The sequence below is a fragment of the Vigna umbellata genome, chromosome 8 (genome assembly GCF_029865625.1).
Source record: "Vigna umbellata cultivar VRB3 chromosome 8, Vumbellata_1.0, whole genome shotgun sequence".
Lineage (NCBI taxonomy): Eukaryota > Viridiplantae > Streptophyta > Magnoliopsida > Fabales > Fabaceae > Vigna > Vigna umbellata.
This window is the reverse complement of record NC_142172.1, coordinates 46,439,330-46,511,418: the sequence shown is the minus strand read 5'-3', so window position 1 is coordinate 46,511,418 and position 72,089 is coordinate 46,439,330. Positions and strand designations below refer to the sequence as shown.

Below are 72,089 nucleotides of genomic sequence, written 5' to 3'. Positions count from 1 at the left end.
ATGAATTTTAAGTCTAGAGTTTTATGTAAAAATTGATGTTCGTCACTGAAGATCTTTGACCGTTGGGCTTTCCTGTGGACTCGGTTGGAACTGGATTCTTTCATTTGGAAAGAATTCCAGTTGAAGACCGAGCGTCTTCGTTCTGTAATATCTGTATATAAGCGTTCAACCAAGGATATTCGTTCCTTAGTGTTTGATGGTAAACTTAAGCATATTTATATGTATTTGTATATTTCGTTCGTTCGTGAACACTATTTAAATGGTATCTTATTATATTTATCAAGCCTTTCTTCTATAAGTTTAGTAGTGCTCGGTCTTACACCAAGCTCTCGTACTAAGTAGTGCTCGGTCTTACACCAGGTGCTCGTTCTCGTTTCCGTAATCTATCTTTATAATAAGAACGTTCGTCCAAACTCCATAGAGTTCGCTCTCTACCGTGCTCAGTCTTCAACTGACATTCAGTTAATAGAGTTTTTCAAAATATGAAGTATTATATCTAGATACATTTGTCTCAAAAGTCTCGAAATACACTTAATAAAGTTAATATTACTCGGTCTTGATGGTCCTAGTTCCAGAACTACAAGCATTTATAACTACGATTGCTCACCTAATTAATATGTATCGTGTGGAAAAAACCAGCACAACATACCAACAAAACAACAGGTAAATTAATGTATTTAAAAGAAAGGTAAAAAAAAAATAAATCATATTATAAAAGGTTCAAAAAAAATTTAAATGTCAAAAATGTAATAAAACAGTAATTTAACCCAATAATTTTCATATACTCATGTTAAGACAAAGAAATTTTTGTGCAATTAAATTTTGTATGCAACTAAATTTTTTACAATTAAAATGTAAACATTCAATTTTTTGTATCAAATTTATTTGTTACATAACTATATTGGCAAGCACCACCACACCATCTAGGCTTAACCTGTATATAGAGCTGTCAAAACGGGTAACCCGGCCCGACTCAACCCGACTCACCACGGGTTGGTCACTTAGTGAGCCAACCCAACCCGGCTCATTTATTAGCGCGCCAAAAAAATTCGAACCCGACCCGACCCACCACGGGTTGGTGGGTTAAACAGGTTGGCTCATTGGCTCACTTAATTAACTTCTTTTTCACTCTCTTCTTCCGAGATTCTTATAACATGTTACTTTGATTGATCAAATTGAAACAGTAATAATTGGATCAATTAATATAAAAGAAAATAAAACAAAAGAAATATATTGTTATATGTATTTTAAGCTATCAAGGATAAAATTTTGCCAATTTAGTTTAATAAAACATACGTAATTACATATAGTCTACCGTTAACAAAAATATATAGTACAAGATAAAACTGTCATGCTTGTAGATATGTCTAAAAACAAGATAAAACAAATGATATATTCCTGAATTAATTTAATTTGTGAAAAGACTATATATTACTAATTAAAAGTTATACATTTTGAATACTTAATTTAATTAATTTAATTTTAATAAAAAAATAGAATTTAAATAATTAATTTGATTTAATTAAAAAAAAATAGGTGGGTTGGTGAGCCAACCCGACCCACCACGGGTTCAACCCATGTGAGCCGGGTTCTTAGTGAGCCGGGTCAAAATTGGCTCGCATAAAAAATTTGACATTTTTTTCCAACCCAACCCGGCTCAAACTCGTGGTGAGCCGGGTTGGCTCACGGGTTTCAACCCATTTTGACGGCTCTATATATACTACAAAACCCTATTAGTGTGTAAATACATTTTAAATTTTGTACGGCATTTTTTTAATAAAATTTAATAGTAAATTATTTCAAATTATAGTTCGTTATAAAAATGATTATTAAAATTACCCCTATGATTTTTCATTAAAAATGTAGTATATTTGTTTCATTTATTTATAATTAAAAAGTAAGTTCATTTTTTAAATTAATCCATGTAATTTTTATTAAAAAAATTATATATCTGTTTCATTTATTTATAATTAAAATATAAGTTCATTTTTTAAATTAATCTAACATGAACCCGCAATCCAAATAACTCATATATAACTAATTTGATAAATTAAATTATCAAAGATTAAAATATTAATTAGGATTATATTAGATTTGACAGATTGAATTTGAACTTCAAAGGCTAATAATTCCTCATTAATTATTGAATTTTCATATTACATTCATAAACCACTAATATCAATAAATTATTTCGTCAAATAATCACATACCCAATAAATAATTTAAATGATACATGAAACATTTAAACTATTTTAATGTGGGTATGGATGTGTGGTTATTAAAATACACACTACATTTAAATAATTTTATTTTATAAAACAATAAAAAACAATATATTCACATCGAAAAGACATGGAATTTTTCTTACTTTGGTTCAAACCATTTGACTATTTATTAACATGCGCGAGAGGTCACATGCACAAGCAATAAAGTAAAATTATTATTCTCCTTTTTTTTTCTTGACCGGACATTGGTTTATATCAATATATTTTCTATTTAAAAATTATACTCTAATACACTAATATTATATATATTAGGATGATTATATATTTTTTTAATAAATTTTATGAATATATTTGTTAATAGTAACGAACCATTACAAAAGTACTTTGATCACTACTTAAAGAGGACATTAAGATAGGAGTTTGCATTGTTAGATTTGAGCTGAAATTTAAAAAATAATAAGATTTCATAAACAAAAAATAATAATATTTGTAATGAAGTTTGTTAATTCATAAAGAATTTGCAAAATATATTCGAACATGTTAATTAATTTATATAAAAATACCTTAATTTTAATATGGCCTCTACCGAACACAATAAAATATCATTCTAAATATTAAATTATCTCCTAAACATAATATTTGTTCCGTATAAACATAGACAGTTTGAGTATCCCGTGCTACAATATGAAATTGTCCCACACTAAAAACCATTGTTCAAACCTTAAATACGTATAAAAGTATAAGAAACACAACATTTAATGTAGAAGTTAAGTTTCAGGAATACATCCAAAGACATCAAGTTCTAATAATTTGAAGAGTCTTGTCCAAAATATTATGAAATGCGTCAGCATATATCATGTCTATTCTATGTGGATCCATGCGCATGACATTCAAATATACCTTAACATATCATTCTATTCATCATTATTTCTTCCTGATTTATGATCCTTAATGTTGTTCATAGTTGACACTCATACCTCATACTTTTTATAATATCAGTACTTAGTTTGAGAAAGAAGGTGAAGGGTATAAGAGTATTTTTCTTACGAAACTTGTACAATTCCTTTTCACTATTATTGGATGGATAAATTTTTAAAAACTTTAAGTTTTAAAAAAATGTAATTTATGATTCTTTTTTTTGAAAAATCAAAAGTTAAAATATACTTTTAAATTTAAATTAATGATATCAAATAAATATTATCTGAGAAATAATAAAATTTTATTTCTCATTGTTATTTATTGTTACTATCACTGTGGTTAATATTTATCTTTATCTTCAGTCATACCTTGTTTGAAAAACTATTATTATATATATAAACCTTATGTAAATTGTTCCATAAACTTATCTATCATCCATTTTAAAATATGCATAAAAGCATGTTTATGTTGTTTTGTAAATTTGTATATCATATAGAAATGTAATATATGTGCATTAAGGAGAAAGAAAGATAATTTAAGAATGAAAGTGGAGGGTGGAAAGGCACGCTTGGTGTCAGAAATTAGAAGGCCAAAGCATGCATGCTGCATAATCTAGTTATAGCAGTGAAGCACACGAGACCTTGAAAACTGAGAGTAGTGAAAACTAAAACCTGTTTGTGTTTATATATACACACACCAATACCACTGTTCTTGCCACCAATAAGAAGGTTAATGCAGAGCACAAGCCATGCCTCTGTGCCCTTGGCATAAGCGACCAAAGTGGACCATATCCCACAGTGTTCTTCAGAGTAGTTAGGGGCAGAACATCATGGCATAGCCTCTTTGTCTCTCGAGGGAGACCATGCATTCCACATTACTCAAAACATTAGTGTCTTCAATTACTTACTCTTATATTTTTGCTGTCTTATTTGTTCTTCTATTCAGCTACTTTTCATTCTCTTCTTCATATGTCATGCTCTTTTCTTGTAATATCATTATACTACTAACTAAAATATCAAAGTTTATCATCTAAAAATATGAATTTTTAAATCAGTTATAATAAATAAGTAAGTGTTAATTTGTATCTACACTATTCTGTATTATTATATAAAAATAACTCTTCATATTTGTTTTCTATTTTATTTTCTAATTAACTTTTTTAAAATCAATTTTATTTTTAAATAACTATTTTTTACATTTAATTGTTTTTATAATTTAATTTAATTATTATTTTAAATTAAAAAACTATATATAATAAAAAGATTATTTATAATAAAATTAAATTATATTTTATTATAGAAAAAAAAACACACACATGTTATGAAAATAAATGTTTTCTCATTAAATAACCTAGGGGACAATTGCACTGTAGAATTGCTATAAATTAAACATTTTTCAAAATTAAATTAGTGTGCACTTGCATACCTATCAAAATAAAAGGCACGTATACATCGGCATATTACTACTAATATTATTAACCTCAATAATAATCAAATGATTACATAATTGAAACTATGGTATCACTTATATTAATTATTGTTTTATCATTAAATTATCAAATCCATCATAAAACAATCTAACGTGATAGAACTAGTAATCAAGTGTATTAAAATGCAATAAAGGATAAAGGATAAAATGTACACAGAATAATTATTAATCTAAGTATTAATTATTGTTGAACTTATTTAATGGATAAACTTGTTTAATGTTTTTTTATTTGTTTAATTAGTTTATTTTTTCTAGACTCATCTAACTTTTGTTTTCTAGATGTATTATTGGACTTTAATTAATGTATATTTAAATATATTTCTATATTCAGCAATGACAATATAAAGATATTAGTAATATATATTAAAATAATGAGTTTGTTATTTTTTTTTATCTTATTGTATTGTAGGACTATCTCGTCAATGACTGATCGTTATGGAAATTAATCTGAACAATAATAATTATTAATGAGTAGTTAATGAAAATAATAGTCATTGATGAATGATAAATAATGTCATTTATTGGTAATAAATGGGTCAGACCTAATGATAAGTTCAATATAATATTTATAAATATATGTTTAAAAGGGGAGGTTAGGTAATTAACTCTCATTATTAATCTTTATTACAAGATTATTATGCAAAGTCAAAGTCATTGACTTGAACTACAGAGTGTCTTTGACAAATACTCTCCCACATGGCTTGGACACAAAAAAAGAGAGAAAGCGCATGATGTAACTTGATGATGGAGGACCACAACTTGGAGTGTTTTGAGTTACTGCTGTCAAAATGAGTTGTAACCCGTGAGCCAGTCTGGCCCACCACAAGTTTGAGTCGGGTTGGGTTTGAAAAAAAATGTAATTTTTTATGCGGGTTAGTTTTCAACCCGACTCACTTAGAACCTGGCTCACCCGGCTTAAACTCGTGGTGAGCCGGGTTGACTCACCAACCCACCTAATTTAATTTAATTATTTATTGTTTTTTTGCTTCAATATTATTAGTTAGCATTTTTTTATCATATTGTAGATGATGATAAAAAAATGCTTCAAGAAAGAAAAATATTATAGATTTATTTATTCAATATTCTAATATTATAAATGGACAAGTGATACAAAAATTATGAATATTAAAGACTTATTTGTTTGCCTTTTATGCTCGTTTTTAGATTATATTTGGAATGTATGATATATTTTTTTATTTATTTTGTATTGTCTTTGGAGTTTAACATAGTGAAATTTATTTAGTTTTGAATTAAAAGGAATTATATATTTTAAAAAAAACCTTATAATTAAGTGAGTCAATTCTTTTAACCTACCAACCCGTGGTGGGTCAGATCGAGTTCGAATTTTTTCAACTCGCTAATAAGTGAGTCGGGTTGAATTGAGTTGAATTACCCATTTTAACCCGTGATGGATCGGATCTAGTCATGTCGGTTTACCCGTTTTGACAACTCTACTTTAAGTAAAGGATCTCAATACTTACTCGAAACATTTACTAAAAGTCATACACTTTAAGTTGAAAATAAATAAATAAAAGTTAATCAAAGACTATTAAACAAAATGTATAATATTAAAACGAGTAATTTATAATTTTCTTAACAATATATAATTTAAACATATGAACTATTAAGTACAATTTTAATTTATTCTTTTACAAATATAGTAATTTAAAACCTTATACCAGTTTCTATATACACATGATTAATGCTAGTTTTTTTTATTAAATAATATCAATTTAATTTTTACATACTAAAAATATGAAAATATTTAACAATAAGAATATAGTTTAATATAAAAAATTAAATGTAATTTTTTGTTGATAATTTTTATAAGACAAAATTATTACAGGACAATTATGTATATGGTAGTGTAAACAATTATATTATCAATAAATATATATTATTTTTTAAATCTTATTATTTTAAGAAATAAAAATAAATATATTTTTCTAGATTTTATTTTATTAAATGACAAAGTAATTAAAAATTACAAAAAATAAAATAAAAAATAAAAAAAATAGTATAGAAAAAAGAACTAATACTTTAAATATAAATTATTTTTATATGATGTTCTCTGTTATTTTTATATAGTGTTTTTTGTTAGGCCCTTTTTAATCAATATACATTTAATATATATATATATATATATATATATATATATATATATATATATATATATTTCTAGACTTATTTAGTGACAATATAAATATATTAATAATATATTTGAAGACACGTAGTTGATTATTTTTGCATTTTGTTTCCTATTAAAGTTACAATAGATAATTTTTATTACATTACATTTTTTTAATAGGGAATGGAAATAATTTGTTTTATTAATAAACATGTCATTTTTTAAAATAATATTATTTTAAACCATAGAGTAAAATATATTTTTCTAAATTTAATTTTATTAAATGATCAAATAATTAAAAATCATTAAAAATCAAATTAAAAATAAGTACAAAATACTTTTTAATTGTTTATTTTAAAATCAAATTAAAATTAAATTTATTTTAAAATATAAATTTAATAAGATTTTTATTGGATGAAAGGAATCCTTTATGACTAAACTATATGATCAGTATTTTAAAAAATTCTTTAATTTATATGTATTTTGCTACCTATAGTCGTTCATAAATTTAATACAACCTTCCCTGTTTGAAAGGAGAACAAAAGGGATTAAGTAATTTTTTCACATAAAAGCGTCAGCAATTCCACTATGCCCCGCCCGAAATAATGTCACATTCTTGCAATTTAGGTGTAATGAATTATTTGACCGTTTACTAAAAGAAAATAGAATTTCATGTAACATTTACTTGAAGAAAGGAATCTTATAAAGGCTTATTTTATTTTCACACACTGTTAGGATGTTATGTTGTTGTCAATTGTTGTCAAATAATGGAATTATCTGGCGTTCATACCTATTAATTCAATCAATGTAATGTTATATTGTTTGAAAGCAAGTCACAAACTTGGGAAATCATAGAAATACAATCAAATAAAATAAAATTATAAAGTTAGGCATCTTTCCAAAAGTTCAAACTATACCATATTATTTCAAGAAAAGTATTTTAATGTGTTAGTTTTTCTTTAGATATATATACTACTACTTCATGTCTCTGTATTTAAAAAAAAACAATAATGATAGTTATATAATAAATAATAAATAACTTGTGATGTATCATTAAAAGATCGGACGAAAAATATAAATAAAATTATAAAAGAAAAATAACAATAATAGTTACAGGAAAAATAATATATATATATATATATATATATATATATATATGGGTTTGCTAACGCGTTCAGTTGGTACATTTTAGCAATATGTACCGGGTTTTAGTAGACAAAAATATCCTTATATACCATGGATTCTAAGTTTTAAGGTTAAGGGTATTTTAATAATTTTCATTCTCAAAACTAAAAAAAAAAAAGAAACTTCCCAAACCCTTACTCACTTCTCTCATTCCTCTCAATCCTTTCTCTTTCATTTTTCTCACTCCTATCTTTTCTCTGTCATACCTTCTCAATCCTTTCTCTTTCATCTTTCTCACTCCTATCTTTTCTCTGTCATCCCTGCTGTAGCTCCAATTGAAAAAATCAGAAACACTTGTCGTTAAACAATCTTACAAAAAAATGATTTTATAATGAGTTTTGATCTTATAATTTTTGTCTTATCTAATTTTATCCAATTTTCACAAGCATAAAGGAATTGGTAATTGACCTGGAAAAAAATCAGAAATACTTGTTGTTAAATAATTTCTTAAAAAAAATGATTTTATAATGAGTTTTTATTTTATCATTTTTGTCTTATCTAATTTTCACAAACATAATGACATCAAAGGAATTGGTAATTGGCCTAGAAAAAATCAGAAACGCTTGTTGTTAAACAATTTCTTACAAAAAATGACTTTATAATGAGTTTTCATTTTATAATTTTTGTCGTTTATAATTTTATCTAATTTTCACAAGCATAATGACATCCGAAAGAATTGGTAATTGGCCTGGAGGATTGAATATGATGAAATTAGAGAAATTAGTGAAGATGGTGAAATTGAAGAGATCTTGAATGAACCTTTGCCTGAAGGTGAATATATCAATGACTCAACTCTTTACAAAGACAAATTGTTTAAAGGCAAGTGTTTTTGATTTTTTCAATTGGTACTACAGTAGGAATGACAGAGAAAAGGTTGGAGTGAGAGAGATGAAAGAGAAAGGATTGAGAGGAATGAGAGAGGTGAGTAAGGGTTTGGGGTTTTTTTTTTTTTTTTTTTTTAAGTTTTGAGAATGAAAATTATTAAAATACCCTTAACCTTAAAACACATTGCTAAAATGTACCAACTGAAAAACAGGGGTACGCGCGTTACCAAACCCCATATATATATATATATATATATATATATATATATATATATATATATATATATATATATATATATATATATATATATATATATTTACTAACACAACTATTCTTTTAATTATATTTATTAATAATTAGTTTCTTTATTTATGCGACATCCAATACATTTATAATTTTTTAATTTTAGTGCTTTTTGGTCAATTAAAATATTTAATTAATATATATATTTCTATTCTGGTATAGAAATAAAATTTAATATGTTATATTGATAGGTATATATTTAACTATATTTTAAATATAATAATTAATTTTAATAATATTATTTGAAAATTATAAAAAGTGAAATAAAATTTAATTTATCATTATAAAATGATTTTTTTAGTAAGGATTATTTTTATTTATATATTATAATTTTATTTTATTTTAGTTAATGTGAGATTTTTAATACTTCTCATTTTACTATGAGTCATGTATATCTCGTATATGTCACTAGATATATGTGAATTGTTCAATAATAATTTGACAATAAATTACATAGTAACGTGTATATCTCTATATATTTGTAAAGGGTTAAATATGTTTTTAGTCCCTAAACTATTGGCCGTTTTTGGTTTTCGTCCCTCTTCCAAAGTAAGGTACAATTTGGTCCTCATTCTTTAGAAAAACGTTCGTTTTAGTCCTCAAAATTTGTTTTTAGTCCTCGTTTTAGTCCTTAAAACGTTCGTTTTTTTCGACTAAAACGTTAAACAAATTTTATTATAAAAAACTTTAATATCATATTAATATTCTTTATTTGCATTAAAACAAAAACAGAAGGTCAGAATTACTCCAGGCTAAGCACGCTTAACCATGGAGTTCTTATGAGTCAGGCTACCGAAAAATCAAATGCATTTGGTGATATGAGTAGTCAAATCAATCCCTTTAAGCTATCCTTCAACTGTATAGTCCCCTCTTATCAGTGCCCAGGTGTCACATGCCCACCAACTTCCGCTTGGTTCGTCTTCGAACCACACCGTACTGGGAGAGGCTAGGCTCTGATACCATCTGTAACGTCCCAGCAACTCACAGGGAATGTCGACTGCCCCCACAGATCACCACGCGCTTAACCATGGAGTTCTTATGAGTCAGGCTACCGAAAAAGCAAATGCATTTGGTGATATGAGTAGCCAAATCAATCCCTTTAAGCTATCCTTCAACTGTATAGTCCCATACCTATACAGTCTCTAGATCCCTCTCATTCCGGTGTATGTTCGATTCATCCATGTGCCCCTTCCACCGGAAGCCTTGCCAGGAGCCGCTCCTTGTCAGTGCCCCTTACACCATGCCTCTTGCACCGGCGTCACTCCCCGCCCTCTTATCAGTGCCCGGGTGTCACAGATTTAATAATAAATGATATGATATGTTTAATAAATATAAATAATTCAGTTATAATATTATAAAGTGATTTTAAATCTAAAATATTTTTAAAAAACCCGTCACTTAAATTAAAAAAATAACAAAATAATTATGAATATAAATTTTATGAGAATTATGTGGAAAAATTTTAATTTTTGATTATTTTTCAATAATCGTCTTACCGCGAGGTAAGTAGCTGAGTTAGAAATCTATTACAGGAAAAACAATGTCATAAAACTCAGCCTTTCATAAATTATATACATGGCCACCAAAAAATGTTCACGTTTTGCAGTCCTTTTTCTATCTCATATAACGCCCTTTTAAGTATCACTAATTTTAAAAAAAAAAAGTTGCGATTTTAATCTATATTTTTTAAGATTTTGGTGTTTCTATATCGGAAAGGCTGCAATTTTAATCCAATCATTGTTTTACACACTTTTAATTAAATATTTTTACATGGTATCTTAAAAGGAATGTATTGTGTTTAGATGTTAATTGGACTAAAATAAACAAAAGTTAGCGAATGAAAAATGGCACCAAAATTATGAATTTATTTGAAATTGAGAAAAATAAAATCAATGAAAAATAGGAAGGAACTAAAAGAACTTACAGAAATTAATTTAAAGTTTAGTGAATTAAAAATATTATATAATTAAAAGGGGTTGCATAAAATTTGAATCCTCTTTCCTTGCTGCGGAAGACAGTGTGGTTCACATTGAGGGTACGCGGGGTAACGTTGATACAGCTACACAGTATCTAAAATTAGAAGGCTATATGGTGGTATAGTCCCAAAATTTTGTAGTGTGCATTTTAATTTTTTTCATACGGTTTTTTATTAAGGAAAAAAATATCAAAATTATGATGGATCCTTTATATTGGTATTTTATTGACAGAAATTAAAAATAAGAAAAGGAAAAGACCTGGCAGTATTGTATAAATAAGAATAATAATTGTTTAACACATATATTTTTTATATTTATTTAATATTATCCTTTACTACTTATTTCTATAAATATAGAAGTTGTTTTTTTATTGTTATAATATATATAAAAATGACCGTACCATTAGTATTTAAATAAATAAGAGGTGCCACGTTTCTCCCTGCTCTCATTCTCCACAAATCTCTCATTTCATTCCACTTCACAAAAGAGTGAGAGCAGCAGGGAGAGAGAGAGAGAGAGAGAGAGAGAGAGAGAGAGGGGTTCCGCAAAAGGCCATTCAAAGCAAACGGTGTAATGCAAATGCAAGAATAAACACCTTCTCTTTGCCTTCCCGACAAAACTAGGATGAGTTGTAACAGTAATAGAAACAGCAGTAATAGTAGCATTAAGTGCGCAATTCAATTTCGCATTTCGCAATGCCATTTCTGAATATTCCACACCCACGCCCTTTCTGTTTCTTTCGCTTCCCTTATTTTTCCCTATTTTAATTAATATTTCAATATTTCACTTCATCTTCTTTCTCTTATGAGGCTTTCCATACTGCAACCTCAGCCGCAGCGCTGTCACCACCCGATAAAGCGGTGGCCTCGCATGGACGCTTCCTTCCACCGCCGCAAGGACAAGGTCGTTGTCATCATGGGCGCCACCGGCTCCGGCAAGTCCCGTCTCTCCATCGACCTCGCCACCCTCTTCCCCGTCTCCGAAATCATCAACTCCGACAAAATGCAAGTCTACCGCGGACTCGACATCACCACCAACAAGATCCCCCTCGCGCAGCGCCGCGGTGTCCCTCACCACCTTCTCGGCGACGTCGATCCCTCCCTACCGGAGTTCTCCCCCGCCGACTTCCGTCGCCGCGCTGGCCACATCGTCGACGACATCAGCAGCCGGGATTGCCTCCCCATCGTCGTCGGCGGCTCTAACTCCTTCGTCCACGCGCTTCTCGTGGAAGACTTCCAGCCTGACTCCAACGTCTTCCAACACGCCGAGCGGCTTATATCCTCCGAGTTGAGGTACAAGTGTTGCTTCCTCTGGGTCGACATAGCTTTCCCCGTGCTATCGCAATACTTGTGCCACCGAGTCGACGACATGCTCCAATCGGGGATGGTCCAGGAGTTGGCTCAGTTCTTCGACCCCGAGGCTTCCCGTCGAACCGGGTCCGGTCTCAGAAAAGCCATTGGGGTTCCCGAGTTCGACCGCTATTTTAATATGTACCCACCCTGGGCCGGCCCCGCGGGCCCGGGCGAGGATCCTCTGCGGAAGCGTGCGTACGAGGAAGCGGTGCGGGCGATCAAGGATAACACGTGCGAGTTGGCGGAGCGTCAGATGGAGAAGATCGAACGGTTGATGCGTGCCGGGTGGGACCTACGGAGGATCGACGCTACGGAAGCGTTTGGGGTGGTGCTGACGTCAGGGTCCAACAATGGGTCCGATGTATGGGAGAGACAGGTGTTGGAACCAAGCGTGAAGATTGTGAGACGCTTCTTGATGGAGTAGGTCTTCCAGCTAAATCCAGCTACTACTCCTACTCTCTCTTTTTTATTTTTTCATTTTTTTTTCTCTTTTTCTATCGGTTTATTTAACCCTAAAAAACGGAGGAGGAAAAATTGGGGGAACGGAAAATGTACAAAACAAAAATGGGAATGGAAGTTGCGAATTGTGCTGTCGGGGGGAATGATTACGAATGGGTGTTTTGGTTTCGGAGTTGCGGAGGATTGTTGGCTGTTAAGGTTTGGCACGTGCGATTCCACAATTTTTCTGGAGGCTGGTTTGGTTGTAAAAAAAAAAACAAAAAAATGGAAAGTAGCATAGCAGATGTTGAGAAAAATTTTGTTAGCAGTAGGGTTTTATTTTTTGTTTTTAGAATAATTATTATTGTTTATTGAAAAATTGGAAGCGGAATTGTGAATGGCGTTGATATATGTATGAATGAAGGGATGTGTCTGAGTGTGAAAATCACGTAAGAATTGAGAAAATCATGTTTTTATAGTTATAGAGATAAGAGATGAGAAGAATAAAAAGAGTGTGGAAAATGGAATGAGACCAAATTCTTTCCCTCTTGAATTAACTAAAAGACAACCATTCACTTTTTTTCTCCCCTTCTCTCTCCTCCTTTCCTTGTATTCTTTTCTGTGTAGTGTGTGTTTTTGGCTCTCAAGAGGAACCATATGAGCACTCCAGATTGTGAATTTGTCTTGGCTGCCTTCACAACACAACACAACACATTCCTTCTGCTTTCTGCTTTCTTCGCATCACCGTTTGTCATTTTGTTCAATCATCTTAATTCTATTCACTCTGTCTCCACTCAACGCATTTATGTCACCCACTCACCAAATCTATGCATCAAACGGAACACATTCTCAATTCTGTTTCCTTCCAGACACGCCTCCTCTTTCCCTCCTTAATTCATCTCAGTTTTAACTTCAACACAATTAATCTTTTTTTAATCATAAACACGACCACCTTGCCAATGCCATTCACTAATGTTATTCCACTTACTATCATCTAAATTTCATTACACTGTTTTTTTCTATAAATACTTTAATATTAATTTACATTTTTAATTGGTCGTATTTGTAAATTTTCAATATACGTAAAAGTTCCGTCCTAAACTCTTTGTTTTGACTTCCATACCTTTTTTTAATAGCGGAGGAATAATCCTACTTATTTTTTAGTTGCAAGCATTCAGAATCCTAATAAACTAATCCTATATACGCAACTCCCTTTTTAGTTTCAAGCATTCGGAATCCTAATAAACTAATCCTAAATACCCCCACTCTTGTATACTCAAGTGAACCAAAGATCTAGACCATTTCTCTAATATTTCTTCTTGACAACAAATCTAATATTTTCTAAATAAGACCAGTCAAGATTGTTTTAAAGTTCAGTCATTCGCCTAAAGTCTAATCAATATTAATTCGATTGTTTTAATAATGAAATAATATACAAAAAATGTAATGCCTTAATTTTATAATGCCAAAAATTAAAATCAAACTTAAATCTAATAGTTTTTAAATTTTTTAAAAATGTCATCGATTTTATAAGTAAACGTGATTTATTAGATACTTGTTAAATAGGTGTCTCAAGTCAATTATGAATATATAACCAAAATAATATGTTAAAATATTTTAGATACTCGTTTAAAGATCCAGATAATCATTTATTTTTCTTGGACTCTCTATCATTGAATTCATTCTTTTTCTACTGTCATTGTGCCCCACTCATTTCAACTTAATAAGGACACGATACACACAGCACATGTACATATGAATTTAATTAAACCCAACGTTTTATATAACAAAACATAAATTACATTGAAGATGTTCCGGTCATAGTTTATATTTTTCAACCATAAATTTAAGCAAAATTAAATACCTCTTGTTTTATACACAGAAGAAACATGGGGTGCGTTAGTAGTTGTTAATTTGGAGATCCCTCGAAAATTCCTTTTACTAAAAGTCGTGTAGTTCACTAGTTGCACCACAATGTTTATATCCGTTTTCTAAACACCAAAGACAACAATATTATCTAAAATCTCGAAACACTATCCTTTAAAACAAAACAAAATCATATTCTTTTGTATGAAAAATGTTTACTAGAAAGATAAAAATGAATTATTTTATACAATATTATATATTTAAAAATTAATTTTTTTTTTGTTTTTGAGTGCAATGATACAACACTCTTTGTTTCAACTTTTGTTCTCTTGAAAAATGTAAAAACCCATTTTAAAAATTGTGTAACGAAAATCCGAACGGACTCTTAATGATTAGAGTAAGTGTGAAAGAGAAGTATTTTATGAGAAGAAGAAGAAGAAATAGCAATGAATATTAGGTCATTTTACATTGGAGGGGAGGAGGAAAAGTGGAATGCGAATTACAGTTTGATGAAAGATAAAAGTGGAAGCATTAAATGCGGAATTGTAAGGAAATGCATTAATCTTATGTGATGTAGAAGAGCAGAAAGAAATTAATTTAAGTGCATTAATGAGTGTAAGGAGGGTAAAGTATGAGCATAAGTGAGTGAGTGATTACTTGATGTTCTACAATCCAAGTATGTGCTGACCTTCTCTTCACGTTGTCCTTTTTTGTGATATACTGTCCTTGAAATTGTTTTCCTTCACAGCTACTAAGAAACAGACTAGGCATAGGTAGTGTTATCAGAGCAATGGAGTTGTCAGATGGTTAATTTTAGGTGGTAAGGGCCAAATTCTTAGGCTCAGCAGTTCAGAATTTTCTGAAAACAGGTGTAGGGAATTAAATTCTGCATAATGTACAAGTCCAAGAATGAGACAATTTGTGCTATCATCTTCTCCTTGGCCACGTCCCTCCCCCGAGAACTCCGAACTTCATGTACTTTCCCACTGTGGGGGGGCCAACTTCTATACTCTTTCGGTCCTCCTCCTAAACCAATATCTGTCTCTCATTGTTCAAGGGGACCCCTGCATGTTAAGGAGAAAACGTTCCTTTCTCTTAGGTTTTCACTTCCATTTTTGAGGAATACTATACCAACATAGGATGGACCCCCCCGACCATTCTCTTCTTTTGCTCATCTATCTCTTTCTAATTTTACCCATCATAAATTTCTCTCACCAAACAGTCAAATGCATTTAAGGAAACCGTATTAACAATGTCTCATAATAACCCCAAAACAACGTAAATCATTTAACAAAATTATTCTAACACACTGTCACCAAATTCATATGCCATGTGAAAAACCATAACGATGCTCACTCCTCTCTAAGTACCATTGCTTAATTTTCTTGCATCATGATTCTCTTGTGCCAGTGAGACAACAACACTTTGGAATTCGCTAAAATTATGTTCAATGCTCATACGTTATTAAAATAATATAAAACCCCAAAGTTTCAAGTGCCAACTTAGAAACCGTGAATATTCATTTGGCAACTTGGAAACGATGAATTTTGAAGAGCAACCAAGCAAATTCATATTCCAGGCTTGTCACTAGTTGCTATTACTAAACACAAAGTTGCCTAGAGCATGCATGTTTCTCTTGTTCTTCGGTCCAACTAGCTAGTGTGGCTGTATTTCATGATTACATGTTCTTTAGTGTTAAGAATAGTTCCTAGGCCGCATAATTGTTTAACGCGTCTAGAAGAGCACAAATTGGCTGACATGGATCACAGGTGGAACCACATACATAAAGTAGCGTAGTTAGCTGTATAAGAGGGTATTATGTCAAGTCATTAGAATAATGTGATAGTTAACATAAGTGGGATGATGACAAAGCAGAAGCTTTTATGTGGTGCACTAAAATAGGTTTAATATATTGTTGCCAGATTAATGGTTTATCAGCTTATACTACAGCTTGTAATCTCAGATCGAACAAAATATATACAAATTTCCAAATTGATTGGTGCATGTGCAATGCGCACGAAGAACCATGGAAACACAAGACACTAGTTCCCTTCGGAACCAAGGTTAAGGAAAATAATGCCATATAGTTCACACTCTTAATCAATGCAACAAAAGGGACAGGTAAGGAAATTATAACATGTGCAAAAAAATTTCGCATTATACTCTAACCACATTTTCTTCCAGTGAAAACTGCCTAGATTACAAGTGTCTGTTTGTCCTTTTAATTTATTATTATTATTATTATTATTATTTTCGCCCAAAGGAATTGAGAATTTGATCTAGTTCCCTCCAAAATCTTAAATAAACATTTACATCTATAATTAAAATTGTTTTTGACGTCTTGGTGAATTTGAACTAACATTGGACCTTGGTTAATGGCATTTCAAGGAATTGAAGAATAAGTAAGTAGTTGTCACATTCTGTAAGCTATACTTTCTTCTAGATGTGACCAATAAAATACACACATATATACACTTTGGGTACTAAAAATGCTGCGGATCAGTACGAGTGGTTAAGATTTTGCACAGTGACATGTGAGAATGTTTTATAAATTTGAAAAATGATTAACGAGAGGCCACTACTTGGTCCAATAGATTATATTAAGGAGAAAAACTAATATTATTTTTGTTCCTATCTCCTGAAGTAAACGTGTTCAGAAGAAGCCTTTCCGTTATTCATGAGTTTAATTTTATTATGCAACTAATTATATATTAGTATTTGGTTGCAAATTGGTACAGGTCTGTCTACAAGGAATGCAGCGCAAGTTGAAGTATTTTACAGATCACTCAATTAAGGCAGGAAAGCAGACCATGCAGCAGGAATGTTGCAGTCTCTGAATGGCTGGCCACATATTGGGATGAGCTACCACTTAGCTGTTCTCTATGTTCAGCCATTTTAATTTTAGTGAACACTTTGCTGTAGAAGATAACACTTCCAAATTTATTTTTCAACCCTTGTGTAAATAACCAACCATAGGGATCATAATATATCTATCACACGTCCCACAAAATAAATCATTTAAGTATACTTAACACAGAACAAATAAAACCTTCCCCTCAAGTCAACAAGTTTAAAATAGATTAAAAACATTTATGTATATTATTAATGTAATTTATTTTTGTCAATCATTCAAAATAATTTTCTCGTATGCCATGTCACATTATCGAATACGATAATCTGTGCATAATCTAGTTAAGATTGACTCGCATTACTTACATATTGGACTTGATTCAAATACATATATTTCATGCAGTTTGAAATCAGAAATAGATTGACATAATCAACTTATAACTTTTGGGGTTAAACAACGGATTTTGGGTTTCTAAAGTCCTGAACTCACCAACTTGGTCTTGATCCATTAAGATGATGTTTTCTTTCAATATTATTTGGTTTCTTTAGATAATGTAAAAAATTCTGGTAGAAAAATACATAAAAAAGGTGATTATTTTAATTGAGTTGAGGGTACGAGAAAGGTAAAATGTTGTGATAGAAAGATTTACAGTGGGAAAGGAAATAAGTGAAAAGATTAAAAATTAGGTAATGGCATTTAAATTGAAGAGAGGGAGTTGGGTAAACTTGGAATGATTGATTAGAAGGAGAAAAGTGAAGTATTTGATGTGCAGTGGTCGTCCAAGTAGAAGAAATAATGTAGGTGTCAGTTATGGTTGGAAGTGAACATGCTGGTTTTAATGAAGCTGTCCTTCTAAGAATGTTAGTTCAAGAATTAAGTAAGGATAAAGAAACAATAAATCAGTGACAGAAAGGGGAATGATAAAAAGTGGGATGCGAGATCCAAGAGGAAGGTGAAGAAAGGGTGAAAAGAGAGAGAGAGAGAGTGGGTGGAAGCTGAGGTCTCTGGGGCATATGAAGAAACAAAATGTACCAAAGACGAATAAAATATGGATTGTGAGGGCATAATGGTGAGTGGGGGGAACACATGATGGCTCTGTAGCAGAGTCCAAAGCGAGGAGGAACCAACACAACACAACACAAACACCTTTGTGGTGGTGTGAGGACTCGAGAGACAGTGCGCATGCGGTTTTTTTTTGCGCATGATCCTATAACTCTGCCTAAGCCTACTATTATTTTATTACATAACTCATAGGGCATGGGTCTCCAGCATCAGTAATGTTCATCAAATGCCGTCTGTCACCCTTTTACTTCCCAATCACAATCACAGTCACAACCACAACCACAACCACAACCATCTTATGTGGCCTTTCTAATTTTCCATGCTCTCCCACCTTCACCTCTTCCATGTCAGTCACCCACTACAAATCACTAAATAAATAAATATCTCCTTCTTTTTATATCTTCTCTCGCCGTTAAAAAAAATTACCTATTTTACCATTTCAACTTTAACCTTTCGGGTTTAGTCGGGGTAGCTGGATTAGGTTTGCTTTCATTCCTAGATTCTTCATGCAACGCTACTACTTCTATAATTTATAACTATCTCATCTTATCCAGTACATTCATTCTCTCTGTGCAGGGAACAAACAATTGTGTAGAATCTTCTCTACCCTTCCCCATATCTACATTTCTTATCTCTTTTTTCTTTCATAATACTTTTTTTTTTCAAAAGTTTGATGGTGTATATATCGTTTTTGAGATATTTTTATAAAGGTTAACAGACTTATTTTATATATAAACTTAAATGAACAAGAAAAATGAAAACAAACACATCTCTTGATTAAAATTATTCGAGTTTTATTCCTAGTGCTCATAATACGGAAAACTCAAGTTGGGAAGAAATGTTCGCTTATTGTCTCAAACTCTCCATCAAGATTGTATAAGAGTTTATGGACTAATACTCATGTTAATGAAAAAAAAATATACTCGTTACATGGTTGTTTGTAGTCAAATCACAGTGTAAAATCATTTTCAATTTATAAGATCATATATAATGAATTGTTTATTAAAGTTGTTCAAAAAGTCAAGCTGTTTAATAAGATTTATCATGAGAGTATACATTGTGTTAACTGTTGCTTTAAAAAAAAATTCTGAATGTTCATTAGTTCATTAAGTATATTTTTTTTTTATAATTGTATGCCTGGTGGATTATGGTTTATATGAATTATTTATTAATAGTTAAGTATTTTGTGAAGTGTGATAAAAAGATATGATATAATGAGGTACCACTAACGATGTATAACAAGAGTGCTAGGTATAGAGATTTGATAAGATATTCAAATTCTTTTAATAACTCATGTCGTATAGATGAAGATATCATATTCATTGAGTTTGTGTTTTTTATGTTTATACAATAAATATATTGAGCAAAATTTATTTGCACAAAACTTAAATGCATTTCTTAACTACCAATAACTTCAAAATGTTGTGATTTATACCATTTGGAAGAGTAAAGACTTTCAATATAATTATTAGTTTGTCTAAGGAACTATAATCGTATTATTTTATCTTTATATATAAGTGCCATCAAAAATGGGTTAGAACCGATGAGTTTGGAGCAGGCTGAGTTTGAAAAAAACGAAATTTTTTATATGGACCAATTTTTAATCCAATTTACTTAGAATCCGGTTCACCTAGATTGAATCCGTTGAACCCGTGGTGAGTCAGGTTACCCACCTAGTTTAATTTAATTATTTATTATTTTGTGTTTCAATATTATTAGTTAACATTTTTTATTGTATTATAAATGGGAATAAAGAAAAAAATGTTTCAAGAGAGCAAAATATTATAAATATTAAGAAGTGGGACTTGCAAGAATAAATTTATCATTGTAATCTTATAAATAGATAATTGACACAAAAATTATTAACATTATAAACTTATTTATTCACTTTTGGGTTTGCTTTTGTATTATATTTGAGTTCTGTGTTAATTTTTTATTTTGAACTGACTTTGGAGTTAGGGTGAAATTATTTAAATTTGGATTACAAAAAAATTATTATTTTGTTTGGATTAAAAAAAACTTGTAATTAAGCGAGTCAGTGATTCAATTCATTTAACTCACTAACCTGTAATGAATCATACCAATTCAAATTTTTTCGACTCCCTAATAAATAAGCCAAGTTGACCCATTGAGTGACCAACATGTGGTGAGCCATACAGTATTGAACTCGGTGACCCGTTTTAATACTTATTCATACTCATGATATATATTTAATTAAATTTTATCCTTATATGCATTAACATTCTATAAATTTCAATTTTTACATAATGATCTTATTAGAATTTTTTTGTTAGATTCAACACACTGAGTGAATGTATGTCTTTCATGCTTATATAATATTCATATGAAAAATTATATGATGATGATCTAAATGAATTTCTTTCCTGGACACAAGTATAAAATATTGTGGTTGTCGTACAATTTGATAAAGTAAAGACTTTGTAAGGTAATTATCTAGGTAGGAAATTGGAATCTTGTTATGTTATTATCCATACTCATATATAATACAGATTAAATTTGAAATGTATATAATTAATTTCACACTAAATAAGTCAACTTCTTAAATGTTTCCAAGGTGAAATTTTCAACGTCACTTTCAAAAATATCATAATAGATTTAAAAAATTACATAGAAATATAATATATAATACTTAATATGCATATTTATATTTTGTTGGAAATTTAATACTATCATGATATAATACTTGCTTGTATAATAAAGTTATATATCAAAGTTAAAAAATGTAATTTTCTTTTCTTTTGAAAAATGTAAAGAGCATGTAATGATTTTGGCTTCTAAGTTTTACAATTACAACATAACACACTTATAACTAAATTTCCTTTAAAATGCATTTTTTGACACAAAACTAAAATTAGTTTCTATTCCAAATTTTAATATATTTTGATATTTTAATTAAATTAGATATATTTGTTTAACCTAACAACATTAATATTTTTTTAGACGTTATAATATATCAAACAATATAAATAATTCAAATGTTTAAAATGTGTTTAATATATAAAAAAATTTAACACAATCAAATTTAAAATATTATATTTATTTATTTTTAAAATTTGAGACTAAATGTTGAATTTCAATTTTATATTTAAGTTTAAAAGCTAACATATTTAATCATAATATTTGTTTAAGTAATGTCATATAAATGGTTTGTATTTAGAATTAGGTAAAAGTAACACAAAAGTCAATATACTATAAAAAAATCATGCACACAAATGTTTGAAATAGATAACAAAATTTACTAAGAATTTTTTTTATATGTTTAATGTTATATATATAATAATAATAATAATAATAATATCTTTATAATGCGATGTCTGTTATCTAAAACTTACACCGTTTATTTTATTTTTTGAAAAATTTTGCAGAGTCAATGGACATGACTTTTCATTTTAGAACTGAGCCTAAAAATAACCAAATTTTACATTTGAACAATTTTCAATTCTTTTAAGTGAAGCAAAATTTGAATATGAAGATAGCATTGTCTAAAATTTTATTGATGTATGATTTAAAGTCATTATTAGTAAGTAATGATTTCATAAGTTAGCTCGGGACATTCAAGTTTCATATTTATTACATGCATTAATTGTGTGGATCCTACAATGTTTTGTATATAATGTTCATGGTAAAAATGGTCAAATGAATGAATAATGTTTTCATGATTCCTACAATGTGGTTGCATAGGTATACAGTGTTTATGAAATATGGAATCTAAAATAAACATGAGATCAATGCATTCATCCATTATATTTAGGACAACATTTATTCACTAAATTCTCACATGATTGGAAAACTCTTAATAAACAATTGATTTGGATTTAAGTTGGAGCAAATAGAGATGAAATTACCTTTGAACATGTAAGAATTATATATCTAAGTGTTTCGTTTTTTTTATTTTGTTATAAAGATTGGAATACTATATTAACATTCTAACTTGTGATGTATTTTTCTATGCAATTATCATGGTAGTTGTATCTTTATTTTTAACGGGTCGTACAATGCACAGGTTTTGGGAGCACATAAAGTATTGAAATCAATATTTAAACTCTCCCTTGGTCCTCATTTTTGTATGAAAATCTCAGTTCGCTTCTCATTTTTTCATCTGTCTCAATTGGATCATATTTTTTGTAAAAATGAACACATTTTACCCTAACTGTTAACTGGTCTCAGACGGCGTTAAATTAAGGTCACGTGGTGTAGAAAGAATGTACTGATGTGTGTTCCTCGTTTACCTGGAGTGTTTTGATTAAAGGAAATGAAATCCCTAAAGTGAATATCCCTAAAGTCACATCACCATGTTTTCTCTTCAATTTTTTATATTAATTATATTTTTTTAATGAAATTCATACAAAAATAATATAGATAAATAATTAACTATTGTAAATCAATCGATTAAGCAAACTTTTTAAGTATATGTTTTCTTTTTAATTTTCTGAGCTTTTCCTTTAAAATAAATTTATATAAATAAAAAATATATAAAACACCGTAATTGACTATAATAATATTATTTTATCATAAGACAAAACATCACATCTTATATATTAAAGATTTATTTTAGTGTTTTTAATATAATATTGTTAAATTATTTCATTTTATAGAACTTAATCCTAAATCATACAGGGATAAAAACTTAATAGAAGTAAAATAATTTTATTAAAAATTTATATGATTAAATATTTATAAAGTCTTAAATCCTATCTATTACAGTTAATTTATAATTTTTTTATATGTTGATTATTTTATTTTAATAATATTAAAAAAATATTAAGATATATATTAATTTAATTAATAATCCAATTTCATCATATTCCCTTGTCATTATTTTGAACTAATTATTATAAATTTAGTTTTTTAATTTTAAATTTTTATAAAATATGTGTATTTTAATTGAATATTAATATACAAAATTGTTTATATTATATAAATTATTATATAAAAATAATAACTTATTTAATATTTTTTTAGATGACTATTTGAGAGAAAACATTTCTTTTTAAACTAAAATATGTTTATTATATTTTTTTTAAAATGATTTTATTTTTAAATTTAAATAAATTCAACATATATATTATATATTTAACTTTTCAAAGTAATAAAACTATATATCTAATGATTATAATCAAAAATTAATTTAAATAGTTTTTTATAAAAATTAATATTTATGTATTTATATTTAAAGAAAAAAGATAGTATTAAAATATTATGTAAAACTTTAAAATTAAAATATTAAATAAAAATTATCAAATAAATAAAATAAATAATTAAAAATGAACTAATTTAATTCTGAAAAATAATTCTTTTCTAACCCATCCTGTAGAGGGTGAAACTAAAAAAAAGTCTTCTATAAAGTAAATAAAATATAAATAAAACTTGATTTTAAAAATATTAAATAAAGAGAAGTAAATAATGTCACATCACGTAAACGAGGAACATACATATTTTTTGGTCTTAATTTAACACCGTCTGAGATTCGTTAACGATTAGTGTAAAATGTGTTCATTTTTATAAAAAATATAACCCAATTAAGACAAATAAAAAAATGAAGACCAAACTGAGATTTACATACAAAAATAAGAACCAATGAAGGGTTTAAACCAAATCATTATCAACATAAGATACGAACATAAGATACGAGTCAATTACTCTAGGCCACCTAATTCTTTTGTTTTTATTTCCAGTATTGCGGTATTATATATAATTATTATGTTAATCTGCTTATTTTCTTATTTTATGTTTTAAATGCATGGTATTTATTATTTCCTTATTACTTATTTTTTTTGGTAGTCTCATATTTTCGTTTTTTTTAATATTTAATATTCCAATATCAAATTTTAAATATTTAACATTTATGCTTTTTAGCACTATTACTTTGTAATTATTTCATAAATATATTAATAACATGTAATTTTAAAAGCAATATCATATTATACAGGTACCCTTCTAGAGGCCAATTTGATTCAGTTTATTTTCTTTCAATTTTATATTCGTGATCAACTTGTAACTTTGAAAAGACTAATTAGGACTAAGACATCCAGTTAGATTAATTTATTCTAACTACTTATTATTAGTATTTGTTTCCATATTATTTATTATTTATATCTATATTATTAGTCCAATGTCGTATATCGCAGGTCGAAATACAAGTGTATTTTTTTCACTCCGTTATATTCATTGAAGGACGAAAGTATAATAATCAAAAGGACCCTTTAAATAATATTAGTTTAACTATTTCTTTTACATTATAACTTAACTGTATAAGTATTATAGTACCTATATATTAGTACTAAATTGAACTATATGGTAAGGGAAGTTTTTAATATATATATATTTTTTTCACCTACATTCATATATACTTACGTATTTTAAAGAAATATATACATCAAGGAAGATAAATTGATCATTTTTTTTAAAGTAAGGTGCTTAAGATATTCATTTTTAATGCCTACAAGATTAAGAAGATATTCTATTTAAACAACTATATGTGAATTGCAAATATTTAAAGTACTTAACTACTTTACACTCTCGCATACATATTTTTCTTTTCTCTTCTTTAAATTGCATTGTACTCGGGGAAAAAATGTTGTCTCATAAGTCTCAGTTAGAGGCACACCACATAGTATAAATAAATATGATTAGCCAAAAACTGAAATCGCATTACGAATAATTAATCAATCGGGTTTGATCCAATTAATGTTCTATAATTGGCAAATAGTTTTAGTTTTCGTCCTCATATTGTCAACCACATTGCCAAATATCTAACGATTTTTAAATTTTTATCTAATTATTGGTCTTTTGAAAAGCCAAAACATTTAACAATGGCATCCCTATTTAAATACTACATGGATTTAGTTTCAAGAAACAAAAGAAATATAGTTTAACCACTTTAATTTTTTATTTAGTATCAAATTATACTTTCGTTAATTAATTGAACTCGTAAAGTGTACAACGAAAAGACAATAAAAAGTCTGTTTGCACAAAATGTTGAATCTTCGAGGAATTAGAACGTAATTTACAAGTGCAAACAAAATTCAGCTTAGGTTGTGTAAAATGTAACAGTTGTGCACATTTTAAGGTTTAAATTTCATTCTATAATAAAACAGTAAAGAGTTTTACAATCAATATACATTTAAAATAAAATGTTACAATTTTTTTGTGTGTCTAAAGTTGCCATATTCTATTTAGGAAGTGACTACTTATTAAATTAAATAAAATAAGATTTTAACTCCCTTTCGTTCTTATGACACTGAAAGACAAATCAAGATAAAGTAAAATTTGTTTACTATAAAAATGAAGAAAAAAAAGGAACTTATCCCTACTTTTATTGGATTAAAGTTAATCCCTCGTGAAACTTATACCTTAAAAATTTAAGTTATGATAACTAAAAACAATTGTTATTTTAAAAATATAAATAGGATTTGATATTTGTTATTTTAATTGAAATTTACTTAACAAAGGACTTTTTCTTACACACATTCTTCAGAAAAAAAAAAGTTATGGCGAGTCAGCCCAAAGAATTTCAGACATGGGTTACAGGATTTCTTCCTGCACCCCCTTTTTTTTCCTGGACTCCATAAAGTATAATATCCCTAAATAAAATATATTAAAAACTCTAAACTTTCTTCCTCCTCTACTGCTGCATCTGGCTCTTGGCCTTCTTTCTCCCTACTTTCTAACGACTTTACCACTTTCACTCACTGGTCACTCACCTTTTTCTCTGCAACCTTCGACTAAACAATCCGATATTTTTAAATTTCGAAATTTATCTTGAAACACTCGGTCCTATCAAATTAGTTTTCAAATTTAATCCTCTGGAATATATATTCAAATCTTAAAAAAAATTATAATATTTAATTTGAAAATTATTTTTATATTATAGATTGAATATTTCAAAATATATTTTTGAATTTAGAAATATTTCCGAATATAAAATGCATTTTGAATTGAGTGTTTTAAAAATATTTTTTAATTCTGAAAAATATCTTTCAAAACATCTAATTTGGAAAATATTAAAGAAAAGGAAATACATATATTTTATTATGATTTAACTTATAAGTATTTTCAATATTAATACGTTTGTCGTCATCCGTAATCATATGATGTCATTGTATAATTGTGTAGCCTCTTAAAAGGTTCCAATCTATTGGCAACTATTATGTCATTATGCACAAAATTATATGATAATGTCAGTACTGATTCAAAAAAGTTATAATTAAAATGCATTTGTCAATTGATCGTGTTTTATTGCATTTTCAAGATAACAAGAAAACTTACAATCTTTATTCTATAAATATCTGACATATGTTTACGAGATTGATTTTGTATTAATTACAAAGAATTTAACTTCAATTTAATAAATTATGAACTTATCTTTTAATTTACTACTTGCAAATTTTATATTGATTGTGTGAAACAATTATAGTATTCCATGCAACAATTTTATTTTAGAGAAAAGAAAATCTGATAGTATCCAATTTAAATTTTAAAAGACTGAAAAGTAATCCTCTAATATTCAAAATCGTAGAAAATTCAATACATTTCACATAACATTTCTACTTTCATTTATGCTTTTGTTAATCAACAGTAACAACAGTGTAACTTCCTTTTTCTAAATTCAAACTTTCTTTTTTTATAAAGTAATTGCACTGCAAGAAAAGTCCGTTTTATCAAGCGATAACATTTGTCATTAAGTACAAAAATTTCTTATCAACAATAAAAATAATCATTGATAAAATATTTATCAACAAATCATATAAATGAATTAGAAAATTTGTTTGTAATTATTCACAACAAAAAATTTTGTTAGTAATTATCTATTGATAATTATGAATAATTTAAATTTATCAATAATTATTCATTGATAGATGTTTATTAATAAATAATTTTAAATTTATTTCATCAATAAATATTATATTTTTGTCTTTTTCTTTTCTATTTTTTCTTCTTCTTTTATATTTCATTTTTCTCCCTCCTTTTATATTTCATTTTTCTCTCTCCTTTTATATTTTATTTTTCTCGTAATTTCTCTCTTTTGTTATGGTTAATAGTGTCATGGTTTCCTTCTTCTCTCCTTACTCCATCTCTTTTTTCTCCTCCTTTTTATTATCTTCTTCGTATGCTTTTTTCCCTCTTTTCTTTTAATTTATAACACATTCTTTATTAGTTTGACTAAACTTTAACGTCAACTTTGCAGACAAATTTACCAAAAAAATCTTACAAATTTTCAAAAAATTCAATTATTTACAAATTTATCATGAATTTTTTATCGGCAGTAAAATCAGTTCATATATATTATACATCGATAGAATTTTTTTTTTCTCAGTAAAATGAATCCATATTATGAAATTTTCTTCAATAGTGTTATTTTTAGTATCACTTTGAGTTGTTATCTTGTGTAATAAATTTCATCTTTACTTTTATATTTTGTGTGATTGCTTAGTGATAACACAACTTTCTTTTTATTTAGCTTTCACATGTTATTTCTTTGACTTCTGATAATTGTTGTACTTAGTCTAAATTTACATCACTATTTATTACTATTGACATACCCAAAATTAGTGCTGTAAAAATGGACCACCTGATCCAACCCAGTTCGATGTATCATGGGTTGATTACTTAATGAGTCAACCCAACCTGACTCATTTATTAGCAAGCAAGAAAAATCCGAACCCAACTCGACCCACCACGAATGGTGGGTTAAACAGGTTGACTTACTGGTTTATTTAATTACAATTTTTTTTTAAATAAAAAAAATTAAAATTACAACCATTTTGTAATTCAAATCTAAATAAATTTTATTCCCAAAATGATCATAAACTCAATACATGAGAGTATTTTTTATGGTTTCATAAAATAATAAATTAGTAAAATAAAATTAGGTGGATTTGTGAGCTAACCCAACTCACCACGAATTGAACTCGGATGAGCCGAGTTTAAATGAACCGGATTGAAAATTGACCTGCATAAAAAAATACATTTTTTTCAAACTCAACCCAACTCAAACTCGTGGTGGACTGGGTTAACCTACGAGTTATAACCCATTTTGGCAGCTCTACCCAAAATGATCTGATAAGCTTGAGATTCAAATATCACATTTGTATGAAATATTAATGTCCCTCAAATTAGAGAAAAATGATTTTAATGATAATATAAATAGGATTTAGATTATGGTAAATTGAATTTAATTATTATATTTGTTAATGTATTATTATGTATTGAATTAATTTTATTTGTCATTATACAAACAAAATTATACAATACAGATCAATCATTCAACACAAGTTCAAAGCGGACGGATGGTTGATCAATCCTCCAAAACTTTCGAAATAACGTATACCGATCGGTCACCAAACATGTTAATAACCGTTTGTCTTTTATATTAAAAACTGTGATTAATTAGATAAAATATGCTTACGATATATTTGATCAATCAATAACCAAAAGTTTATTTCAAAACTTATAAATACAAAAATAAAATAAAAAAATGGGTGGATTGTAATTATTAGACATTTAAAACTTAATTATAATAATCAATTGATAGTTGAATACTGACATTAACGTCAAAGTGCGTTCAATATCACCGCTCGTACTTGAACTATACGAGTATATTCTATAACACATTAGAGAAAGTAAAGTGAAACTAAGAAAAGTGTTTCTTTAAATAGTGAAAGTGTAATTATCGACTATACGTACTGAAACAAAAATATTTTTTATTCTTCCTTTACTCTTATACTAAAAAAAATATTTTTAAATATCGTAATTATTTAAATGGACTTCTTTTATGTGACAGATCGAAGCTCGAACTTCTAAAAAATTCTTATTAGTTACTTGAAAATTATTTACATTAATAACATATAAATAATATTTTTATAAATTATAGGTAAGACTTGTGTATTTAGTATTATAATATGGATAATATTATATATATATATATATATATATATATATATATATATAATATAATATGATATAAATTAATTTAATGATTGATACTTTAGCAATATTTTTCATTTTAACATGTTCTATATGTTTTAAATATAAATACAAATAAACATTTACTAACAAAAAGATGTGAGATTTTGATAACTTCTATTACATAAAATTTTTGACGTATAAAAGTAACGTGTAAATTAATATTATATATTAAAAGAATCATTTATTATTCTGATATATGATATGGCATTGTTAGTGTATATTTAAAATTTTATATTAATTATTTTATGTTGATAAATTATGTGTGTACCAATGGAAACAGTTAATACAGGGTCAAACTATTCGTGTGGCATTTGTATAACGTGTATAATACAAGTGTATTTTTTTTGTTTTTAACAAATGATATATATGATTTTCGAGATTATGTAATGCATGATTCAATTGTTAATTTTCTCTCATTCATAGTTTTTGAAATTTATGAAATAAAATAAGTTTTTCAGACTATTTCTTTAAGAAAAAAACAAACCTTGAGCATGCGTTGTTGAATACGGCGGAATTGATTTTCAATTGAAAGAAGACAACGAAAATATCTATTTGACATTATATTAGCGTCAACTAATATATGGAACAGTACACAGATTTAGAGACAAAACAATTGTCAACAAGAATTAAATATATATATATATATATATATATATATATATATATAATATATAATTTATATTTAATTTTAATGGACAATTATATAACATAAATATGTTTATCTCTAAATTTGTATTAAAATTAAACTTAATTGTTTTAAACAAATTCCAAATTTAAGTATTCATATGAAAAGAGATTTTTTATCAAAAAAATTGAAATAAGCAACTTGAAATTGAGAAAAAAAAATTGGTAAAAGAAGTATTATCAAACATATGATTATGAATAGTGGTATAATATTTGCATGTGTAACTAGGGACACAATGGATCGAAATGGAAGTGATGATGTATATCCGTTACTTCTTCTATCTAAGAAGATTCTTAAATTTTTTAATGCTCTCAAATATTAAAACCTATAAATATTTTTGTTTTATTTTATTTTAATTTTAAATAAATTTATTTAAAAAAATCTTTAAAATATAAATTTGGATAATAAAATTATTATCAAAGTACAATTTAAATAAAACTGTATCCTATAATATTAAAGCAAATTGATTTGTTCTTTCTGAGATATAAATTTAAACGAGTCGAAACAAATATGAATTGAAAAAATAATCTTTTTAAAAGTAATATTAATTTTATATGTTTAAATAAAAAATAAAAATATATGAAATTAATTCTAAACAATTTATTACTTATTAATATTCATTATGATAATTTAATTAAAATGTATCAAATAAATTTTATTAAAAATTATTAGGAATGACAGATATTTATGGATTGAAATTAAGCTTAGGTTTTTAAACAAAATTCCAAATTTGAGTATTCATATGAAAAAAAGGGCTATAAAAAACTTGAATACGAATAACCAATTAGAATTTTCAATAAAAAATAATCGTGAACAAAAATTAGTAAATAATTTGCATCAATATTTGTTTTTATCGATACAAATATATATATATATATATATATATATATATATATATATATATTATTTTTTTTTTTTGTAATAGAGTCCTTGATATTCTAGCCCATTTACATTATGTACATAATAGACCTTCGTAGCATTAGTTCGAGTCAGATTTGATGAAATAAAAGGCGTATTTGTTGAGAAAAGTAAAACATGTTTTCTTATTGATTTTTAAATACTAAAAGAATGATTAATTCTTAATTTTATTTTAAATATGAATTTAATTTTTAATAACATTTTGTTTGAATCTTTAGAAATACGTCCAGATACACAAGTTTCAAAAGAACCAATACGGTAACTATAAAATACTATTCCACCAATGGTATGAACAAATTACTTATTAACGGTGGAATAGCAAGTTGCAACAAAAATAACACTATTTGAAGCCCAGAGTCAATGCTACCAAGTTCTTTTATATATCACCCTCAATTTCGATCCACCTTCTTCCAATACTGCCATCCATTTCATCCTTTTCTTCTTCCAAGATTAATTACATCAATTTTCTAAAAAACAAAAGGTACTCTCAATTAAACTATATATATATATAATTAAAAACTTTGAATGATTATTTTTTAAAATGAAAAAAACATTTCACCTGAACAGAAATTTATAAATTATACCATAGTATTTATTTTTTCTTTTTGCAAAACTTATAGAAAGGAAGCTTTAGTTAAAAATATTATGACTACAAACAAAGAGCGGTTTTTGTCATTTATTGACGCTGACAATACTTTTGGTTAGTGTTTATAATAATGTACAAATGGAGGAAATATTATAACAACAGAAAGTCAATTTGTTTGACTTTGATGATACTGAGCACAATACATCTCATAATGAAATCTTGGTAATTCCGTTCTCGTTTATAAAAGGAATACATTAATTTTTTAAATATCAGTAATTTTTAATTTATTTTATTTTATTTAAAATAATATTTTAAAAATACACTAAATTTAATTAATTTCATTTATTCGAACATCTCAAAACTTCGAGGGTATCGTTAAGCTATTAGGGACGAAAATTGCTGCAGAGTTTGTTTGTGTGATCCAGTAAGCATAAACTTTCTGAACTCTTTATTGATTATTATTAGGGAAGCTAAGGTTCTAATCTATCTCAAAGTTAGGTATGTTTGAAATTTCTATTATAAAGGAAAAATAGAATGAGGACAAAATTTTCCTTTTTAAACAAGAGAATTATATCCCAATTATAAAATATCTTGTATTGATTAGTTTATTAATTTTTATAATAATTATTATAAAAATAAACTAAACAAGTAAATTAAGCAATATTCATTGTCATTTCCGTGTTCCTTCCAAACCTCAAGCCGAAAACATACGCTGTCCATTGTCAACAAAGAACACAGACACAAACCTCGGCTGCCAAGCTATTCTGCATCATTCAAACCTTATTTTAATGTTTTTCAAAACGGGATAGTTTGATTTTGTAAAATTCAAACTGAAGTTAGAGTATATCCATAGCCAGAGGAATGGAAAAGTAACAGAGATCTCAGAGTAAAATAATATACAAGGGAAAACCAAATAAATTTGAAGACTCAATCCGTGTTCGATGTAATTTTAGTGGCAGAAGAAAAATGAGATTGAGTTGAAGAAGGTGAAAAGTTGTGCTTCTGCGTCATCTGCCTGCGGGCGACTATGGAGGTACCAAGCGTGGAAGCGAAACGTATTACAGTATACAAACAAAATCAACAACCAACCCACCAGAATAGTAATACAATACTCCTCTTCCAACATTATTTTATTTTGGTTCAAATCAACAACTTTCTTGCTTTATACACGCCTCCTTGGTCAGTTTAATTTTTTTTAATCATGCTACTAGTCATATTATTAATCAGGTAAAACAATCTTTTAGCTACTAAATAATTACGATTCAAGCACACCAGCAGTCAAATCAAAAAACACAACTCATTATCTATTGGATAAAACATTATCTATATTTCCTATTGACAAATATGAACTGTGGCTTTATAAAGTGTCAACGGTCGTAGTTGTAGGCTATTAAGATTTCTCCTTCCCAATCTCATTCTCTGTATATATATATAAACCCACCTTTCTATTCTTTCCCAATAAACCAGTTTCGTGCTTTTCCATTTTTCATCAAACATTTTGACACACATTTTTCGCATTGGTTTATTGAGTTGAAGTTTAAGATGAGGCCTGGTGCGGAGTTGTATTTCTTTCAAGAACAGCCAAAGAAGGTGATCAATGGTCCTCGTCCTTCTCCTTTGATGATCAACAAAGATTCCCACATGATACGAAAGTCTTCAAGGTGTGTCGATGCACAAATCAATCTCCAGAGGCCACAGAGGATTAAACCCATCATCATTTACACTCAATCACCCAAGGTTATCCATACCAAGGCTAAAGATTTCATGGCTCTTGTTCAGAGACTCACTGGTAGGTCAAGCACCAGTCACAACGTGTCCACTGCTTCACTGCCTCAAGACACCTCTGAGAATCTTGGATCATATTTGTCTGATGGTTCCAACAACAACAGTAATGAAACAAGTTCAGCGAGGGGTGGTGAGAATTTGATAGAGAATGGTGCAATCGTTCCATGTAGTCCTTCTCACCTGGATTTTGCTGATATGCCACTTTTCACTCCAAATCCATCGGATCTCTTTTCCTCATCTCGGTCATCGGTGTTTAAATATTCTGATTCCCCATATGGGGTTTTGGGAAGTTTGATATCCCCTTCGGCTTTGGAATTCATGAAAGAACTGTCTGAATATTGATACCAACTCATTTGGGTGTTCATATTTGCTGGAGGGTTCAACTTGGTCTCGTTAAGTAATAGTTCAGTTTCTATGCTGAAATAGGTTGGTCTCTTTAGCCTTATTTCTTTCTTCTGTAAATTTTGTTGTATTAGTGTGACGGAGCCGAACAACTGCGACACTGGCTACCATCAAATTAGTGTGATCTATAGGCAGATTTAATTCAATTCATTCTTTCTGAACATGAGAAGAATATGTTCATCAGTTTCATTTGTTAGTGTAATTTCATCTCCCTTTCGTGTTCTGCTTTCATGTTCCTCTTTCGCTGCATAAAAACTGCTGATCGATCTGTAATCTTGTTTCTTCATATGCAAGCGTTTATAATATACCTCACTTCCTAATTCCCATTTCATCAGTTGTCTATAATTATTGGATCTGTTTCATACAAACATTTGGTCAGTCAACGCCGAGACAATTGTACAAGGTTCTCGGATCACTGTCTGGTTTGGCATTTTTGTCAACATATTACTTGAGTTATCTTGTTTCAAGTTTGGAAGATTTGTATCTTCAAAAGAAAAGTCAACTCCTTCGTTATTATCATATCATTTTCTTCGCTACGACTTGATTTATTTTAATGATGTGTTACTAATATTTAACATTTGCATACAGTTGTAGCTGATCATAGCTCCACCCACCTCCATATATATATATATATATTCTCGTTCGTTTCCTTACAGATCAGTTAATTAATAACAAAAGTTGTGGTTCGAAAACATGGTAATAATATATAAATGATAATATAGCGAGACAGATACGTGTCACTTAGGGTTTATTATGATAGCTAACAATGACTGGGCTTGGAAATTAACACATTTAAGAAAATTTTATTGGATGTTTTGGGGCTTATCTTTAATTGTTGAAGGAGACAAAAGATAATATTGATATAGACATTTGATGCTAAATCTTAGAGGGTGGTCTAGATTGAACTTTTTAGTTGAAAAAAGTTTGCAGTGCTGAAGTCTACGCTTGACTAGAAGCATTGCTAGTGTGAGAAAACCTTAATTGGTCTTGGAATGAATGGTAGAATTTCAAGCAGAAATATTTGACTCTGGCAGTACATGCACACACAGGGACATTTTCTTTAAGGAGAGGGCATTGCCTTTAACACCAACAGATTAATACAAAAAATTCTATCACCAAATAAAATTAGCCACGGACAAAAAAACTGATATGCTTCAGTAGTTTAAACGACTTATTTCCCTGTGAACAGAATATCAGATATTGCATGTGTTTTTGTCAAATATCTAATTTTGTTATATACTTTATATTTTTTTTTACTTTTTGAAAAGTGTTTATGGATGTATGTAAATACTCGTATATAGATTCTGAAAGAGTTCATGAGTCAGTAACAAAACGAGTTTCAACCGAATAAGACAAATAATTGATAGCTATTAACCATTCTCATCTCACCATCATTACTTATTTTACCTAATTTGTTTTAACTGTATAGGTGAATACGTATACATTTTTTTTCCATGAGATTATCCTTTAAATACTATAGACTTAATGAGACGGATGATCGATGTTTCGGAGAATCGAGAGTTATTTCTTAACAACTTTATATTGTTATTTTCTTCTATTTGAGAGACTGAGTATATGTTAGAAGCACTTCGACAGGTAATTATATTTATCAATTATTATAATTAAGTCTTAATGATTTAATAAATACAATCACTTTTTTTTTAATTTTTTTATATTTTATAAATTTTGAAATCGATTTTTCCATGAATCTTGCCTCTAAAATCTTAAAAGACATTTTGTCGAAGGTTGACCAACCATATGTAATGAGCGCATTGACCAAACAATTTATACGATACAATGTGATTTTTGTTTGTGTGAGAAATTGTTCTTTATAATTTATGAGAAATAGTTGAATGATTTCTTCTTATCATCATAAATTTGATTGAACTGGAAAAGGGACAACTAAGAAAAAACAAGCGATATGAGGAGGGAAACAGTGAATTGAGTATATTATATCGTATGTATAACTTAATTTTGACATTTCAGAAGCAACATTTGAAGGGATACGTTGTGCTATTTTGATATCAGAAAAAAAGATACTACGAGGAAAGGACTGCTTGAGTTCCAGGGTCGCCTTCAATGACTAACGAAACAAAGATCACTTCTTTGTAGTTTCTTGATTGAAAAACTTAAAGTCAATATATAGATTCTATTTTAGAGACATATTAACTCTTTTATTAAAAAGTATTATTATACACATAGTCAATTTCTGAGAGATGAAATTTATTTGAGATTGTGGTGTTAAGTCTAATGATATTTGGATTCGGATTTGAAATAAGGTCTTTTAGCTTTATGCTCTTAATACGTTAAGGTTAAGGGAATTGTATGGTATTAGACTTAATGATGATTGAAACAATAAATCTAAACACTGATTGAGACTCCAGGTTTAATGTCGATTAAGGTAATGATTTAATAGGAATGAAGTTACTAATGTTTGAAAGCAGCAGAAAAGTCATATAATGAAGGAAAAATATTTAAGGTTTTGGCTATAACATTAATAGATGGCTATAACATTTATCTCTTCCAACTTAATAAAAAATCATCCATCTTTTGTTTTAAAATAAATATATATTTTTTCCATATTTTGAATGAAACGATATTCACACTCTTTAATTTTTAAATACACATTAACTTTCTTTGTATTGAAAATAAATAAATATTCATTGTAACTTAGTACAATTTTAAATAAAACACTTTTATAATAAGATGCTATTACAAATTATTATTATTATTATTAGTAATAGTATTATATAAAATAAACAATACAAATTATGTTTAATTATATAATATTGTATATATTTTTTTAAAATATGTCAAACGTGGAAAAAAATATTTGTCATAATTTCTTGCGTCAACTATTAAGATATAATTTCTAAAAATGTAATTCATATTCGAATATTTAAGATATTTCAAGAAAATATAATTTTAAAAAATGTACTTCTTATTTTAATTTATCATGATTTCTTGTGTCAAATCCTATACTAAAATCAAATCTTATACTAATTCTCACAAACTTTAGTTCCAAATACAGTCTCACTTACCTTCAAATCCACTCAAATAAACAACAAAAAATTTATCTTTAAATCCTCTCAAATCCATTCAATCACTCTCCCCAAATTCATTCAAGTGAACAAAACCTTAGATTTTTGGAATCTTAAAAACAAACAATACCAATGCTTAATGTATGGTTTAAATTTTCTTATGTTTTTTTTTTATGAAAAATCATGCTCATAAATTAATTAATTTGAATTTTATTCATAAAAAATTTAATGTTTTATTCTTTTTTTTATTATAGATATAATTAGTTTATTTTCAATAAGCGTGATTTTTATCATGAGTTTAAAGTCGTTTGTTCTTTATATTTATTTATTTTAATAAATTTACAAATGATTCATGTAAAACATCCTAAATTAACAAATTAAAACCGTTAATTTAGATTATTATATAAATAATAAATATCAGTATAAAATAGTAAATTTATATATATTATGTATTGACATTTCTGAAAAATTTGTAGATATTTTTTTTAAATTAAAAAAAAAAAGACATTTCATATTGATGAGAAATAATTGATGAATAGCGTAGTATAAAGATGTACACCTATGTCTTCCTATTAGCAAATTTTCACATTGTGCTAGATAAAAATCATAACCACAAAATTAGTAAGCATAAGCTAGTGAATATTGCCCATAATTCTAATAATAAAAGATTCAATAATTCCAATCAATATCTAATATATTATACCATCTTCATAGCATACACAATCAATTAAACAATTAATTTTACTTCACACATAATATTCATCTTTCACTCTTAGATTAAGAATTCAATAACAATCATCAAATATTTATGTAATACAATTATCATGTCTTAATACTCATAATTCATTCATAACATAAACATATGAATTTTTCTTTTGGAAGGTCAATGTGATGAGTGATTGAGAGATTATGCACTTATCATGTTTCTCTCCAACCTTTCAAAAACTACTATGGGTTTGAGAATTAGAACTTGCAATCACAATCAAACCATGACAGGGTAAATTTCTATATTCGTGATATAAAAACCTTCACTGGCTCTCACCACTAAAAATTATACTCTACATGTGTATGATACTAGCCGAACCAGTATAGCTCCCACACAAAATCTCATCTCCATACACTACCTATCATTATTTCACATCAAAATATTTCATTCTATAAGTTACAATAATTCACAATAACATATAAAAATTCACATAGTTTACTCTACCATAATATCTTCAACCAAAGACCTCTAATTGACAATCACAATGGTTAAAGTAAAGAACTATGTTACAAAATTATGTATAAAAATTTTAGCCAAATTCAACCGTTAACAAATTAGAAAAAGGATTTTTACCGTAACAATACAAAACATCAAAAACAAAGTGACATTCATATTTCTCTAAAAAATGAGAAAATCATTTCTCTAACTACAGATATCTAATTATTGATCATGATGATCAAAATGCAAAATTAGATTTCATGGAATATCTTTCAAATTTTTAACCTGATATAATGGTTAAATAATTGGAAATATAGATTTTACAAAAATAACTCTCAAAAAACAGGATATGATGTTCAACTCCCTAAAATTGTGAAACTGACTTCAATAAACACAAATCTCTAATAAAAGATTTCAACGTCAAGGTTGAAGAAATATATGTTACAAAAACCGTGTATAAAAGATTCAAGTCAATCCAACAATTAGAAAAGTATAAATGAGGGTTTTATTGAAACAATTCCAAATAAAGAAAAACAAAGTGACCTTTAGATTTCTCTCAAAATTGCAAAAGTTATTTCTTTGATCATAGACTTCTAATTATCAATCATAGCAGTTAGATTGAAAAAATATATGTTATGAATTATGTGTAAATTTTTTTGTTCCATTTAATAGTTAAAATTAAAAAAAAAAGGTTTTAATGAGATTACACACATTTCAATATTTTAAATCTCATTCCATTAATTCATTAGGATTACTCCAAATAAGCTTTACTCAGTGATTTTATCAAGATAACTCATAACTTTATATAATTAAAATATTATACACTAGAAATAAATAAAACCAAATAATATATAACAAGAATCAATTTACACTACAATAATTCATGGAAAGCATACAAATATAAAACATATCATAACATTCCAAATAAACCTAAACTCATATTACACAATACTCTTAGCTTCTCTTACTTCAACACAATCTCAAAAATCTATATATTTTAGTATCCAAATCAGTAACCTCTAACTAAAAACTATAAAACCAAACTCTAATCAGTGAAGAATGATTATGTGTAATTATTATTATATTGTTTTTTTATTCAAGTTTTGAAATTTTTGACATAGACAAATGGGACAAAGGTAGGTCATGGATTATAACTTTACAAAGTGGAATGATCATAAGACTATGACATATGTATATAAAATATAAAAATAAGTAAGTGTGGTTCATGGTGTTGCAATCGATAAAGTTTGAAATTCAATATAACAAGTACTTATGACATTATTTGAAAAAGAATAGTATTTCAAATTTATTTGATTATATAATGAAATATTATTATTTAATAATAATACATTTATACGTGTTTATAATGTAATAATTATTTAAAAATTATATGAACAATAGTTTATATTTAGTTAAATGCATAAAACAGTTTTATATATTTACTTTAAACTTTTTTAACTTATTCTTTTCGTATAATATTTGATAGCATTTGTTGATACATCCAACACTTTTACGCGAACCCATTAAGAATGGCCTGATAGTAAAAAGTTAGGAAATTTATGCAAAATCTTATAGAAATAAATTTTATTGCCATTACTCTTGTACATGAGGGAAAATGCCGTACAAATAAATAATTTATAATATTTAAATTTTTATAATGAATGAATTTGGCCATCACAGATCCAGTGTGAATCCCTTACCTTTTCCAACGGCGACTTCGCTTTTCTGATGTCACCAACCGTCATCCCGTAACCGCCGTTATCTCTGACGAAAACCTTGTGTATTTCGCACGATTCAACTCCAACGGCCTTTCCAAGGCTCGGACCCCACTCCGCCATCACCGCCGGTATCCGTCGTCGGAGCCGCGCGTCCCAAACCCTCATCGCTAAATTACCCGCCGCATTTTCTCCGGCTGAAACCAACACCGCCTGATTAGGGCAGAGTCCATGTTCTCCACGGTAAACGGACACCACATTTTCATTGGAGGAAGAACATGAACGGTCAAACCCTAGCCCAAGCCCTATAGAGTCCCATAACTTTACGACGCTTTTCGTGTTGGCGATTTCCGAAAGCGACAAGAAATCACCAAAGCTAGGACGTCGTAGGAACTGAGGATCGTCGTTTGTAGAACCTCCCATTCTGAAACACTCGTTCGTTCTTTCTTCTTGTTTTTCTTCTTCTTGGTCGTCTTCGAGCTCCGATGTTGAAGATGCCGCGTCATCGTGGTCGTCATCTTCGGTATCAGAGTAATCATAATCGGCGGTGATGAGAGGGATGGAAGTGGTGGTCTGGCGGAAGCGGAGAATGAGAAGGGTGGCGAGAAGCGTGAGAATGAGAGGACCCCATTTGCAGAAGGTGTAAGCTAAGGAAGGAGATTGAAGGTGAGAGAAGAAATTTAGATTTTGGTGGTACAGAGAGAGAGAGTGTGTAAACATTGTTTGGGTTTTGTTGTGGAAAGAATAACTGGGAAAGGAGAAGTGTGTAGATAAGTATATAAATATGTATGTTGTAAGATAAGGAGAAGGAGGAGGGATAAGAGTTTGTAGGTGGGATGACGGTGGATATGTTCTAAGTTTGGAACAATCCTTGTGTTTGTTTATACAATGTAAGAGTAGTTTATGTTTCCTTTTGGAACATTTCAATTCCACCTTAGTTTTTGTTTCTCTATCCACATTTATCTCGTGCATTATAAATGCTTTCAACTGCATATTCTAAGAAGACAGAAAAACGGTAAAACCAAAGCACAAGTTGTGTATTACGTGCACAAGTCTGTTGCATGGAATTCATTCTCTCCCAACTACTCCAATTTTGTCTTCTGCGATTGGAGTATATCAATGTCCATACATACCACTATTCTACAATGTTCCAAATATATTATTATTTTTTTAAAATTATATATAATGATTTAATTTACTATTTTATTATTGAAAATTAGTTGTTTAAAAGTTAATTGGGTTTCAAAATACCATTTTATTTTAACATTCGCTTTGTCACACTAATATTATATCATTTCAATGTTATTAGTATATACCTGTTATTTTATATTATTAATTCATATTATTATATAATTATTAATTTATGTTTCTCAACATTTGATTTTTTTTTTGGTATATGATTAAAAACACATTAATTAATTAATAAATGTAAACTGCAATATTTATTAATATCAATTTCAATTGATTTAGTATTTTATTAATATGTATAAATTAGTAATACCTATGTACGTACGCAAATAAAAGTATAAATATTTCATCTGTTACATTTATTTACTTCTGATTATAAGAAGTATTATTTATATTTTATAATTGTACTTCTACTTAGTAATAACAAATATGTAAGTTATTTGTAATATATATTCTTTACTTAATAAGATTGCCTGTTGTTGTGTTTGGATAAGATAATTAGTACGATTGTTTAATGTTATGTTTGTTAGCGTGCGTTAATTTAGAAAGGTTATATTTAGAAGGGTTTGGATGCGTTTAGGTTTAGGGTTTGAATGCATTATATTTGAATAAAATAATTAAAAATGAATTGAAATTTAAGAAATTTTGAAATGTATTTTTAAATGAGTAAAATAGAATTTTTTTAAATATTTTACCAAGTATAAGAAACTTGAAGTTTCACTTTTTTTTTTCATTTTTCTTATTTATTTTATTCACTAAGGTTAAGTTGAGTTGACATGAGTTTTAGGATGAGTTGAGTCAAAGTTTAAGATAAATTGGTCGGACCGAAAGTCGAATCAGGTTTATTAGGGTTGAAGAGATTGTTAGATTGCCCAAGAGTGTAAATCTTATCGAATCGACCATGCCAAAAATCAAGATGAGTCGGTCCATAATAATTAAGGTGAGTCAATCCAAGTTGAAAGTATAAATGATTCAGTTTGGGTCAAAGGTCATGTTCATTTGGCTAAGATAGAAGTTCGAGCCGATTTGAATCTAACCAAATGTCGATATGTGTTAATAGGCATAAGGATATGATTAGTTTGTCAGGGTTGTGACAAGTTGGCCTAAGAAGGTCCTAATAGGTCATTCTAAACCAAAGATTAAGACAAGTCAGCTCAGGTTGTAAGATGTGACTACTAGATTTGGATCGAAGATCGAGATAAGTCAACCTAAATTAAAAATTAAGTCGAGTCATTTTAATGTAAAGATTGAGAACTGAAAATCAAAATAAATTGACTTGAGATGAAAGATATGATTGAATATCAAAATATTTAAAAAATTAAATTACTTTATGAAAACAAGAAATAAAAAATCCAAGATATTTCCATCACTCCATACTATCAAACTATTTAACAATTTATTCAATTATTATGTATTTATTTTTTTAATGATTACATTTCTTTATCCTAACACAACATAATAGTTTTATTAAGGAAAATGATACTTGAACAACCATTTTTGACAACATTTAGACACGCGCACACATGTCAAAATCTGAGTGGTCCATTTTCATTTAATTTTTCCAACTGGACCACTCAGATTTTGACACGTGTGCGCGTGTCTAAATGTTGTCAAAAATGGTTGTTCAAGTGTCATTTTCCGTTTTATTAATGTTAGATAGGGTATAGTTAAAGTCCACTCTCCCTACTTTTAATTTGATATATTGTTATTTATTATGTTAATTATTTTTAATTTAATTACATAAAAAATAAAAATTAATTCTGAAAATATTAAAAATATAAGAATAATAATATTTATTATCTTTACAAAATTAAAAATAAACAATAATAGATAAAAATAAATTAACAATAATAATAAAATACATATTAAAAATATAATAAATAAAAAAATTAAATAAACTAAGTTAAAAATCAAATAAATTAGCTTGTTAAATATAAGTTAAAATTTATTTAAATTAGCTATTTTATTAAATATTTTTATCTTAGTTAAATTAGCTTGTAGGCTAAGAACAAACTTACTGTGTTATCAAAAACGTTCTTAATTAAAACATGTTTTTTTTTTTTCAATTCATTTATTTTTTATTAATTTCTTTTCTGACTTTTAGAACGTTCAACTTTTCATAAGTATATTAATTAATAATTAATTTTATACTGAACATAAATACAGAAAATTTAAAAGATAACGTTTTATTAATAGGCAAATAAAAAGTGAAAAGATGTCCATAGCAATAAAAACTTTTTACAGGTGTGAGACTCTAGTTCTAAAATATAACCATTACATTTGGATAATCGAATAAGGTCAATATGTTACAAGATCATAAATGCAATAATTACAAAATTAATCGGTTTGATTACATTGCGAATCTCATATATATTCATTAATTCCAAATTAACATTTCTGAGATTATTTCTATATTCTTAAGGTCATTTTGGTCACTAGGCAATTTTGTGAATAATAAAGAATTATGTAAAAGAAACTATAGAAGTTATATATGTTTTAGACTTATTCGTGTGCAAAATAAAATTGCAAAAACTTATTTTGTTATTTTAGTATTGAGAAAACCGTGATTTTAATCCGAGTTAAACCGATGAATAAAATATGTGCCTTTCTTTTCATTTGATTTGAACCGTAAAGCACACTCCAAGTTGACGTAACGCAAACAATGTGCACTCTATTCACACAATTCGAACTGAAAATGAAGAAATCAGGTCTCTCCCACGCACTTATAAATAAGTGTAGAGGTGGTTCAGGAATTGCATAGTTCTGTGAAGGAGGAAGATGATGTGCTACAAAATCCAGTTATTGGTCACACTTTCATTTATTCTTTTGCTTCCAAACACCAAAGGATGGGGAGAAGATGGCCACGCCATAGTTTGTAGGATTGCTCAGGTCACCAATCACTTTATTTCTTCTGTTGCTTTCATTCATTCTCCCTATGAGTGCTGCTGTGTGTTTAAATATATGCATCATCACTTAATTTCCTCTTTCTATGAACAGTCTCGCCTCAGCGATTCAGCAGCAGATGCTGTGAAAAATCTGCTGCCAAAATATGCACAAAACGACTTGGCGAGCGTGTGTTCATGGGCTGATCGTGTCAGGTTTTATTTGCACTGGTCTTCTGCATTGCACTTTGCTGATACGCCAGACAAGCTTTGCAATTTTCAGTATGACAGTAAGTTCATTTCTCATGTTCTGCTCCTAATTTTTTATCCATGTTTGTCCCGCTTAGGATTTTGGTATTTATTTTCTGTGTCTGTGTTAAATAATCTAACACTATTATAGGATACATTATTTGTACAGTTCTGCAAAATTATCAATTTCTGAGTGCAGAATCTCAAAAATCAGATTCGCTTTTGGGATTCTGAAATTTATAGATTAGAAATCCGGTGAAGGGGGTGATGTGGGATAGTTTTGATCAGTTGTCTGAAAATTCAGGGGATTGCAAGGATCAGGATGGTGAGAAGGGAAGATGTGTTGTGGGAGCGATTAAGAATTACACAGACCAGCTCCTGGACTATGGCAAAGACTCTCAATGTAAACCATTGCTTGAGCTTACAACCTCTATTTGTTTCCCTATTGTTTTGTTTATATCTTATTCTCTCACTGACCAAATTCTTATTGAATTGGTGAAATCATAATATCAGATAACCTCACACAAGCTCTTCTTTTCCTCTCTCATTTTATGGGAGATGTACATCAGGTGAGCATGATAAAGCACCAAAAGCACCATATACTAAGCTAGCATCTGACTTTGCAATTTAGTTATTGTAATGGCTCTTTTGCATGGTTAATCTGCAGCCTCTACATGTGGGATTTACCTCTGACAAAGGAGGCAATTTAATTAACATTCACTGGTACAGAAGGAAGCAAAATCTTCACCATGTAAATCTAATTCTCAGGTTCATTCACTACTACTGTATGATCTATTTCACCATCTACTCTACTCACCAATTTTTTGCTACACAGGTTTGGGACGTCAACATAATTGAAACCGCCGAAGAAAGATTCTATGACTCAGACATAAATAGCTTCACCAAAGCCATTCAAGAGAATATAACGGTATTTTATCCCAATGGATGATACTTCTTATCAAAGTTTGATGCTTACTCCAAATTCTCTGAAACAGAAAACATGGTCTGATCAAGTACGCGGATGGGAAACCTGCAATTCTAAGGAAACTACTTGCCCAGATATGTATGCCTTTTGATCTATCCCAAAGCTAATTTCTTCATCACCAGTATCCGTTCAAAAAATTATAATTTATTATTTTTGCATTACAAGAAAAATATTGTACCCAACTCCTATAGTTGGTCTACATATGTTATTGAAATATATCTGTTTGATAAACTTTAGTGGGTTTTTTTCAGATATGCTTCTGAAGGCATTCAAGCTGCCTGCAAATGGGCATATAAAGATGCTCCTGAAGGTTCAGTGCTAGAAGGTAAGATAGTAAGTATGTGAAGTGTAGGTTTGATTGACTTTTACAGTTTATCTCACAATATCTGAAATAATGCTCTGCAGACGATTACTTTCTATCACGTTTGCCAGAGGTCAGTTTGCGATTAGCTCAAGGAGGAGTTCGATTGGCTGCAACTCTCAATCGTATTTTTGGCTGATGTAACATGTTATGGAATGTGTCTTTAGCAAAATGTATATTCATTGGAAGAGAATAAAGTTTGCAGCAATAATTGTACTCTATGCATCGAAAAGTTTTCCTAATTTGATTCTTTATGCACTTGGCTCTTAACTTAACCAAAAGGATTAGTTCATCGTACAATTAAGTTATGACTCTTATTCTGTCTCTTAGGTTCTTGTCCGTTTTATTCTGTACAGATACTTTTTGGATTTTAACATTTATATGAAAATATATTTTCTTTCTTATCCTTATTCAATCAATTCAAATTTAATTTAATTCAATTAAAAAATGTAACAGTTTATTTCATATATCTTAAAAAACCTCCAGTGTATATTTTTTAATTGAATTATGTTAAATTACATTTAAGTTAATAAGATTAGAAGAAGGAAAATCAAAACTGTGTAGAATCATGGAAAGTTTCATTGCACATGAAAAATATCTAAATTCAAATAATATGATTATGACAACAAAATAAGAGGAAGATTAATCCAATAAAACCAATGTCACATATAGCTTGTCAAAAAACAATAAGTTTATTTAGTTTTCTTAATTTCTTAAATTAACGAGTGACTTTTTTAGTCATAGAAACGTGACATTATTAATATTTGTATTTTTTAAATATACAATTTAAAAAATTTCATGAAAAAAATATAAGTAATTTAATGTTTTATTTTCTTATATTTAATTATTTATTTCATAATAAGAATAATTTGTTATGGATTTGATATATTCTTTATGTATCTTTGAAAAACCAGATATTTTAGGTTATGAGAATGAGATAAACAAAACCATATCAGACAAATAAAACAGTCATTCCCCCAAAAAAGAGTTAACAGAATAATGGTGCTCACGAGAACTGAATATATCTTGAATTGGAAAAACATAAATGAAGAAAATAAAGCACAAACCGATGTAATAAGGTATCAAAATCAACAGATTTTCTTCATTTTTCCGCATTCTAAGACTATATGGTGTAAAACATTCGAAGGTATGGCTCCCAATTTAATGTACAATTCATCAGGAAATCTTTCATAAAAAGAAAGGCACCCGCAGACACCTCCAAGTCAAGCACATTTGGAACTCCTGACACAAAATGAATTTGAATATTTTCACATGGTCAAAAGTAATTGTCCCAGTTCAGGACAACCTTTGCTTAGCCTCGTCAATGTGGAACATAATCTGCAAATATGCAGGCAGAAGATAATTAAGGAAAATTGGAAAGGAGTAGAAGAAAAGTTTCAAAGGATTGAATACATAAAAATAAATGCTGAACATCTCAAACCTTTGTTCCAACGTAAAATGTCACAAGCATGCCACCAAGGACGGGCAAACCTGTGCCATGGAATTTCCAAATGAATTTTTTACTCTACTTGATTGCAATTAAGTTAAAAGGCTAAGGATAGTTGGCATACCTTCCTTGTGAAGGAAAGAAGAAAGCAGCCAGTTAATGCCTCCCGGTCCAACCACAAACCCAACAAGATTAGCCACCTGTCAAGAAATGTCACGGTATTTAAATTATATATGGACTATATTTTTGTTTTATAAACAAAATACAACCATTTCTACAGAACAGATATAATAAACAGTCAGCAGAGAAAAAAAGCATTAATAAGTCATTTTTCATCAACCATCCAAATGGAAAATACTGTCTTGATATGGTTCAGTGTACAGTGCAAGAAGCAGGACCTGGGACATAAATTTTAGCATGACTCTCTCTCTCTATATATATATACACACACACACACACAAATGTAGAAGTAGTGATCCATAAATAAACTTGACTCAGGTTCAATTTATATTGTGCGGGAATTTGAACGTCAAATTTGTTGTATAAAAGGCCTTGCACTGGATCATATGGTTCAATCAGATTACTTGTTGCATCATTAACTTGGCTCCTTTAAAAATCCTTCTTATACTTTCTCAGGTAGCCACCAGAGGCCACAAAATTGACGACGATGTTAAATTAAAATATAATAAATAAAGATTACGATATTCATAAATCTCTTAGGCTAGTCAGGGACAAACCATGAGGCACGTAATTGTGACTGCCCCAGCAACAGCACTGAGTTCACGAAATATGCATAGTCCAAAAGAACTTTGAGCCTGATAATCAAATTTACCTCCATGTTAGACAGCAAATCACAACTACAGATCAACGAAAATTTTAATAGCAGAAGAAAATTGTGCATATGAATACCTGAAAGGTTTTTCCTGCTGATTTAAAAACCAACTCAGGGATGAAGAATAAACAGGTCAACCATGCCCATGAAAGAAGCTTCCTAAGGTATATAAGAATAATCAAGCATAAAATATCTGATAAAAAACTGTGCAACTTTTATAGGTAGAAATGTTGAACTTCAACAATAAAGGGAACTTACCACTCTAAATCATGCCAGATTGCAACAAATGTGAATATAACCCACACATTTAGTAGCTTTTTCTTAGATCCACCAAGAGGAATGTAAATATACCTGAATTTCTTGCCAATCAAAATTTAAGTTATCTGGGAAAACAAAAAGGGAAAAATCCAGGAAAAATAATTGATTGCACCTCACAAGCCACTTGTTGAAGGAAGCATGCCAATTTTTCCAGAAGCCTTCCAAGTTGTGGCAGTTATTAATGCATTTTGGCATGTTTTCCGGAGCCTCAATTCCATTTATCTACAATTAATAACTCAAAATGACTTTCTTCAAATATGTATTTGGACATTTATGTGAAATTCTTATCGAGCAATTAACATACCAGTGACCAAAATCGGAAAAAGCGCCAGATCAATAAGAATTTTAGCCACATGAAGTTTAATACCTGGAACAAATAAATAGAAAAGATTGAGAAGGCAACATGCTGAACTAATTTAATTGTTATGATACAATAATAGCCCTTAAGCCTTATCCCACTAAATGAGGTTGGCTGTGTGATTTGGAGACGTGATTAGGCTTGTTAAACCACTTAATTGAGGAATGTATATTCTCTTACACCATATCCAATGATGAACACGTCCATAGGCGATAAGTGCTTCCATAAATCACTAGTTAATTAAGAAATCATTTCAGCAACCAAACAATGAAATTGGATTAAAAATTAAATATAACCCGAGGTCCTTTCCTGAATACTGAAGTTCTCACCTCTTAGCAAAGGCGTTATAGTAGCATAGATGAGTCATTAATTCCATGAGGATAATACTCAACATCCAGCGGAAACCATAAAGTATCACATTTCTAACCGAAATAGCGTTTTGAGGAACATCTAACTGCCAAAAAATAGAATAATATCATCAGCAAAACAGAAACTCAAGCAACTATTCAAAAGCACTCGACAGCAGTCAGTGACACGAGAATCAGTCAGAAATTGTTAAAGAGATAAAATGGGGCATTATGGACTGTGTAGGTCTCAATTAAACAACAGATAATATTATATGTACTGAGTCATAAAGACAAGGATTTACAGTTACCATGCTTGAATAATTATGTTTTAAGATACAACACTAAATCAACCCATAATCACCTTATTTACATTAGTCACCCTTTAGAGAATATAAATAATATGCATAAGCTTGTTACATATATAACTAATTCAAGGAAATGACTAGTGGAGACAGTTGCCAGTTGATCATTTAAATTGACAAAGCAATACCTCTTCGCCTTAAAGCTCATTTGTTTCCTTTTGCTTTTGTACAACTTAGAGAATTGGTACAATTACTTTTTACCAAGTTTACACTAGCACGACACCTTCTGAGGTGGCTTATGGCAGGAAATTACCAACAACCATACAATGTATTCAAGGTAAAACAGAAGTGAAACAAGCTGCCTATGAGTTGATTGAGAGCAGAAGTTTTTACACGGCATAAGACTTAAGGAAGATTGTTGATTTTCACTGACAATCAGAAAAGTTTCACATCAAGGGTTGCATCTATATCAAGTATATACCTCACAGGCAAGCATTGATCAAATCCTAAACTTGCTGCAAGGAACTTTGGTCCTTTTCAACTCTTCTCTAAACAAGGTGCTTTAGCTTCTAAACTGAAAAGAGCCCAGGACTCCACAATGTCTACCCCACTTTTCATAGTAGTATGGTGTTAGAAGACATCTTTTCATACACAAGCAGCGGCTTTTACTACAAGATTCTTCCATAATGGACCTCTAGCGAAACAGTGGTTAGTGGTACAATGGAAAACCCACTCTATCAATTGTCATAGGAGAGGAAGGTTTACACAAGTCCCAAAGCTAGAGATATAAGTTCCGGAGTCATGCTACATAGAAAGATCGATATGTTGGCAAGGTACTCTATCAATTCAGAGTTGGTTATGTATGCGGGTGGGAGAGATGGAGCATGAGGGGGAATTGTTAGATATATATCACGGGTATCTTGAGGAGAGGATCATTCTGAAAGCATCGGTTGCAGCATTTGTTGAATGAAAGCTAATCTTTGTAATGGTTATTGCTTCTAGAAACATATAATCAAAGATTGCTATTTCCTACAACTTGAATTGAAATCAGCAATCAGATCCCACTTCTCTGTGAATGTTTGTTGATTATGATTTTCTCTCCCTATCAGTCCCCCCTCAGTCTCTACGGACAGGGATGCTCTCCAACTGATTAACTCTTCTCATCATGTGTTCAACACTTGTGCTCAACACGTGCCCAAATCACCTTAAGTGAAAACTAATATTATTTTATATTGTTGGAAATCTTATATTGACTAAAGATATGATCAATAATGTAAGGACTAGAGATGTGACTAAATTATAGTATATAAATAGTTGTAAACCTTATCTTGCAAATCAATTTTTTAAAATTGAGTTAGACTTAAAGTCTACTTTCTAAGATCTATAATAAGAGCTACCCATATTTTCTCTAATGCATTTTTTTTTATCATAGTCCTATTTGAATAAGCTTCTCCGTAAGTAATTATAGCAGTTATAACCAGATTTGAACATATACATGGGCTAATTTTAGCTTATAGGATAAACTTGTCTCTTTTTTTTGTTTTATTCTCCATAAGGTTATGAAGAAACTTATTCAAAAAAGCACTTATACATAAGTTGTCTAGTATGTTTAATCTTAACTGTGTTGACTTTATTCCATTGCCGGCTTTTAACCATCCAATACTCCATTCCATGTAACATAGTAGGTATTAGATGTATGGTAAAAGTTTTCCTAAAATTTGAGTGCCTTTCGCTACAAATAATACATGAGGAACTTCTGCCCTACTCGAATCCTTTTGGTTATACCATCAAATTTCTAAACAATGACTATAAATGTGGTTTGTTTTCCAATTCAAAAAAATTACCTCTTGCATGTACATCTCCTTTTGAAAATAATACCATGATGGTTCATTTCCTCAATAGAGGTTTTAATAAGATCAAAACTATACACAATGTAATGGAAGTCAATAATGAAGCTTAAACCACCAAAATAACTTGCAGTCACAAACCTGTGAGGCAAAAGCATTGAAACTCAGTATTGGACCAGCGATATAAAGTGGTGCATATACCAAATAAGAAAGGTATGTGATATATCCAAACCTGTCATTGGGCAGACTTCTCTCCTGATAATGTTATTAAAATTAGAATTGGAAAACACGAGTTTAAAGGGTCAATAGAAATTATAGCTACATAAAAACATAAGAAAAGTAAAAAACATAACCAAGCAACTACAATAACTTTCACCTTGAGCTTGATTTTAACTAGCAGCTATCCTAACCTGTAAAACTTGATAGCATGATTTTCCGGATTTACAAATATGACAACGTTGATAATGCTTCTGCAAATATCAAAGAATTAGACAGTGGAAAATATATTTATTAATCATATTGATAACCAAAATCATAAAGCTACATAATTAATTAACAATGTACACTAGACATAAGTATTGCAAGCTGGGATGTTTCAAGTAATGGTCCAGAAAATGTCAAAAACGACCAATCAAGAAACATGAAGATGGCAACATAATAGGTTTTACCTAAAGGATATTAACTGACCAAGGCTGTTCCCAGTCCATATTCTAATCTGTAGAAAAATACAAAAACTACAACCTAAGAAAAGTAGTCTGCCCTTATGCACTAGTGGAGTGAAGCATTCAAGAAAAAAAAATTGAATAATAATCATGTACATTTATGTCTTTGAAGTAACATCAAGAATAACTCTTTATTAATAAAATTTCATAATAATTTGTCCCCAGCAATTATAATATATTGTCATTCTGAAAATATATTAGGTTACGAGTGAGGCTGCCCAACAGAATTTTATATTCAAAACAAACAAGCGCTATTTTCAGAAAGAAAGAAATACCTCCTGATCAAAATGAGAATCTCGATTAGTCCAGTGATAATCAAACCCGAAGCTTATCATGCGCAAAACAACTGCCACAAACATCTAAGCTTAAATATAAAGAAACATATATTAAGTTACCGATATTGTTACATTACATAATGGTATGAGAAATGAGAACAGAAAGATGTGTATAATTCATAAAAAGCAAAACAAAAAATAGAATTTAGATCACCAAATTTTAATATTCTTATCCATTAGTGTTCTAAATAACAAATCTGAGTAACATGACAACATTCAAAAGGTGAGGAGTGATTGAATTGGCATGATTTTATATGAATGCAGTGATGGGTGAGGAACAGTCCAACATGCGTGAATCATGGGACCAGTAATTGTAAGAATCACATATAAATGGATTATTTTGACTTTCTTGGATACCATAGGAACTCAATTAAATAATGAAAAAAAAAATACCAAAATTGAAGCATATATGCCACCTAAAGCTGCCTCGGTAATTTTCCAAAAATGCCCATTGTTGCCTGCAACGTAAATACATAATCTTAAGTCGAAATGGAATTACTCCTACAGATCAACGTATCAATGCAACGAATATTATGCTTGTTACCCAAATATAGAGAATGAATATCCTTCATAAATCCGATTACAGAGAAGAAACAATATGTTGTAACTCCAAACTATAAGTGGAAAGTACTCCTTCTGTGCAAATATCTGCTCAAACAGAAATAGTCTTACATGACAACTATGGAAAAGTTATAAATATGGTATTAAGTGCAACAACACAATGATTGACCAAAACATTATCTATTCAGGAACAAACGGTTTATGTTATGGTTACTTAAACATCAACGAAAATATGGTTAAAGCATCAAAAGTTGTTAGGTTCAGTTAATACTATTATACTGTCAATAAATATCCAGGACCAGAGTTGTGAGCCCAAGCTGATTTTTTATATTGTGATCTGTCATTACAGTTTTATGGATGCAAGGAAATATTTTCCCAGCCATAAAACAATTGTTTGGCCTCCAAACTCCAATATTTTTCCTTTTGGATGTACTTGTTCTTAAAATAAATTTATTGGAGCTTCAAGGTCAAACGGACCTGCCCTTCTACAATACCCAACCCCCCTCTGCCAAAAACATCTCCATATTCTCCATTGGAAAGACATTTCTCCCACATGAATCACAAGTCTCTCACTATACAGAACTTAGGAGACTGCACTCTTTAGAGCTGTCCTTCTTTAGAAGGTTGTCGACAATGCTTGCTGCAGGCTTCTGATGTAATAATTTTTACTATACTATTATTGTTTGGTAGAAGGTATTGATTTAAATAATCCATCATCCAATGGCACACCATTCTCACTAAAGTGTACTAAGTTTCAGAAATTCTAGAGTCCCAGCATTAGAAATCCAAACAGTTAGCAAGAAATAAATAAACAAAACAAAATCTTACATTTTGAGGAGGAGTATCATTCCTATGAGCAATACAAGAAATCAAATATAGATGTCTTTTTTATTACATTTTGTATATATATGACATGCAAATTAAAATAAAGCAGCCTGAGGGAAACTAATTTTAATGAAAAATAAATAAAAAACAGAACTGTTATGACATGTTGATAACTTTAAGTAGGCGATTAAAAATTTAAAATCAACAATGTTACAGGTTCCCAACTAGATATATTACAACTAATACGTATTCACTGTCCATTACACGCACCTTTACAAGAATAAAATTACCAGTAGCTATTGATAGGATAAAAACAATGCTGCAAATGAAACAAATTCAAGAGTCAGACTGAAGAAGGTAAAGAATAACAACAATGGAAGAAAAAACAACATCAAATTAAATTGTGTACCCTACCATGCTCCATGAAGATATGACAAGTAGGCCAAAGAAAATAAAAGCCACACAATGGACATTCCTCTAACTCTTAAATCAAAGAAAGCTTTCATCAAGTAGGCAAGAAGAGTGAAAATTCCAAAGACAAGAGTAAGAACGGGTATATTCCCTCTAAAATTCCTCCACTGAGCATCTGAAACATCCTTTACACAAAACAGAACAGCATGTGTGTTTGATCAGCAAGCAACATCACCATCTACTGAAATACTTACAACAGACAAAATATCATAATGACCAAAAAGAGCAGGATCATACATTGAGGTGATTAGCTAAAAGCCAACCCGGGCGTAAACCTGACAGCTGTTTGTAATAATCTACGAAAAACAAAACCCAAAGCACTCAATGCGCAGCAACTAAGCAAGTAGTACGAGTAAACACAAATACTGAAACAATATTATAAAGTAGAAAAGGAATAAAATATATACCGCGAGAGAGTTGAAGTGAACGGTTGATGATAATAACATAGAAAACGATTGCATAAATCACAAGAAACCACAATTCTTTTCGCTTCCAGTTCCCACTCTTACTGGAATTAGCAGATATAGCCATTTGCAAATTGACCTCTACCAATTTTTCGTTTCCCTGTTTTGGCAACAAGACAATTTTGCAAATTACTTCCACTTTTCATGCAAAATCAAATTAAAATTAACTTTGCGATGAAAACAAGCTTCAATAATTTATATACATTTAAGAAATTGGACGTGAAAATTGAAGTGGGAAGTCTTCAACTAATCGACGGAGAACAGAAAAGAGGTTCAGGGTTGGATGAAAAGTGAAAAGTGCGGTTCATGCTTTGGAGAAGACAAGATCTCTTACCATCACTCCTCTTTTTTTTATTATTTTTTTCCACCACCAGACCACAAAACGTGATGATTCCTCTCTGGCATAATGTTAAGAAAACACACAAAAAGGCCGGAATAGCGTCTTTTGTCAAAAACGGCCCAAACACATTAACAAATTTTTGAATGTCAAATTCACAATTTTTTTCTGCTTACACCTCTGCAATTTATTTATTTATTTATTGTAAATTTTTCTATAAAAAAAATTCTTCTTGTGTGCATTAAATCATAATGACATACAACCTAGCGCGTTGATAAAATTATAAAAAGAGTATTTCAATCTAACATCTTAAGTTTGAATTTTCAATATATCTAAAGTAATAAAAGAAAAAAAAGTTTTGTCACACATGCTAAGTCCACACATCACCTATATCCCAATCCCTATGCACTATTACGTTCATGGCTATGTGTGATTATCTCCACCTATGAAATATTCGTGATATCTACTAAATAACGTTAATTTAAGTTTAGATATAATAATTTTTTTATGAAACTTAAGTAGAATACTTTTAAGTATTTTTAGAATTACCTCTTCCCTTCTTATAAGAATTGATTGTTTTAATAAGAACAATCTAAAATAACCCAATGAGTTAACGATAAATAAATCTAGACATTTTATTTTAATATAAACATCGAATATTCATAGTTACTTCGTATGAATGGAACTATTAAAATAGCAGTGGTCTTCTGAAATAAAACGAAAATTTTAAATAAAGAAATACAAATATAGATTTTAATATAATATTTATATTTTTTTTCAAAAATATTAAAAGAAACAAAAATTATGTATACATGTGAATGTTTGAAAATGTGCAATGATTCTTATCGTGTAATAAGCTTATATATTTTCTGTATTTAAAAATAAGATAAAATCATATAAGGTCGGACTTGGACCACAATTATTAATCCATGACAACTAATTTTTTTAAAAAAAAAAAAAATCATCCTCCAATTTGATAAAAAGAATTAACAAAGGTTTTAAATGTTTAAGATTTGTGCAGTTGAAAATGCAACTGCAGAATGTCTCAATCCTATAATTAGGTATTGTATAGAGATTAGAAAAGAAGGTAGGAATAGAAAAAAAAAATCTGAAAAAGAGAGAGAAACCCCTTCTTAGGGTACGTGGCAACTTATTTAATGAAGCTTAATTACAGGGATGTACCCTATTCTTAAGTCATAGATATGTGCCCACCACGCATGCTTTCCCTGTAACCTAATAACGATATTTTTGTACTTGGATATTCTGATAAAAATAATTATGTTTATCTTTCAAGTAAATTAAATTAATATAAGAGGAAATTGTGTTTATAAAATAATTAATGAGAAATAAAAATTTGTTAATGTGTTTAATCCATCACGTGTGACATTAATTATGCATCGATCTAGTAGGATTTTAGAATGAAAAAGGAAAGCGATAAAAAGCATCTATCTAATCTATAATCTAATCTATGCTATCTCTTCCTCCACCTTCACACTACTTTGAAACCTTTATGGCATCTCCTCCATTCTTTATGTGAAGTGACATTTTCATGTCCACTTCATATCACCTCTCCTTCAATCATTGACTGTTCATATTATTACTCTCACTTTTCATTATATCATCTCAAACAAACCACCAAAATTTATGCTATCTTCCATATATGTCCACTCTAATCATACAGCCTTTGGAAACTTTAAACTTTTAAAATACATTTCACTCTTATTTTTTATATTATAAAATTCAATTTTTATTTTTAATTTAATTCTTTACATAACTTAATATAGGTTTGAATTTCTCATCCATAAAATCAATTTACAAATATTATAATAAATTGATTTTATGAAATGTAGTTAAATTTAAAATTCATTTTTAATAAAATATTAAAATTTATTTTAGTTAAATTTATTGTTTGTTTAAATTATTTTATTTGCTATCCAAATTATTTATTAATTTAATTTTCCATTCAACATGTATATATTTTGATTTAAGAAAGTATTGAAAGCCTTATATTAATTAAAAATAAAATATTTCACGTGTATATATTTTGATTTAAAAAAGTATTGAAAGACTTATATTAATTAACGATAAAATTAATTAAAAATATATAAGTATATGTACATTTTATTTTAAAAGTATTAATCTGTGAATAGATCAAACAGTTTTAAAAATATATAAGAAAATATTCTCATGTGTTGGTGAGGTTGAGAAGCGAGAGATATACGAACCTAAATATTTTGATGTTTTTAGGGTTTGCGTTTAAGACTATTGATTAAATTTAGTTAATGTTGTATAGTTTGATTTTATATTTTAAACCTTGATACACAGTATAATTTAATTAATAAATAGAGAGATAACATTTCTTGATTTACCTAGTCTACTTTACAATTTTATTTTTGCGTGTCCAGTAAGTTTATCAGTGTTTAATAGTAAAATTTATAATATTTTTATATATAAAATATCTTTATTTTTACTCTTGAAAAATTCCCTCTAACAAAAAAACTTATGTAACCATGTTATACACATACATAGAATATAATCAGTCTAAACAGACATCCATTCTTCTTTTAATATTCTTTTTCTTGAATTCAAATAAAACGTATCATCTTTATTTTTTAGTAACCATATTCAAATATCTTTAGTGCCAAACCTTTCACAGTTAATTTAAATATACACATTATTCATTGTTAACTAATTAAGTCTTACAAATGTAAGTGGGCAAATGTTTATATACACTCACTCTAAATCATAGAAATTAAAATTATCTTTATCATTCATTAATGATTAAAATCGATATTTTGATATGCTAAACAAACTAAAATATGATTTATATGTTGCGTAAAATTCCTAAAACATTAGATACGTTCTTTAAAAAATTGCGTTGCTTTCCTCTTTTTAAAATTTAAACAACTTTTTTACGCGTTTGTTAGTAAATAATGATAAAAAGAAAACTTATATAAATATGATGTTAATATAATGTTATTATACATCTGATATAAATTATTTATAATTATAAAACCTACTTGTTAAAATGATTATCCTCGTCAACTTTTCATCTGTAATCATTACTAATAAGATCTCGATATATGCTTAAATTTTAGATAGATAAAAATAGCAAGAAAAATGTTTTGAAAATTATTTACATTTGAGTATAAAATATATTTTACTCTGATAAAAGTTGTGACTGAAACAATTAGTATTTCCGGATAATTGAGCCCTTTTGGCTTTGGGTTTGAACATCTTTTTTAATTTTTATGTACAAATCTATTTTGGTGTATATTATGTTGGTATTTTTGGGGTAGTAGAGAAATTTGGATTGACAGTTTGATTGTTGGAATATTTGTTTATGTAAAAAAAATTGAGAGATGGAATATAATTTAGTTCAAATATATACTTGTTGTAATGTATAGATTGGATGGTATTATAGTCCGCCTCCATGTTGGTCAAAGTCGGACAATTTAAGAATAAAGTCAGGACAAAACTGAATATAGTTGGACCGATCGGTCAATTAGAGACGCTCAATAGTATGCAAAAAGTAGGTTATACTATAGGAATTAAAGTAAATAATAATTAGGGGTGTTGTACTGAGATTAAAGTTTTACTAATCTTGGTCTACGCTCAAAAACTATAAATACAGATGAAAGTAAGATGTAGATGATCGTATTTATTGTGCATTTATTACTATTATATTGAACTACCCAACGAACAGCTTACTGACTTTAAGTATCAGAGAACCTTTGACAGATACACCTTCAAACAGTAGATCGAAGAAGAAGACTCGAACTAAAGATTGGACGATTGAAGAACAGAAATTCTGTGTGTATTGATTGTTTACTCAGTGCAATAAGTTACATTTTCTTAATAAATACTTGCATTAAAAAATTAGGCTTTATATTTAGTGTGTTGATGTTGAGGATTCTATACTTCACTGTAATGCATTGCGTTTGATGTACGTCATATTTCGTGGGCGTACTTGTATGCAGTTTCTACATATAGATATACCGCTATTTATTTTATTCATGCATGTTTGTAATGTTAATTCAGAATATTAACAGTGACGACGCTTATCCTGTTTTCATATATTTCCTATGTTAAAAAATATATACACATTTATTTATTTATTTACTTACAGTTTTGATTTAGTCCTGCAAACCCGCATTTCTTTCATACAAATTCACCTAATTCCAAACAAAAATATGACTTGGGCGTAGAAAAGAAGACAAAAATAAAAAATAAAAAGGATAACAACTCTATAAATATTTTTAAAAGATAATAATCTTTTCCTTTTTGGTCTTTGTTTTATTAAAAACCACCTGTAGAGAAACGACACGTGTTTCACCCACTCAGCGAACGTCAAAAGATACCTTGTTATCTTTCTTTCTCGAATTCCATTCATACGAGAATATAGATAGTTTGTGCAGTTAATAATGGATAGGATCTTCAAAATATATTTTTTGGTTTTTTATAATATATATAAATTAGAGAAGGTCAAATATATTAAATTTATTAAAATTAAAAAATATATATTAACTTTTATTTGTATAAAAAGAATGAGAAGACAAATCCCCATCACAGACAAAGAAGCTCCGTCACTGATGGGAAGTACCTCTATATATATATATATATGAAACTATTCACTAGTAGTTATCTTAAAAAAATCAACTATGACACTTTTATTAGTTAATAATGTAAAAAAGAGAAATGGTAAAGGTAAATTTTAATACGATATATATTTAATTGTACACCTTCATCTACTATTTATTTATTTTAATAGAACGTATTATATGATTGTCCGATTAATTCAGGATAGAACAGTCTATACAGTTAAAAACATCAAGAAGACCATTCAAGAGATCGAGCAACTGCAGCTGTAGATCGAACGGTTATCTTTAAACAACAATTAGGTTTGATAGAGATTAATATGAGACAAAACATGATTAACACCAATTAAATCATAATTAGGCCGTTAGTGAGCCAAAACTTACCCTGAAATCTATAAATATAAGTTTGAAGTAAAAAGGTAAGTAATTGTATTTATTACACATTAACTCCAAGTAGCTGGATTTTTATTAACTTTGGCATCAGAGTACCTTTTACACTGAAAAAAAAAGTTCAAAGACAAATTATGACAAAGATTAATGTTAGGACACACAAAACTCAAAAAATATATAACCTTAATCCATAACCGAAACATACCATGATATATAGGATTAAATTAGGGTAATGTTTTTATTAAATTATTATAATTGTGAGTTAATTTTATATTTAAATTAATATATTAATGGTGATACATCTAAAAACTACTATGTTTAAACAAAGAATTAATTATTAATTATTAATATATTTATCAAGGTAGAACAAATTTGATTAGTTAAACAATTTGAAATAGTTGATTAAGTGATTTAAATTTTTTGTAGAGAGTCTCTCCGAATTAAAACACTATCAATTATATTAAACAAGAAGAATATGTAAAAGTTATTATATTTAATACAACTTTAGAAGAGTAAGTAAATATGGTGGAAACATGCGATATCTTAGCTTTCTTTTAAGATCACAACACTTTAATTAAATTGATACAAAGGTTAGATTAAATCAGTATAGTTGTTTGTAAGAGTATGTTGTTAATTAAAGTGTGAGTTAAGTTACATCGAATACAAATGATAAAATTAAATAAGAAAAAAAAAGACTTCAATGTTTAGAGATTTTAAAATTTAAAATTAAAAAGTTATATTAATTTTTTATATGATTTAAATTAAGATTACATATATATAATTTTTTCTAATAAACTCTCTTATAAGAAAAGAATCATTTTAAAAAGAAATACACCAATGAAAGCAGACATACCCCCAAAGAAGATGATTGAAAATCATTTATCTGTAAATCTAAATCCTACATTAAACAGAAATGGCAAAATTTTAAAAAAGAAATTATAAACTTAATGTTTTGTTAAATTAGAAATGATATAAAATTTTTTATGTAGGTTACCCAGTGACATTTATATAGTTCCTGTTAAATCGAATCCCTTCCAAAAAATTCATCAAAGTCTAAGTAAATGATGTGAAATTGATGGATGAAACTTTTGGGGTGTATGGCTATGGGTCTTTGAAGTAAAAAATAAAGTGCAGATAACCGAAATTGGTGAGCAGATAGGCTCTGGGTAATGAAGTTAAAGTAGTACTTAATTTTATAAACGTGGATTTGAATGAAATTGTTGCATGTGTTTATATGTAGTTAACAGGAGCACGCGAGAATTGATGGGAAGAAAAAACAGAGAAGGAGAAAAAAATGGAAACAGCTGGCTGGCCGAGACAAACGTAATGTCCCCACTTTCTGACCAAACTAACATTTAGTTGCTGACGTGCTTCTTCCCCACCGCTCGCCTTCCTCTTACATTGTATGTATCTCTACACTGTCATCTTCTTTTCACTCCCCTTTTCTCTTCCTCAGTCAAACACGTTACTTATATAGAAATACTTGCAAAACACACCACATTCTCCATCCATTCATTTCAACTTCTATTTTTTCTTCAGTCTTAGGGACGCCTTTCCTCTTTTCTTTTCATATTAACAAAACATATATTGTTCTCATCATCAAACACTGTTAAACATTAAATGTAAATACACTTTTCTACACACATTCAGATCATGAGCTGTCATTTTATAAGACCCTCAACTCAAACATTCTGTTACATCTGAATCTGTTCATAAACTTTCGCCACTGCTTTCTAATTTAAGTTACAATTTATTTTTCGAGCACCAAGAAATTTTAGTAAAAAAGTACTTTCAATTATTGTACTCAAACTATAAAATTATAAGTTCAAAATCATTTATCTTTAGAGATTTCCACCGTTACAATCTGGTCAACAAAGTGTTAACGACAAAAAATACTAAGAAAACTTGCTAAAAGAACTTGACTGTTTTAAAAATATCTTATTCTAAACCTAATACATGATCGAGGTCACGAAATACCTATAAGCCAGGAAAGATCCAAAACGACCTCCAACAACATCAATAACCTCTTTATCAGCTAGGCACCAATTCAAAACAGCTACTTAGCCACCTAAAGATAATTACCTTATCTTCAAGAAAAAAGATAATTATCCTATTTCAACACACATTAAAAGCATATAGAGCTCTACAACCTACGTAAGCCAAAAATCCTAATCATCTCATGTTAAATTCTTACGGACTTAAACAAGTTCAACTGAAAGTGACTTTTTTTCCCTGTACTAACTACGAATTTACATATAAAGCTCCATTATTGAAGTTTGGGACACCTCAGAGGCTAACCTTAAAATGTTAAGAGCTCCTTTAACCATTTACCCAGTTGATGAATTATTACATGCACAGATAATATAAAGAATTACTATATCAATACAGGATATTTTTGTTAACGTACAGTAATTACTGAAAAACTAAATCAACAATTATTTTTAATTATTTTGTATGCTTTTATATGAGTGGTAATTTTTTAAGACTTATATCAATAATGAGATTTTATTGGTCGAGACTTAAACTCTTAAAAATAACATATTCTCAATAACGTAACTGAGATAAGGAATTGTACTAATTATATATTAACGGTTTAACTCCTGAGGGCAATATAGTTCGGAGAATGAGTGAAACACGTGATAGGTAAGTAGTACATGATGTTAAGGGAAAGGAAGTGTAGTTACTTTTCTAAGGAGTCTTTTTCTGCGCAGGAAAAAAACAAGCATGGTAACACCACTGTGTGATTACAAAAAAAGTGAAGACCACTTACTTGTACAATGATGCAAAGGACAACTTTTGAGAGAGAACTCTCTCAGAATCAGAAAAATACAATCATTATGTAGAGTAGTAACGTAGCAGTGTATAGATTGAGAGGAGAATCTAATGGCAAAGAAAGATATGTGACAAGAATTTCTGGTTCTTCTACTGCTGTATAAAGTATTACCCTAGACTGGAAAAAAGGCATTCCGTTAGAGATATATGTGGGTTAAATTTTCCTTTCTTGAAAACGTAATTTTTATCTAGAACATTGGTTTCTCGTTCAGATATATTACGACAGATGGATACTGGATTCTCTAAAAGTTAAAAAAGAATATAACGGACTCTAATTAGTATATAGAGATTTCTTTAGTCATTAACATGGGATACATGTATACTTAAGAAAGAATCTTTGGCGTGTTTCTCTTGGATTCTGCAATCTTGAATCGATTCTTACAGCAAAAAGGTGCACCAAGAAAAAAAAAACACCGTGCTTTATAATCAAAATATTCCGCAGCTAATTTCTGCACGATCAATATTTACACGGTCAATTCTCCAAAATCTTGTCCTGAGGGTAGAGGAAAGTCTTTGATTTGCCCAGTTCCAAGTTAGTTAATCAACTTCTATAGTTAACAGCATAACCTTAATATATTCCCTCCTTTAGTAGCGGCTTTTTAGATTATGTGATGTTTGTTTAGTGGGAGATAATGGAGCAATGGACGGGTGGGGGTGTTTTGTTAACACTTGCAATTTAGCGTCTTTGTTCAGGGTGTTTTGCATAACTAAGGAATAGTATGGGTGGGACCTATTTTGAAAAAGGGCATAATAATATAATCACTCACAACTTCTGTTATTCCAAGAGCTAACGTATAGCCTCTTGTTCCCTAGTCTACCAAACCCATTTAACAAAATTCCGTGGGGAGTATATATATATATAGGCCCATGATGATGATGTAGAAACCCTCACAGAAACTCATTTCTAATTTGCTTGCCTCTACTGGTGTTAGCTTAAACTTTTTTCTCAGCAGTATCATACTCAAACCGTCCATAACTTTCTTTGCTCTTGCAAACACCAACTATAACTTGTGTGGCAATTCTTTTGCTGTGTTGAAAACCACAAAAACACAAACTAACCATGTCCACAATTGCAAAGAGAGATTTGAGTTCTAATGAGGAAGACAGTGAGCTGAGAAGAGGACCTTGGACTCTTGAAGAAGACAGCCTGCTCATTCACTATATCGCTCGTCATGGTGAAGGTCGGTGGAATATGTTAGCCAAGAGTGCAGGTACAGATTCCACGTACGCTTAAAGTTAGAGGAATAACTTCATTCACTTTCACTTGTAACTGTTCTATACCTTTCTAACATTATTCCAATCCAACATCTCAGGGCTGAAGAGGACTGGAAAAAGCTGCAGACTCAGATGGCTGAATTATTTAAAACCAGACATTAAGAGAGGGAACCTCACTCCACAGGAGCAACTCTTGATCCTTGAACTCCATTCCAAGTGGGGTAACAGGTAACCGATATTCAATGATCTGTCCCAAAAATGAGTATTTATGCACTCAAAATTAGCCTTGTTGAACAAATCACAATGAGTTTGACAAGCTTTTGCTGTTGGTTGGGGACAGGTGGTCAAAAATTGCTCAGCATCTGCCGGGAAGAACAGACAATGAGATCAAGAATTATTGGAGAACAAGGGTACAGAAGCAGGCACGCCAACTTAACATTGAGTCTGGAAGCAAGAGATTCATTGATGCCGTGAAGTGTTTTTGGATGCCGAGGTTGCTCCAAAAGATGGAACAGAACAATTCTCCGAGTCCTCACTGTTCCATGACAAGCATGGTGAATTTAGGGAATTCTGGAGAAGCTTCTATGAGTTCAACGTCAAGCAGCTTCAATATACCCTCTGTGTTTTCATCGTCTCCTCCACAAAGGGAATTCATTATGGACGGTGCAAATCATCTTGGTACTATGTCCAACCCCATCAATCCATCCCCAGATTCCTTCCCATTTTCACAGCTGCTTGGAATTTCTGAACACCCCAAAAGTCCTCCCAATGTGCTTGAGAACAATGTCTACAGCTATCCAATCCAGGACAACTGCTATGCCGATACCAATAACTATGGCATGGAAGGCCTAAACATGGATCCCCTTTCAGCCATGGGAACTTACGACTTCCCACAGTTTGATTTTCAGAGCGCAGGGAATGGATGGATGTTAGACAGTGTGGAGGATACCACTTTATGGAACATGGATGCTATGTGACAGTGTTGTCAAGAGAAGGCATGCATCTCAAGTTCTTTTATTGTGGGATGGTATATGATTGCAAAACAAATTTGAAGATTCTTATGCTATACTGATTCATAGGGAGTATACATAATAGTCTCATTGTTAGAGATTAGTAGTACCAAGTGTAACGTCATTTTAATATGAACCTTTTAAAATAGCATATATTTAAATAGAAAAATGCAGGAGATGATATTAATGTTCCCCTGTTTCAGATTTATTTAGAAGCTGCAAAAAAAGTTGTAATTTGACAAAGGCAGTGTATCTTGGATGTTATGAGTGTAATTTGGAAATAGTGCGTTTTTATTATTCCCTCTTTTTGTTTCTGGATATCTATTTTGATGTAAATGATGATTTATTTATTTTTCTGTTCGAATCCCAAATGAAAAGAGGAAAAGAATAGTGAAGTCACATCTTGTGATGGAGTGACACTTGCAAAGTGTGTATGACATTTAATAACGATCTCTAAAGACAGTGAAAAATGCTACTCGTTTGCATATCTCCAAGAGCAGCCACTTGTACTGAGTGGTGGGGTTCCCTCATAAAAATGAAGTACCGAGTGTATGTGTGATGTGTAGAAAGGTCATCATTTTGCATCTTGAAAAAAGTAGGAAAAATTGAAGATAGTGGTGCATAAGAAACAAGTGCCTTGGGTAACTACTCTAAACTGGACTAGTCTACCATTCTAGCAACTCCCTTGTCTTCTTTCTGGAATCATAAGCAGAGAAGAGGATATTTCACCATATATTGCATTTCATCTCTCAAGCTTCCAACTATTTTCCAGTGATGGCACTTTTCTCGAAGCTTGTCAATGAAGAAATTGACTAAGAAATATTCTTGGCTATATGCCATCACATGGCCTAAATGTCTCCAAGAATTTTAACCTTTCCATCCAAACTGCTTTTCTACAGATTCAAAAATACCTTCACTCAGAGAATCCCTTTTCTTGCTTAAAATTAAGCTTAGCTAGCTAGCTCAGGGCCAATTTAGTTTGCACGCAAAAGAGAACAAATGCATCTCTATATGAGCTACTGTTTGAATTACTCTTTGCTAATTCAGTAGTCATTAGGATATGTTTTCAAGACGTTTTCATATATTTTTTTTTAAGAACAAAAACTGACTTATTCATCAGTTTATATATTAATATAAAAAATATAAGTGAGAATTTTTATCTATTTAAGTTTACAAAAAATAATTTAATTTCTTTTCTTATTTTTAATGAAAGAATTTTATGGAAAAAAATTATCCAAGCACCGGCAATGCTAAATAAAGATCACATATAATTCACTTTCATCTATTTTTCTCTTTTTTAGGATATTATTCCTTGCATCTATCAGCTTTTTTATTTATTCTCTCCCTTTTCTTCTTTTTCTTTCACTATGTACCTCGAGTTTAGGATGTACGTTGATTTTCTATGTGTGCATGTATTAAATCTATAAACACTGGAAATCCAAGTCTCTTCTGGAATGCCTTTCCGTTATTATAAAACTTTCATATATATTTGATTCATTGGATGTTTAAAAAGTAAGTCATTGCTGAATGTACTCTGCAATTAAAATATAAATATAAGTAGTTCTGTCTTTCTACTGCTTTATTTATTACAAAATAAGAATAATCACGTTTTATGTTTTAAAATAAAAAATAACATTTTTAATCAGTAGGTAAGAAGATCGAATAAATAATAACATCGAAAATTTCAAAGTACACGACATTGATGCCAGCGACCTATAATCTTTAATTCAGTCACTCTTGCTAACTTCTTTTTATTTTTTAATTTTTTGGTAAGTACATTCGAGATATTTTCCTTTTTAACAATCATTTCTCTTTTAAAACAAGCTTCTTCGCATGCTTGATATCATCACGGGTTGAAAATATTTCGCACTTTGGATTAGATGGGAGAGTTTTGTTTGTATTTACTTTTTTATTTTTATTTTGAATAAATATTATAAGGAGGTACATGAGTATTGAAAAAATATATCCATGTAGAATTTTAAAAAATAATAATAATTGGAGTCTCGATATAAATTATTCCACTTCTATAATGATGTCATCGAAATTTAAACATGGATCATGACGAGTTGTTAGAATAATTTAATTTATTTTTATTTTTCTTTGTTAATCCACTTCAGTTTTCTTTTTTATTTTTATATATTTTTTTAAATAATTAATTTTATTAAAAAAATATATTAACTGAAAACTATAATTAAAACAAATCAAAACAGAAAACTGCAAATATTAATTTCGAGAAACATCTATTTCATATGTTACATCAAAATAGAATTTCAACCCTAAACTTTTAACAAACTATTTATAATGCAATTATTGCATGTCTTTACTTCACCCATTTACTTATTGGGACAGTGGACACCTATTACCCTACCCACATAGTATAGTTATTGTTTCTTCCCTTTTATTTTAATCAATATTTTTTATCGTAAACTTTCAATACTTTTAAATTACTTTAAATGGTTAAATAACTCAAGTCGAAGTAAATGCTCATATTTAAGAAAAATAAAAATCTCTCCACTTTTTTTACGTATAAAACTTTATTTCAAACTTTATTATTTTTTAATTAAACTGATTACTACTTCAACCGGTAAGGATTGGCTCAAATTTTGTTCATTTAGAGATGATGTTATATATAATATTTATTACTGATAGTTTTAAGATTTCTTTATGTGACCTATTGTAGAGTTTATGTTTAAAAGGACACACTTAAAATTTTAAAATAAAAAATGAATTAAAACTAAAAATTACTAATTAAAACCTTTTCTTGAAAGAAAATATATATGAAATAATCGTATATAAAGTGAATGGCACAACAAATTAACATGCGTTAAACCTTTGAGTTTAATGACTATTCATTGTCAACTTAAAATGATTTTGATAATAATCAATAAAATATTATTATTAACATAATTCTTAAAATAACTATTGTAAAAAATCGTAGTACGAAATCATATTCTAATAATTCAAACTTGTAATAAGAAAGGTGGAAGAAATTTAGTGGGAAAAGGATATATGCATATAAAATCAAGACACTTTTTTTTCTCTTTTGTGTTTTATAGATCCTCATAATTGATATAAATTTTTATAATTTACCTATAATTTTTCAAAATTATAGGTAAAGAAAACATGTAAAAAAATATAGAGCTATCAATATAAACATAAGTATTTTTTCACCTTTGAATAAGTATGCTTTTATTAGTGTAGTGAATGGATACCCGTAAGGACAATGGACCAGACAAGCAATTAACAACTCAGTAACCGCGGTAAAGATATTTGTTGAGATAGTTACATATTAATCAATAATAATAACAACCATTGCTATTAGGTCAGACCTAGGAAGCTCATTTTAATATATATAAATATACGTTTGACATGAAGCGAGGTAACTAACTAATTTTGAGTACTTATTTTTATTAAACATTATTACGCAAAGTCACTTACTTAAGCGTCGGAGTGCATTTGACATGTATTCTCCCACATGGCTTGAGCAAGGAGGAGAGAGAGTGAACAATACAACTTGCATAATGGATGATCATCAGGAAGTCTATCTAGTCTTTAGAAAAACTTTCAGTGTTTTGAGTAAGGGGACCTCAACACCTTACCCGAAACAATTAGGTTTATATGTTTAAAGTGAATTGATGAAATATCCTATAATATTATTTATTTTAAAAAAATATATTTTTGTTAATATTGTTAAAAGGTGACTTTATATTTAATTTAATATTATAAAATTGATATGTAATATGAAATTTATATTGTAAATAAATTTTATTAATTAATAAGGCTTCAAATACATCTTTTACACTAAAGAACAAATAATAAATCTAACAAATAACTAAATTTTTTAATACAGAAGACACAATAAGCTTAAATAATGATAGATTTTTATTGATGACTCTTATACAATATTAAAATTAAAATTAAATTCAACTTAATTTGATGAAATTTATACATGTATAATATAAGTTAATTTTATTCAATGTGAAACTTTTAACATTATTATTTAAATATTACTTTTAGTAGTATCATAATATTATTTAAATATTAATGTCATATTATTTACGAGTGATGATAGATATAACTTTTTAAAAAAAAATACATTCAGTTGGTTATTATATTAAAAATTATAATTACAGTTGATTATCATATTAAAAATCATAATTAATAGTTAAACCGTAACTTTTTCTTCTACTTAAAACACTTTAAAGATTAAAAAAAATTAAAACTAGAATACCATTTAAAAGAGTTATAACTCACAAAGTTGGAGACCATGACACGTTCATAAGTAATGAAAAACACAAAGGTGGAGACCATGACTTGGTCATGTCATGTCCCCTCGTCTCTATCTTACATTGATTACACTTGCAAATACAATTCTAATGGAAAATAATGTCTATTTATTGTGGTTCTCGTATTATTGTTGATTAAATATTTAAAAGATTACAAATTTAATTGAATAAAACACTATTGATTAGATTGATATTTCGCAATAAACAATCTAACAAATTTATTTGAAAAAATATCTTGGTAATACTTTTTTTTTTATATCATAACATTAGTATGGAGTATTCCAATTTTATTACCTTTATTATCTAGTTTCTTCCTTTCAACTATATTTTTTTATCAGTAAAACTGGAATTTAAAACACTAACTTAAAAGGATCAAGTTAATTTTACTAAAAGCAATTTTATGCGAAGATTCTTTAATTTAAGCATAAGGTCTTATAAAAAAACTATCGATAGAAGACAACTTAACGTAACATTATATTAAAATTAAGAGTTAGGTTACAACAAAAAAAATATTTTAACGTTAATAAATTATAAAATATAAACTACGGATAAAAATTAGAAATATAAACTTTTATAAGACTTTATTATAAAAAAGAAAGATATAATAATATAGTTAAGACATTATTAAACCTTCTAAAAGGATAATAAGGTCGCTCAAGAGTTAATAATGCGACATGTTTTGATATTTTGAGAGCTGTTAGATTCTACGAAAAGTATTTAAACAATAAAAACTTATTAAGAAAATGTGTATATGGTGATAATAAAAATATGTAATTGTGTAAGATAACTTTTTTTTTCTTTGACTAATATAAATTAAAATTTGTGATTAGTATTCATTTTATATAAGATTCTATTTATTTTTCTCTTTTATGTAATGCATAATTAATTTCTCACTTTATATAAAAAAAATGTTTGAATGAGAAGGTGTGAATTGCCGCTTGAAGTTTCAAGGCAATTGCTTTTTTCCCCCTCAAGAAAAAAAGAAAAAAAGAAAAATCGAGTTTTATTTTCTTAAATAAAAAGTACAAGTTAATTTTAATAGAGTTGGTTGTGAATCTAAGTGTAAGTCCAAAAACTCATGTTAGATAAAAATGAGAAAGTAAAATAGTATATAAAAGTGAAAGACTCGTTAATCTATTGTCTTAAGATTTTGAGTAAAGAGTGATATCAATTCCTTGTACTCAGATATTGTTGTTTGTGTCTCTCATGTTAACCCATTCTTATTAGACTCTACTCTAATATTAGAGTCGAAAGGTTTCTCTTAACAAGTGATTTACTTGAAAATAACTACTTATAGTATGATAATAATATTAAAGCTATTTTTAAAAGCTTTGTAATTTTTTAAACTAGATTTTGAAAAGTTTTACAAAAGGACACGCGACTTTTCATTTTCGTACTTGTACAAAGAAAAAAAGAAAAAAAGAGGTTTAAGTACTCGAACAATAATTAAAAATTTAAGAGATTGGTTGTTGATTTGATCATTTTCGTTATTTATTTTTTACTTAAAAAAAAGACGCTGATATAAACATATTTTTTTTATTAAAATAAACATCTTATTTTTAATATACGAAAAAACAAAACAAGGGTTTCTATAGAAAATGTTAAGTCAATAAATTTTCCAAAGGCCAATTTTTTTTTTGTTCAGTTTTTATACATTACTAATAAAAATTATGAATTTTAAAATTATTATTATAAAAAAAACCCAACAATTTATTGAATAACATAATTTCAAATAAAACTACAACATAGAAATATTTATATAGTATTAATGTATATACTATGTATTACTTTTTGGTTCTTTAACTTTCTCTCAATGTGTTCTCTCTTTTTTTTCTATCTCAATCTTCATATTTGTTTCGAATATTAAAAAAATAAAAAAAAATCATAAAAATTCTACTTTATTTTTGTAATTTCTAACTTTTTAATTAAAAATTTAGGTAAATTTTTATTGGTTTTTCATGTTTGTATTTTTTAATGGGAGATAAAATGTAGTGCACTAGTGTTGATGATAATATTATATGAGTTTATTATTTTATTGAAAATTTTATTCTCTTAAACTTTCTTTTAGATTTGAGGATAACAAGGTGTTGTGCTTCCAGCAGCAGTGTCTGCGTAATATATGTAGGGATGTGTAAAAATAATTAAACGGAATTTATCTGTTTACAATTAAAAATTAAATTAAATTTTTAAACACTGGACATCTAAAATTGTAGTTTAATTAATTGTTTTTTAACTTAAAATTATTTCATTGATAAAATTACATAAATTAAATGTTAAGATAGATTGATTCTAATAAATTTTGGTCGAGATTTTGGTTGAATTTTGGGTGAGTCAGTTACAATATAGCTTTGACTAAATTTAATTGGATCAATCATAATTAAAATTTGGTCAAATTATTCCGAATCAAACTTTGATCGAATTCGACCAAGTCAATTCTAATCAGATTTGGTTAAATTTGATTAAACCATTCTAGCCAAATTTAACCATTAGACAATAAAAACAATTATCATTTTTAGTGTAATTTATAGTAATATAGTTGAGTAGAACAATAAATAATTAAATTAAGCTCCTTTGAACTAATTTTCAGTTTAATTGAATTTCAATAAACTATTTTTTAATTTACAATAGTTTTTAACAATTCAATGCAATTATTTTTTCCACCTTAAATATGATATGTTGCTTTTGATAAAAATTATCTTTTATAGTAGGATTTAGGATTTAGAAATTATTTAAAATAGATATTATAAAACTTTAGTTTAAAACTTATTGTTGTTATATATATATATATATATATATATATATATATATATATATATATATATATATATATATATATTATATATATTGATGTACTTTTGTGAATACATGTTATATAATATTATATATCTACATAAATATAATAATAAGATTTTTTTCAATGTACGTATAAAAGAAGGATAAATATAGTTAGTATACTTCGTATTTAGTATAATAATAAGAAGAAAA

The 72,089-nt window shown here is 28.7% G+C and overlaps 6 protein-coding genes across 8 annotated transcripts; 4 read left to right on the top strand and 2 right to left on the bottom strand.

The window, feature by feature from the left end:
* Nucleotides 1-11,507: 11,507 nt before the first annotated feature.
* Nucleotides 11,508-13,229, top strand: IPT1 (isopentenyltransferase 1). Its single transcript, XM_047308838.2, has one exon. It carries the CDS (start codon nucleotides 11,853-11,855, stop codon nucleotides 12,822-12,824), a length of 972 nt encoding a protein of 323 aa, XP_047164794.1. The 5' UTR covers nucleotides 11,508-11,852; the 3' UTR covers nucleotides 12,825-13,229.
* A 19,983-nt stretch (nucleotides 13,230-33,212) lies between these two features.
* PDE337 (VQ motif-containing protein) lies at nucleotides 33,213-34,297 on the top strand. Its single transcript, XM_047308617.2, has one exon. The coding sequence runs from the start codon at nucleotides 33,338-33,340 to the stop codon at nucleotides 33,920-33,922; it is 585 nt and encodes a 194-aa protein (XP_047164573.1). The 5' UTR covers nucleotides 33,213-33,337; the 3' UTR covers nucleotides 33,923-34,297.
* Nucleotides 34,298-39,826: 5,529 nt separating this feature from the next.
* LOC124834062 (uncharacterized) lies at nucleotides 39,827-40,719 on the bottom strand. The gene has a single exon (XM_047308663.2). The coding sequence runs from the start codon at nucleotides 40,660-40,662 to the stop codon at nucleotides 39,880-39,882; it is 783 nt and encodes a 260-aa protein (XP_047164619.1). The 5' UTR covers nucleotides 40,663-40,719; the 3' UTR covers nucleotides 39,827-39,879.
* A 3,066-nt stretch (nucleotides 40,720-43,785) lies between these two features.
* Nucleotides 43,786-45,907, top strand: ENDO2 (endonuclease 2). Its single transcript, XM_047308809.2, has 9 exons — nucleotides 43,786-44,019; nucleotides 44,128-44,302; nucleotides 44,566-44,664; nucleotides 44,775-44,830; nucleotides 44,929-45,012; nucleotides 45,097-45,189; nucleotides 45,257-45,324; nucleotides 45,498-45,571; nucleotides 45,652-45,907. The coding sequence occupies exons 1-9, from the start codon at nucleotides 43,909-43,911 to the stop codon at nucleotides 45,744-45,746; spliced, it is 855 nt and encodes a 284-aa protein (XP_047164765.1). The 5' UTR covers nucleotides 43,786-43,908; the 3' UTR covers nucleotides 45,747-45,907.
* A 688-nt stretch (nucleotides 45,908-46,595) lies between these two features.
* Nucleotides 46,596-54,818, bottom strand: LOC124834158 (membrane-bound O-acyltransferase gup1-like). 3 transcript variants are annotated; one of them, XM_047308791.2, is made up of 20 exons: nucleotides 54,640-54,818; nucleotides 54,380-54,536; nucleotides 54,210-54,268; nucleotides 53,916-54,097; nucleotides 53,772-53,820; nucleotides 52,660-52,763; nucleotides 52,509-52,573; nucleotides 52,056-52,126; nucleotides 51,469-51,528; nucleotides 51,200-51,313; nucleotides 48,892-49,016; nucleotides 48,743-48,794; nucleotides 48,509-48,571; nucleotides 48,317-48,426; nucleotides 48,145-48,237; nucleotides 47,964-48,045; nucleotides 47,792-47,869; nucleotides 47,179-47,254; nucleotides 47,049-47,098; nucleotides 46,596-46,945 (listed from the first exon to the last, which is right to left on the bottom strand). In XM_047308791.2, the coding sequence occupies exons 2-20, from the start codon at nucleotides 54,501-54,503 to the stop codon at nucleotides 46,904-46,906; spliced, it is 1,599 nt and encodes a 532-aa protein (XP_047164747.1). In that variant the 5' UTR covers nucleotides 54,504-54,536; nucleotides 54,640-54,818; the 3' UTR covers nucleotides 46,596-46,903. The 3 variants fall into 3 exon arrangements, with proteins under 3 accessions (XP_047164747.1, XP_087953862.1, XP_087953863.1); XM_088097736.1 differs by lacking the exon at nucleotides 51,469-51,528; XM_088097737.1 differs by lacking the exon at nucleotides 54,640-54,818 and having other exon boundaries at nucleotides 53,916-54,087; nucleotides 54,380-54,461.
* An 8,662-nt stretch (nucleotides 54,819-63,480) lies between these two features.
* On the top strand, nucleotides 63,481-65,005 carry MYB62 (myb domain protein 62). The gene is made up of 3 exons (XM_047308778.2): nucleotides 63,481-63,804; nucleotides 63,907-64,036; nucleotides 64,149-65,005. Exons 1-3 carry the CDS (start codon nucleotides 63,654-63,656, stop codon nucleotides 64,783-64,785), a joined length of 918 nt encoding a protein of 305 aa, XP_047164734.1. The 5' UTR covers nucleotides 63,481-63,653; the 3' UTR covers nucleotides 64,786-65,005.
* Nucleotides 65,006-72,089: the final 7,084 nt, after the last annotated feature.

Coding starts and splice junctions, on each gene's coding strand:
- IPT1 (XM_047308838.2), top strand. CDS start 11,853: ATGAGGCTTTCCATACTGCAACCTCAGCCGCAGCGCTGTCACCACCCG.
- PDE337 (XM_047308617.2), top strand. CDS start 33,338: ATGAGGCCTGGTGCGGAGTTGTATTTCTTTCAAGAACAGCCAAAGAAG.
- LOC124834062 (XM_047308663.2), bottom strand. CDS start 40,662: ATGTTTACACACTCTCTCTCTCTGTACCACCAAAATCTAAATTTCTTC.
- ENDO2 (XM_047308809.2), top strand. CDS start 43,909: ATGATGTGCTACAAAATCCAGTTATTGGTCACACTTTCATTTATTCTT. Junction 44,831..44,928: donor TTATGGGAGATGTACATCAG/GTGAGCATGATA, acceptor GTTAATCTGCAG/CCTCTACATGTGGGATTTAC. Junction 45,190..45,256: donor CCATTCAAGAGAATATAACG/GTATTTTATCCC, acceptor TCTCTGAAACAG/AAAACATGGTCTGATCAAGT.
- LOC124834158 (XM_047308791.2), bottom strand. CDS start 54,503: ATGGCTATATCTGCTAATTCCAGTAAGAGTGGGAACTGGAAGCGAAAA. Junction 54,269..54,379: donor TTCACTTCAACTCTCTCGCG/GTATATATTTTA, acceptor TGTTTTTCGTAG/ATTATTACAAACAGCTGTCA. Junction 52,574..52,659: donor TATTCATTCTCTATATTTGG/GTAACAAGCATA, acceptor TTTACGTTGCAG/GCAACAATGGGCATTTTTGG.
- MYB62 (XM_047308778.2), top strand. CDS start 63,654: ATGTCCACAATTGCAAAGAGAGATTTGAGTTCTAATGAGGAAGACAGT. Junction 63,805..63,906: donor TATGTTAGCCAAGAGTGCAG/GTACAGATTCCA, acceptor CCAACATCTCAG/GGCTGAAGAGGACTGGAAAA. Junction 64,037..64,148: donor CATTCCAAGTGGGGTAACAG/GTAACCGATATT, acceptor GGTTGGGGACAG/GTGGTCAAAAATTGCTCAGC.